General features: G+C 40.9%; 1 protein-coding gene and 1 pseudogene across 2 annotated transcripts in view; both read left to right on the top strand.

The window, feature by feature from the left end:
• The window catches only part of MIB1 (MIB E3 ubiquitin protein ligase 1), a 116,616-nt gene extending 103,770 nt beyond the window's left edge, over window positions 1-12,846 (top strand). Inside the window, exons 18-21 of the mRNA XM_079784530.1 lie at window positions 925-1,003; window positions 2,498-2,611; window positions 3,787-3,887; window positions 6,452-12,846. Coding sequence (XP_079640656.1) covers window positions 925-1,003; window positions 2,498-2,611; window positions 3,787-3,887; window positions 6,452-6,592 — 435 coding nt within the window. The 3' untranslated portion in view covers window positions 6,593-12,846. The remainder of the gene's footprint in view (window positions 1-924; window positions 1,004-2,497; window positions 2,612-3,786; window positions 3,888-6,451) is intronic.
• A 33,427-nt stretch (window positions 12,847-46,273) lies between these two features.
• On the top strand, window positions 46,274-64,298 carry LOC307107505 (ADP/ATP translocase 2-like; annotated as a pseudogene). Its single transcript has 2 exons — window positions 46,274-46,309; window positions 63,423-64,298. The product of its transcript is annotated as an ADP/ATP translocase 2-like (transcript).
• Window positions 64,299-72,089: the final 7,791 nt, after the last annotated feature.

The raw sequence follows: 72,089 nt of genomic DNA, 5'->3' as shown, positions 1-72,089 counted from the left end.
CTTTACTACCCTGTAAAGGATTGTTCTTTAGCATTCAGATTTTTAAAAGGCAGCAGCTCAACAATGTTAGGCAATTTGTTAGTACTGGCTCTGGAATTTGAATCCAGGAATATAAATACAATTTCTTACTGCGTTCCCTGTTACTACAACTGTATAAATTCTCTGCACATACAGGGTATAAGTTGGAAAGTCCAGAGAGAGCGAGCATGCATGCAGTGTTTGGTTGTTTAGGTGAAGTTATAGGTGAGTTGTAATATTAAATGAAAAAGATGTGGATAAATTGAATGTGTGTCATAAGGGAGAAGAAAAGGTGAGTGGGGGTAAAAAGCCAGAGCCAAAGTTAAGAAATAGTTATACATTCAAAACTCAGATTAACTGATGAAGAGGAGGTAAAATTGAGAGACATTATGGATAGATTGTGGGAGACTTCAGAAATCAGAGAGAAAGAATAGCGCAAAACTTTTGGCTCCAGCCAGTGTTGGAGAATTGACCAAGTCCTGGGTGTGTTAGGTAGCATTTCTCAGATATAGGTAAACAGAAAAATCCCCTTGGGTTTTAGCAGTCTGGCTAAATTTTTATTAGTATTGGAAATCTATTTTAATATTAGTCATTTGTTCTTTTAATTTTTCTCCCAAAAGTAGTTTTTGAAAAAAAGAAAATTGAAGTCTAGTCTGGTCTTCCTAACTTCAGAGGAAATTGAGTTTTTTATATCATTCTTTAGGACAGGTAGGAAGAATAAAGTGGAGATAGAACCTGTTAAGCAGGGAAAATGAGTAACCAAGAGAGTAGAGGACAGAGAAGTATGTATTAAATTTCTCATGCCCAGAGTGTTTCCTTACAGAGGAAATACATTTGTATACAAAAGAAACTTAGAGTTTTATCTGTAGATGCTCACCCTTCTGCTGTGTAACCTCGTTTTTGTAGATTGAAGAATGTGTGGTATGCTCAGACAAGAAAGCAGCTGTTCTTTTTCAACCGTGTGGACACATGTGTGCTTGTGAGAGTAAGTAGCTTATACAAAACTTCTTCAGCCTATAAAAATAGAAAATGAAACACATTTTTTGATAACTTATGAACAACAAAGTTGGTGGGCCTCTAGTACCTTCTGTTTCTTTCTTTCAACCAGAATGCCATCTATTTTCCTCCTTGCTCCCGAGCCTTAAAGAAGACTAACTATGCTGGGTTCCACTACGTCAAATTTTGATTTTATTTTTTTAGCACAAAGTGATCGCTTCTCACACACAATAGAAACTTATTTCTAAAAATGAATGTTGAAACATTTTGTCTAGCTCTTTCTCACATATAAAATTAGCACATCTTCATTTGTCTTCACCTTAATATTGCTTTTCTTGCATAATTTCCCCAATACTGAACCACCCACAGCAATATTTGGGGTTATAATTTCTGGCCTTCTTAGCCATTCTTAATTTAACCTCTATGTCAAGAGAACTTATAAAAATCTTTTCTTCATGAGGATAATATTAAAGTTTAAGAGATGTTTTAAACTTTGCCTTTATATATCCCCTTTGTTCTTTTCAAGTTCATACTCTTTTTCAGTATTAATATTATCTCCCCTTTGCTTTTTACATTTGTCAATGAAGGATTTTAAACACATTTAATAAATTATACCTTATTTAAATGGGCCCAAGGTGAAAGCATGGTAACTCCTATTATAAAATAGTTCACTCAATAGGTATTGATTTTTTAATATATCTAACATAATATACAAATTGCATGGTAGATAAATCTCAGTAACCTAGATTTGCTTTAGCCTTTTTCATTCTGATACGCAGTTCATCAACTAAGGAAAGGATTACGTTTTTCTACTGTAGCATTCTGCTACAAGTAATTGTTTCTGTTTACCAAAGACTGGTATAATGCCTATGATCAGTGGTCAGAGTGCATGTAGAAAGATAATTCTGTTTACAAGAGCTCAAGCTATTTAAGTTTTCATAGTGCAGAAGTTAGCAAATTTTTTTCTGCAAAAGGTTAAATGACAAATATTTTTGATTTGTGGGCTATGTAATTTCTCTTTTCAACTACCCAACTCTGTCATTTTATTGCCAAAGCAGCCATAGACTGTGTTAATGAATGGGTGGACTATTTTCCATTAAAACTTTATTTACAGCCCTGACTGGTTTGGCTCAGTGGAAAGAGCGTCGGCCTGCGGACTGCGGACTGAAGGGTCCCAGGTTTGATTCTGGTCAAGGGCATGTACCTTGGTTGCCAGCACATCCCCAGTAGGGGGTGTGCAGGAGGTGCAGGAGGCAGCTGATCAATGTTTCTCTCTCATCGATGTTTCTAACTCTCTATCCCTCTCCCTTCCTCTCTGTAAAAAATCAGTAAAATATATTTAAAAAACACCTTTATTTACAAAAATAGTCTACTGGTTGGGTTTGGCCTGCAGGATGTGTTTTATAAGAATGAGCAGAGAAAGGCAACCCTCTTCTTATTCATGTTCTCTTTTTGTAAGAAGTGTCCTGTTGTTATTTTCCAGACTGTGCTAACCTGATGAAAAAGTGTGTGCAGTGTCGGGCAGTGGTTGAACGAAGAGTGCCTTTTATTATGTGTTGTGGAGGTAAAAGTTCAGAAGATGCTACTGATGATATCTGTAAGTGGATTTCTTACACATTATCCATCTTGTTGGGACTTCCCTGAACATATCTTCTCATGTATAGAACACTGTGGTCTTGTAAAACGTAAGGTATATGACTCAAATTTACAGAGGAACAGGTAGGGTTTTGCTCTTGTTACATTACTAGAAACCTGAAAATTATCTAGCTTGTGATATGATTATAGAACTTTAAACATTAGTCTTTTAAGACACCTTCATCTGTAATATAAAGATTATTATTGTATGCTTGCTTAAAGAAAATTTGCTGTCTATTTTAAAGACGAAGGTTAGTGTATCTTGGGGGATCATCATATTACAAATTATTTTTTTAGTTTACTAAAGTATTAACCTCATTCCTATATCTAGCAGGTTTACCTAGAGTATTTGAGTATTTTATGGAGTAATAATAATTTGGACAGAGTAACTGTAGATAAACTGAAGTATATTCTAGTGAACAAATGAAAAGATGAAAATTGAAAAGTAAATTATTTACCTTTAACCTTTTCAATAGTACGGCTATGTAAAAATGTTTTTCATCTTTGCATTACTATAAGCTGGATGGTATCTTTGATTTCTTTGGTCTATGTACAGATGAGGAAAACATTAGTGTAACTACTTCTGCCGAGGGCTTTTGTCTTTATCACCAGTAGAGCAGAATATAATCCCAGGAATAGATTAACTAGAGTAAAAGACCAAGAATCTAGAGAGCAGGAAAAGTGAAATAAAAAATTTCCCTCCTTTTAGTAGGCCATTGATCATGGCCTTTCTTTCATGGAGTTCCTCATCTCAGATCACTAACAATAAGTAGAGTTGGGAATAAAGGAAAGGTGGCTTGCTGCCAGAATTGTCTAAAATAATTGCTTGTCTTCTTGGGTTTTGTATAAAATGTACTTGTGAACTTGTCAAAGGAAGCAAGTAGAGCCTTGGAAAACCCAAAAGTCTGGGTTAGCTGTGTTAAATAAAATCTGAAATTAATGTGTAAACCTATTTCTTTTTGAAGATTATAAGTGAGGGAGTATAACATGAATATCACTACTGTATCTGTTGTCCACATGTAAAAAGGATTCTAATAATAATCTTGTGTTTTTAATAAAACAGTAATAATTATAGAAATGAAAAATCATTATTGTGTCAAAACAGTCATAACATTAGATTTCTTATCTCTATTATAGCAAGTGGAAATATCCCAGTGTTACAAAAGGACAAAGATAATACGAATGTCAACGCAGATGTGCAGAAGTTGCAGCAGCAGTTGCAGGACATTAAGGAGCAGGTAATAAGGCTTTCTGCATGGTAAAAATGATTCTGAGAGTGGCATTTCATATTTTTCTATAAAACTAGTAGTGTTTCCTATAATAGGCATGGTTCATATTGATGTATCACTTGTAGTGTTTGAATATTTGCAGCAGGTAAAATCTGATTGAAAGATTTCCAAAATAGGAAACACACAAATGACCATAAACATGAAAAAATGCTAAACCACATTATTAATAAAGAAATGAAAATTAAAACCACTATGAGGTACCTTTTGCCACCTCCCAGACTGTGGGAAAAACTTAGTGTTAAAAACTGTCAGTGTGTTTAGGCAGAATATGTAGCAGCCATAACTCACAATGCTGGCAGGAATGTCAGTTATTAAAAACATGGAGAAATTTGTTATTTATCTAATAAAACTAAACAAAATATGTTTGGGGATGCAAACTTGGAAAGATAATCATTCAGATGGTGTTTAAAATCACGGGAAGTGGTTTTCTTGCCTGGGATGTCTGAGAGGAGGCATAAAAGAAGTTTCTAGAGGACTGATACTCCACTTCTTGATTTAACTATCAATTACATGCATTTTATGAGTTTGTGAACTTGCATTAAACTGTTCACTTATGCCCGGCCGGCATGTCTCAGTGGTTGAGCATTGACCTATGAACCAGGAAGTCACGGTTCGATTCCCGGTCATGGCACATGCCCAGGTTGTGGGTTTGGTCCCTGGTGTGGGGCGTGTAGGAGGCAGTCAATCAATGATTCTCTCTCATCATTGATGTTTCTATCTCTCTCTCCCTCTCCTTTCCTCTCTGAAATCAATAAAAATATAATTAAAAAACAAACAAAAAACTGTACACTTAGGAGTTGTGCACATTTATGTATAGATGGTATACTTCCAAAATACACACACACACCCATCATAATGAGAAGCAAGGGAAAGATAAAGGTAAAATTCAGAATAGTTATCTGAGGAGTAGATGGAAAGGATTGGGGAAGATGTGTGGAAGGGCTTAAAAATAAAAAGTAGTGTTTCATGTTTTAAACTGCACGGTGGTCATATTGTTCTTTATATTTTACTAGAGGCCCGATGCACGAAACTCATGCAAGAGTAGGCCTTCGCAGCCCTGGCTGCCTCTGCCCTTGCAGCCCCGGCTTCGTCCGGAAGGTAGTCTGGAAGGACAGTCATTCTGCTGTTCAGCCATTGGGTCGATTTGCATATTATGCTTTTATTATTATAGATACATACAAACAGAAATGCTCTTATATCTACTCAGTATTTAATAAAAGCAACAATAAAATAAGAAAAGAATAGCTAAAACTTGTAGGCATAGGTAAGAAAGTTTTTTTTCTCCCCAACCTTGCTATTTGACCCAGCAATTACATCCGATTTAATTCAAAGGATTGAGCTGTTATTTCTTTAGACCCATGGTTGGCAAACTGCGGCTCGCGAGCCACATGCGGCTCTTTGGCCCCTTGAGTGTGGCTCTTCCACAAAATACCACGGCCTGGGCGAGTCTATTTTGAAGAAGTGGCGTTAGAAGAAGTTTAAGTTTAAAAAATTTGGCTCTCAAAAGAAATTTCAATTCTTTTGTACTGTTGATATTTGGCTCTGTTGACTAATGAATTTGCCGACCACTGCTTTAGACAATCACATCAGTGTTGCCATGGAGTTGTTAGAGTTAACACTTGTCTTTTCTATCTGAATTTGTAAGAATATAACATAGTTAATAGATAGTAACCCAGGATAACTAATGACTCTTGTTATAACTAATTTAGAATTAACTGTAATATTTATTAGGAATTAAAACACCCATCTGAAAAGATGAAAACTCTTATGATTGGGCCAGTTTTTCTTCTGAAATCCAGCACCTAGTAATACTTGTTATATGGTAACAAGTAAAGATAAATATAGATTTATAAGTTCTGAATGTAGGAATATTAAAGTAGGAACATATTTAGCTCATTCTAGTATAAAATAAAATGATTTAAAATTTTTGAAGCTCCTTAGAATCTCAGTTCTTTTTCCTTAGACACTTAAAACTGATTTTTGAATACACCTTCTGGGAAAAGCATTTTATCTCTTAATTGTGAATGAAAATTGTTTTTATAATAAATAATGACATCCTACATGGATCCTAAAAGAATAACTCAGCTCTACCTTTATCCAAAGTTTACCATTCAAAGAAGTTTCTTCTTCCTTAAATTATCTTTATTACCATGTTTCATCATTAAAGTATTTAAACACTTAAGACACAATTCGTTTTCTGAGGAATGATGGGATTTTTTTTTTCAGGGCCCCTTCAGTGTTACCAAGAGAAAGCATCTGAATAACTCTCTCCTCTTTTATTTTAAATCTTCACTAGCAGCCATATGGAGATTGGGCATATAGAAAAAGGTTGACTGGCCACAAATTCTCCTGCTAGGCATTCAAAAAAAAAATTGAAATTAAAAAAAGTTCTAAGCAATGAAAGATTATTTGACTAAAACAATAAAAGAAAATGATGTTACAGAGTTGTCACATGCTACACTTTCAAAATATAAAATGTCTGAGCATTATTTTATTTATTATCTCCCATCCAGACAATGTGCCCAGTGTGTTTGGATCGTCTAAAGAATATGATTTTCCTCTGTGGCCATGGAACGTGCCAACTCTGTGGAGACCGAATGAGTGAATGTCCAATCTGTCGCAAGGCTATTGAACGAAGGATTCTTTTGTATTAACAAGAAACTCAGTGTGTTTTGTTAGCTAAGGTATTTGGTCATGAGATCTTAGTAAGCCTTTAAACTAGTTGGAGGTTCTAATGAATTAATTTTGAATATTATAGTTTCTTTACTAGAGTATAATTAAACTATAAATGTACCAGAACAAAATAACTCTACAAAACAGTGTTTGAAGTCGTGTGTGTTTTTTTGTTTGGTTTTATGTTTTTATTTTAATTTGAAACATCAAATTCATATGTACTTAATAGATAATTTATTATTGGCTGAGGGGAAAATCTATGAAGGAGGAAAAATCCTTTAAAGATCTTCTGTTATAAATTTGTTAGACCTCAGAAAGTACATTTTGTTATAACCTGCTATCCTTCAGTTTATCATGATTTGATACAGTGAGTTGACACAGGTACTCAGAAAAGTTATGCATCAAATGAAAGGGGCAAGTCAAACTATTCTGTCACATATGGGGAATATTAAGGAGAGAATTCTTTTTAAGTAACATAAAGTTATCCAAATGATTGTTTCTGAATTCTTAGAGTAAATGGAAGCATAGAATGAGAGAATAATGGCTTTGCATTTAGCTTATTTTCTAAATTTAAAGGGAAAAGGAAACTTGAATCCAGTTGCCAGTGTCAAAATGACAGGTAGACATGAAAAGGAAAAATTATAGTGGGGAACTGAAGGGAGGAAAATTATTCAGTCAGAGAGTATCTATTAACTGCTGTTAATTATTGCCTTTCTTATGTTAATTATACACTGTTCTGTTCAGTCAGCCTTTAAAAAAAATGCCTGTGAAAAGTATACCTCAGTTTTCCTTGTGGTTACTTATCCAGGTTTGATTTGTCCAGTGAAACAATAATACCCTGATTGGTCTCTGAAGGTTCGATTCAGCCTTTCTCATATACTCAACAGCAATACCCTAGTGATCTGAGAAGGATAATGCATTGCCCAAAGGCAGCAGTCCTTTCTTCTCCGTGTCTGTTAATTCTGACAGTGATACTGATTCTAGGCCTTGGCTTCCATTCTCTCTCAGATAGTGAGGCTTCCTATAAAGAAAATAGTCTCTCTTTATACCTACAGACAAGGACATTATTTAAACTGCCAACAATACCCAAGACATAGTAAATAACCTAAAAATAAATACTTACTTTACAAAGAGTAACTAGGACATTTACAGAAATATGTCCGATTACCCGTAAATTTTTTTAACTTAAACTTTGACTTTAGAGCATCTAATCATTTTCTCTCCTTTGAATGAGTAATCTTATCTAGGATGTGTATACACATAAATAAGAGTTTTGGGGTTCATTGCTGCTAGGTTATTAAGATACCAGCTGTTTACAATAGTGTCTACTAAATACTATGTGTAAGCTTACTCCTAAGTGTAGTTATCTTGTTGGTAGTTTTTCCCCCTCTGAATCTGATTCTTAAGTCATTTTTTTTTTCTGCTACAACAACTAATTTTGAAAGTGTAAAGTCTCTAGCCCTCATAGCATCATGTTTCTGACTATTTAATGGCTCTGCCATTGCAAATGCTGGAGAAAACATTGGTGAGCTTTGCTGGCTGATCTTATAGTCTTGGTAATTCCATATCTGTGTTTGGCTGAGTAACATCATTCAGAATGATAAAATTTTTATAAATTTACATTTGAAATTTATTGACTCAGTTATCTAATAAAGGGCCACTGAGGCTATTTTCAAGCCATATTTTGAAGTTATAAAATGATAAAACATCTGACTGATGATGTTCACCTAAAGAGACAAACTATGCTCTTTTGGATTTGAAGACCGTGTAAGTCAGGATTTTCCTTTTCTTCCATGCCCTGGGCCACCCATCTCTTTCCTAGTAGATCTGCTGGTAAGAGGGAACACCTGGCTGACTCATGCATAGTTTGGCCAACCAGAGGATTTTATGATCTAGAGCTCTACTTAAATCCTTTTTATTTGTCTCCTGAGCTGCAGTGCTAAAACTTATATTTCTAAAAGGCAATTTCATCTTCCAGATATGTTTATTCCCAGCATATTAAAAATATAATAACATAAACTATTATAAAAGGGAGTCACTATAATTATAGTGCTATGCACTTGTGATTTTCTGTATTTGTACCACTTTGAAATTTACTTAACAAATAGAAAATGTTTCTCTATTCACATTTTCAACCACCTGAAAAATTATTTTAAATTTATTTGGGGATCGTGAGAGAGAATAGGAACTTACGTGACTTTCCTCTAACTGTGAAACTGCTACCTCTTATTATATATATTGCTTAGCAGTACTTTCCCAGTTAGGTGTGTTTCCTTCTCATTATCATCTCTTCATCTTACACCTCAAAGAGCTTTTACTTTTCCTGGAATCATTTAAAAAAACAAAACTAATATGCACTCATTAAAAAATACATTGGGCTTCAGGGGCTAGATATACAACATTGAAAAAAATGGTCAGCTCCTTAGCACATACAGAACTTATCATGCAGTCATATATTTGAAGTAATCTATAGACAAAGAGGGATAGCAAAGGTATTGATAGCATTTCCTAATGTTTTATAAGAGTTATCAAGTAGTATTTGGATTTTCTCTACCCCCTCACTCCTACCACATTTTCTCTTTTATTCTTCTAAGATTGTCAGCTTTGATACCCAAAACATACAACTTACCATATGGTGGTGCTATTCCAATTGTTTTCTTCACATAATTTAACATTGTAACTGCTTATACTATACTATATACATACTTAATTTTGTTGGGAGCAAGATAGTTTTTCAAGAAAAGATCATTTTGTGTTAGTATATGAATATTATATTAGACAAGTGTTTAGTTTAGCTGGCTAAATTATGCTTGGTTATTAATTTTAAACATTGCAAATTGACCAACCAGCTACTGAGGTATAAAATTAATTGATAATGTTGAAAATAATTCTTAAATTTATATATTTGATGGCTTTAGCCTGTAAGACTATTCTAGCATATTGAAATGCATGTTGCTTAAGATTTATCCAATTCAAATTTCAAAGCTTGCTTCATTTTTACATGATAGAAATATACTCTCTAGTCTGTGTTGCCCAATTGCCATTTTTGTTTATTATCAAGTTTGAACCCTTTTGGAGTAGGAATTAGTTAAATTTATGAACTAAGAGACTTAGTGATGGGGTAGGATGGGGAAAATATTAGGGTTTTGCCAAAGTAAAAAAGAAATGTTCAAGTGTTTGAATTAGAGGGAAAGGGGATCATGTAGATTTTATTAAAGCAGTAAGTGGAGAGAGTGCATTTAATTGAATAATAGAAAGGGCCTTTCAGCCAGTTTCCAGTGTAGTTTAATTGACAATTGCTTTGGAAATTACAGGCTTTGATACAGCTTGCTTAAAAAAAAAATCCAAAAGGAAAAGCACTTACCTTCTCGGAATGTCTAAAGTATTTCATAGTAATAATTTGTGTAAAAATTGAACTTTGGAATAGAAGTTTTTGCATTTCTTGATTATGGTAAGACAACATGAAATTTACCATCTTAACCATTTTCTAGTGTACAGTTCACTAGTGTTAAGTAAATTCAGATTGTTGTGAAACAATCACATCTTGAAAAAGTGACACTCTATACCCATTAAACAACAAACTCCTCCTTCTCCTCCCCCAACTGGAGTAGAATTTTGATTAAATATAAAAAGAAATGCCTGAATTATCGTAATTGTTAGTGTTTGCAAGATCTAAAGTCCTGGTAAACATCAAGTCTCTAAAATTTGGGGGATGACAGAACTTCTTCCCCCACTCATACAGTTATCATCAGTCATAATGGAGTAGGTTTTAAAAGTCTGTTCATTGGAAGGGTTTGTGAATTCATTTTGAACCAGAGGAAAGAAACACATTTTAAACATTAGAATTAGTTAAGCTTTGAACTTGTACTAAATTGGGAGGGTAAAAGATTTTCACAATTATGTGTGCCTTGTTGAAAAATGTAAGTTGTCTTTAAGTCTACATGTAATTGTTTCAATTTTTTTTTCCTCTCAAAAAGCAATTTTATTTGCTTGATTATTATGATAGGAATGCTTACTGATATTACTTAGTAGTCATATATAGTCTTGGAACTTTAACATATATATAAAACTATAATAGTATTAGTAATTACAGTTGTACTTCTTTAAAACATTAAATTTGAGGAAAAACTATTCAGTGCTGTCTCATGTGTACATTGCTTTGCTACAGTGAGGGGGACTCCTTTAGATTGAACCTCAGTTTACTGATAAATGGTTAACAGTGGGTGAAATGAGCATTAAAATATGAACTAGATAGTGGAGATGATGAGTTAAAATTGTTAAGTTGCTACATTAGCATTTTCTACCTCCTTTTCTGTCAGAATATTTTTTTCCAGCATTTGTTCATATTTGTGACTAAGAAGGAGATGGAAACCCGAGGTTAAAATTGAAATTTTTAGTTGAGGATTTAAGGAGCAGGTACAGGAAAGGTGACTTGCCACGTCAATTTGGTACTTAAATCCATAACCACAAGTTGAATTGACACTTATAAAATGTGTAAGAAAGACAGTATTGCTGATAGCTTACTTTTCCTTACAGTCTATTTGATTTTGTTTCATAAACATGACTTCTTTCCTCCAAAAAGCAAAACTGGTCTTGTAATTTTCTATAAAGTAAATAATGTGCCATTTTGGCCGAAATCTGTAATTTCAGGAAGCTATTGAAAGTTCTGACTCAGGGCTTTTTAACAGTTGAAGCAATTGGTAATTATATTTTGGAAAATTCATCTACACAATTCTTCAGTGCCTTGAAAGAATTATTAACTTGGCAACACGACTAAAACTTTATAGAAGGCATAGTGTGCGTGTATTATCCTACACATGTTTATAAGTTGTATTGCTTAAGCTTGTGTAATAGCGATACTGTATGTGTGCTAGGTTTGGGTAATTCTTTAAAGGAAGTCTTCTAGATTTGCACTTGATAGTTTTTTTGTTTTTTTTTAACTGATTGTTTATGGCCACGACACTGTTACCAGAAAGGTAATTCTATGTTAAGTCATTATGCAAAGCCATGTATAATTAGCCTCTGGGAAGAGGAGATAGGGCTCAGTTTGCCATTTTAATATGAAATGAGGATCTGTTTGGTAAACACAGATGGTCTTCCTCTCAAATGAAAAAGAAACCTTTTGTTCAAGTGATTTCAGTTTAAAGAAATTTTTGGGGGTGGGAGTGGAAATCAGGAATTGCTTGTCATTATGCTAGTCTTACTGCTAGTCTTGCTTAGATTGAATCCACAAAATTACTTTTAAGTTCAGTATGCTTGTATCATCTTAAATACTGTATATTCAATTATAGAAAGCAATTGAATTGACTCAGTAGAGTTTTGCTTTGTATTTTTTTCAGTGGTTTTTAGCTTTCACTTGATTAAATTTAAAGTCTTGTTTGTGAATATAGTTTTTGTATGGCAAATGATTCTTGCCTATTAGCTTTTTTTTTTTTTTTTAAAAAGGTGTTTAGCAAGAGCTAAGCTTTTAAAAATAAATGCAAACATTTATCATTAATAAAACCTATGATGTAATATCATTATGGAATGCTTTCCTCTGATCTTTTGAACCTGTTCTTTATAGACATACACATGAATTTTGATAAGGCATTTGAAAACAAATCTCAGTATATCAACTCTTTTATTATAAGGAAATAAATTTCTGTGTCTTTCAGAAACAAGGACACACATCTCCAACTCAATAAGATACAGTGTCCACATCTAGAAGGCTCTCATTACAGTTGTTTACATATAAGGTATCTCTAGCCAAAGGGCCAAAGAAGTTTTTCATATTTTAACACCTCGAACTCTTTCAGGATTAAAATATATTGTGAAAGTAGTCTGAATAGGATCATTTAATAGAAAATAAGTCAATTAGTTAGGAAAACTCAGCCTTTTCTATAAAAAGTTTGTTCCTCTTCACAATTCAGATATAGATTTCATTTTCAAGAGTAGCCAAGTAAATTTTGTGACTAAATTAGTAATTGAGTGGTTTGAGGATTATTTTATTTCTCACGTTAATAGAAGCACTTGTGAAGTTATTGAGAGGTTGTCTAGTTTGAGTTCAAAAGATTGAGCATGTGTCTCTCAGACGTTTAAGAGGAAAGCTGTCTGAAACAATCTTTTAAAATTGTTTATTTGAAAAAACATGTATTTCAACTTCAAAATTGTGAATTTATTTTTGGATAACCTCTAACTGTATTTTTGTTTTTCTGTTGCTGTATAATTAGATATTTTGTGGCAATATTTTATTAAATGAAACTGTATAGGTTTTAAAAATAAAGCCATTGTAGAAAATTCAACTTATATATATATTTTTTATCATTGACAGTTATTCATAACTTGTTTGTTAGTCTTATAGTGTGGAACTTCCTAAATTTACTGACAATGAAAACTTTTAAATGGTGTATTACAGACCAGTGTAGGCATTTATGAGATAGAATAAGTGCATTGGTGAAAGTAGAACACCAGAAATGATCTCAGATACGTTCATTGCTGAAGAATGATCATTCGGCTAATAGTTTTTCCCTTTATTTTATTTTTTATTGAACTTATTGGGGTGACATTGGTTCCTAAATTTATATAGGTTTCAGGTGTACAATTCTGTAATACTAGTTTTTCCATTTATAACAAAACTAGTTGATAAACTTTTTTTTACTAGTATATTGGTAAGGACAAAAAAAAAAAATACACCTGTAAGTATAAGACAAGAACAGGACAGAGACCATCAATGGCTAAGACGATGAATATCAATGAGACTGTTAGGCCATGCTGCCTGTGCACTAATGCTATCTAATCCAGAGATTTTCAACCGGTGCCGTATGCAATTCCTGACTAGTCAGGGCACTGACCTCTTTTCCCTAGATTGTCAAATAAAAAAATGACAACAACCAACACAATAGCCATCCAGTGTGAATGAATAAAAATTATACCTAGTTTTTTGGTCAGATTGGCAACAAATATACTTTCTGGTGTGGAGCAGAATTTTAGTAATTTGTGCCATGAGATGAAAAAGGTTAAAAGTCGCCGCTATAATCAAATGTCATGCTTTAGGTGCGCCTTTATACCAGACCAGGTCCTTGCATTCGCAGATGTGGCAGCTTTCTGAAAGGCCAATTTTCAAGTCAATATAAATATTCATTACTTCTCATATACTTAAGAATATTACCCTCCTTTCCTCTCTCTCCCCATTACATAAAATTTGGAAAAAGCTCCAGAAGGCGAAGTTAACTTCGATTTAATAGGAAAACAGAATCAAATCAGAGAGCCTTTGATTACTGACCATGGGCAAACCACACTGAAGAAAGAGTGATGTTTGGAAAGATTATATGCTCTTAATATGTATGTTTTAGTACAAGAGTATCCTATTAATTTTGTATTGCTGCTATAACAGATTGTTATGAACGTAGTGGCTTAAAATTGTAGACACTGATGACCTTATAGTCCTGGAGGTCACAAGTCTGACGTGAATCTCCCTGGGCTAAAATCAAGGTATTGTCAGGGCTCTGTTCCTTTCTGGATGCTCTTGGGGAGAAGACATTTCCTTGCCTTTTCTAGTTTCTAGAGGCAGCCCATGTTCCTTGGCCTCCTTCCATCAATACCAGCGTCAGGTGATTGAATCTCACATTGCATCACTGACATTGCCTCTTCCACTTTTCCACTCCTAAGGCATTAGGCCCACTGGATAATCCAGGTATCTCTTTATTTCAATTTTAGTTGACAAGTAACCTTAATTCCTGCAACTTTTTTATTTTTTTAATATATATTTTATTGATTTTTTTACAGAGAGGAAGGAAGAGGGATAGAGAGAAACATCGATGAGAGAGAAACATCGATCAGCTGCCTCCTGCACACCCCCTACTGGGGATGTGCCCGCAACCAAGGTACATGCCCTTGACTGGAATCGAACCTGGGACCCATCAGTCCCCAGGCCGACACTCTATCCACTGAGCCAAACCGGTCAGGGCAATTCCTGCAACTTTTATTCTCTTTTGCCATAACATACATAACACATAACATAATGTAATATAATCATAGGTTCCAGGGATTAGGACATGGCCATCTTTTGGGGGGAGAGGGCATTATTCTGCCCACCACAGGGATAGATGGGAATTTGGGCCTGTATTATTAAATATTCTATAGGTAGAGAAAATATTCTCAGCAGTAGATTTAGAGAACTGATATGATTGCATTGAGAGGTTCATTAAACCCACCAAGATTAGCAGAAGTAGCATGTAGGCAGTTCCTAGTTGATGAATGTGGGATGGTCTCAAAGGAAATAATTTGCTTAAAATTTTGAATGTTCTAGAGGAAAGTATTAATGATATTCTAGTTTATAAATGCGGTGGTATATTACATACTGTTTCTTATCTTCATATTCTGTATTGATGATCTTGCCATTACTGTGGCTCAGTTATCATCTATATGTTTGGAAGATTCCTGATTCTATGTCCTAAGGTTCTTATTCCCAACTTCCTTTGGGCATATTTGAATAGATATGCAGGCATCTCAAACCTAGTATGTCTCAGTGTTAAATAGACTATTTCTAGTATACTTGTGTTAATCCTATTACCCAGTTTCTTAAAGTAGACACTTAAGTCATATTTGACTACCTTTTATCATATCTAATTATTTGTTAGATCCTGCTATTGCTTCTTTGGAAATATCTCTTTAGTCTTCATCTCCACTCCCATCAGCTCTGCCTGGATAATTTCAGAAGCGTTCTACCTGGTCTCACTGTGACAGCCCCTTCCCACGTCCATCTGGCCTCTGTATTAATAATTATTGTCCTTTAAAAAGAAGTCTGGCTTTACAGTTTCTGGTCTGCTATGTAAGGAGATCAGAAGTTGACACCCCTCGCCTCACAACAAGAAAAAAGCTGAGGAGAACCCAAGATGGCGGCGTAGGTAAACACCCAAACTGCGGCTGTGCACAACAATTTCAAAACTACAACTAAAAGACAAAACGTCTATCACCCAGAGCCACGGGAGGGCTGGCTGAGTGGAAGTTCTACAACTAGTCGGAAAGAGAAAAGAGCATTCAGTGCACAAACGCTGAAAAGCTGAGGTAGGGGGGTGTGCACGCGCGATACAGACTGGCGGCGGATCCCGGCTGGTGGCGGGCGTTGCTTTCTTCAACCTGAAGGGGAGACGTGCGGGACCCAAACTCCTACAGGGAGAAGCTGGACTGTCTGCCATCGGGTCGGAAAGTGAGGGTGGCTTGCTTGCAGAGCTGCGCGGAGGAATAATTGTTTGCTGCGCTGGGGCGCGAGATGCGGGGACGCGGTTGGAGGCGCGGGACGGCTGGCTTCCAGCCATTGCTGTTTGCCACACCCTAGCCTAGTGACACCCTGAGGCCCCGCCCCGCACATCCTACAAACTCACCCAAGCTCCAAGCAGCGGCTTTTGCATATGAATGGCCTTCACTATCGCCGCTAAACCTAGCAAACTTGCAAACCGGTTCAGACAGCTCCATAATCTACAAATCCCAAGCAGGAAGGAGAGGACTGTAGTTCTCGCTGTAGCTCCTGCAGGGTGACCTCAGACAGTAGCTGACCTGCACCCCATTGGAGATCCAGAAGCCAGTGTACCTAGTGGTCAGTGTGAGACACAGATTTCAACTCCTCACATCCATAAGTGACACATTCAAGAGGCAGACTCAGTGAGCACCAAAGCCCCACTGAAACAAGCCCTGCACCATAAGCGTGTCTCCAGCGCAGCAGTTCTTCCATTATAAACACAGCGGGTCCCCACAGCCAATTGGCCTGGAGGACAATTCCTCCCAGTGTACCAACAGCAATCAAGGCTTAATTACACCAAGACTTTGCACTCAGCCCACAAAGGGGTGTACCAAGACCGTCCACCTCAGGTGATTGGGGAGGCTGAGCTACTGGCCCCTATAGGTGACCTACCACACAAAGCCGCTCCATCAACACAGGGAAGCAGCCAAAATGCGGAGACACAGAAACATGTCACGAATGAAAGAAATGGAGGAAAGCAAACTATGGGATGACATAGAGTTCAAAACCACATTTATAAGGTTACTCAAGAATCTTCTAAAAACCACTGAGAAACTTGATGAGACCTTCAAGGACCTTAATGAAAATGCCAAAAAAACGGAGAAGGACCAGTCAGAAATTAAGCATACACTGTCTGAAATAAAGAATATACAGAAACTCAACTGTAGATCAATGTACCCCAAGAAACAAACCAAAGATCTGAAATATGAGGAAACAAAAAACACCCAACCAGAAAAAAAGAAAAAAGGATCCAAAAATATGAAGATAATGTAAGGAGTCTCTGGGACAACTTTAAGCGCACCAACGTCCGAATTTTTGGGGTGCCAGAAGAAGAGAGAGAGCAAAATATTGAAAACCTCTTAGAAGAAATAATGACAGAAAACTTTCCCCACCTGGTGAAAGAAATAGACTTACAAGTTCAGGAAGCGCACAGAACCCCAAACAAGAGGAATCCAAAGAGGACCACGCCAAGACACATCATAATTAAAATGCCAAGGGCAAAAGACAAAGAGAGAATCTTGAAAGCAGCAAGAGAAAAACAGTTAGTTACCTACAAGGGAGTGCCCATACGACTGTCAGCTGATTTCTCAACAGAAACTATGCAGGCCAGAAGGGAGTGGCAAGAAATATTCAAAGTGATGAATAGCAAGAACCTACAACCAAGATTACTCTACCCAGCAAAGCGATCATTCAGAATTGAAGGGCAGATAAAGAGCTTCACAGACAAGAAAAAGCTAAAGGAGTTCATCACCACCAAACCAGGATTACATGAAATGCTGAAGGGTATTCTTTAAGAAGAGGAAGAAGAAGAAAAAGGTAAAGATAAAAATTATGAACAACAAAAAGACATCAAATACATACCTACCAACAAGTGAATCTAAAAATCAAGTGAATAAAAAGTCTGAAGAACAGAATGGACTGGTGAATATAATGGAATCAGGGACAGAGAAAGGGAGTGGACTGACAATTCTCAGGGGGAAGGGCGTCTGTGGGGTGTGGGAAGAGATTGGATGAAGACAGTGGCGGGGGGTAAGCGCATGGGGTGGGGTGGGGAATCAGGTGGAGGGGAGCTATGGGGGGAAAAACACCTGTAATAATCTGAACAATAAAGATTTATTTTAAAAAAAGAAAAAAAAAAGCTGAACAAACTAAAAATCAACAAGTCTTGTTTGATCAGAGAATTGAGGCCACAGGAGCCAGTGCTGCAGAAACTGGACACAGGCAGTTCCAGAGAACCCAGGAGCTGACACCACATTGGAACCAGTGCCAGAGGAGGAAACCCTCAATTAATTGACCAAATGCTAGAGGCTCAGTGTGGACAAATGAGAGTTAAAAACTCCAGGGGGCCCCCCACCCTGAATTTTACCACTAGGAGGCCTACCAGGTTCTTACAGTGAAGATCAGAGGCAAATCCCCTGTGCTTCTGGCCTGAGGAGGGAAAAGCAGCCATTCTGACACACCCAGAGCATTCTGTGCACCTGAACAAGGCCTGCCCTGAAAGAAAACTATTCTGCCAGGGCCCAACTGGCAAAATACCCAAGTCCAGCCCACTTTAGGCTTCTATTTGGGGAAGGCCAATACCTAATCCAGCCCCCGCCCCTGTAGCCTTCCTGTCTCATCTAAGGGGGAGAATACTGAGAAGCACTCGGGAAGGTGACAGCACAGGGACAGATTCACTAAAAGACGGAAACTAATCATAGGACCCCAGAAGGCTGTCTGCAATGTCCCTTCTCTACATCTTACTGCCTCCCTGCTTGGGAGAGCCCGTCCTCCCAGGAATGCTGAGATACATCGATGTGTGAGAAACACATCAATTGGTTGCTTCCCACGCTTGTCCTGACTGGGGCTGGGGATCGAGCCTGCAACCAAGGTACATGCCCTTAACCAGAATCAGTCCGCTGGCTGACACTCCAACCACTGAGCCAAACTGGCTTTTCTTATGGAAAGCTAAATGAAGGCACATCAGAGCCCAGGACCGTTCTGCTGCTCCAACGGGGAGGGGAGGTGGTGTTCTCTGTGCCCCCTCGCCCCTTCCTCACATGGAATTCTGCTTGCACAAGGGAAACCAAGCTTCTTTAACAAGAAGTGTGCATTATCAGAGACTGTGTCAAACCTGGTCTTAAATGAGGAAATTGTTCATTGAAGAGAAGCTTCTTTTTTTTTCTTCTTTCTCTTTTTGAAAGATGTTCTTTGCAGGAGTGTGAAGTAACTGTGTAATGAACATCAGGGCAATGAGTAAATATGACATCGTTATGTTTAATGATAGCAACATAAACACTTAGCACCTACTATGTGCCATGCACAGGCAATTTATAGACATCATCCAAGTTTCATTTTACCTATGAGGAGGAGGAGACTCAGAGAGCTTAAACAAATTGCTTATAGTCTTTAGTTAGTAGCTGTGCTGGGGTCCAAAAAATTGGTCTTTTTTCATCTTCCCTTCCTCCCTCCCTCCCTTATTTTTTTTTTTAAGACAGGCAAAAGCCATAATCTCAACATCACACATCTGCCTTTGATGAGAGCTCTGATGTGTGTCAGGAAGAAAGTTGATGCGAGGAGTAACAGTATATAAGAATTTCAAGTTGAATGGGAAGTGGTAGTAACCTACCTCACCTTTCTGCTCCTTGATCCCCTTTCTCCCCCAAAAGGATTTCCGGTATGAAAGTAAGTTCCCAAACTGTGATCTTTATTGAGTGCACCAACCTTTCTCTTCCACAAGGGGTCAGTAGAATCCTCTTAGTGAATTAAAGACCTGTTACTACATAACCACTCTGGGCTTAGCATTGGGACAAGGGAGGATCACTCTATTATTGAACAGACCTCTGACCTTCACGTGCTCTTTCTCCTCATGCTGCTTTATTCAAGCTGAATTCATCTGGCATCTGTATTCCATCCTCACATTACCATGTGTAATGAAACAAATGGAATGAGCACAAAGTCTCAATTCATTCTTTTAACTTAAAATGATGTTTTAGTTACAAATTGCTGTACATAAAATATGGTTACAAATTAATTTTTAATTTTCTATATCTTGCAGTTATTATATCTGAATAAGCATATTTCTATTAAGAAACTCCCTACGTATCCAATTCCCTCCCTCTTCGCCCCCTTGCCAGGAGGGAAGTTCCATTTGGACTAAGCGTTAATGAGAACCTAATCTTTGGCTCACATTTACATGTCTGGTGATTGAAAGGATTTCCACAAGCCAGCTTCTGACTTCACTGATTTCAAATCTTCTTTCTCCTTCACAACCATGTCCTTCAGGTGCCCTTGGACACAGCATATTGCAATTCCCCCTTTGGCCCTGCTTCTTTCCATCATGGCACCCGGCAGTGTTCCTAGAAGCCATTTCTATACCAGGATGGCTTAGCAATACCTTAAGCAGACACAGAAGGAACTGTAAGCCCACCAGTGTGTCCAACTAAACCCCAAATAAAGGTATCCTTCATGTACCCTCATCTGCCTCCTCTCACAAATGCAGGGCCACCTGACAAAGGGAAGCAAAAGAAGAGTGGGAGTGGAAACAGGAAGTGGTCTTAACAATTAACTATAAAACGTCTTGTTTTTGCCCATTTTACAAACAGTGAATGCATGAACATAGTCCTGGGCCCTTCCCAAGCCTTGGAAGGGGCCTGTCTAGTAAAGGGGGAGGTGTGGGCTCAGCTGAAGCTTCTTTATCTTTAGGGTGAACCCCCCTGCATAGATCCCCAGAGAACTAACTCACCACAGCTTTACCGACAGCTCGAAGCACACAGCTAAGAAACAACCATAGCCTGCTGCCAAAAAGGACCTAGTCCCCATCTAGTGACAGTACCTCTCCAATGATATGCAGGCAAATCAGGATTTCTTTCTTTTTTGTTAATCTTCACCTGAGGATATTTACTCCATTGATCCTAGAGAGAGTGGAAGGGAGGGAGGAGGTGGTGGAGAGAGAGAGAGAGAGAGAGAGAGAGAGAGAGAGAGAGAGAGAGAGAGAGAGAGAGAAACATTGATGTGAGAGAGACACATAGATTGGTTTCCTCCTGCACACACCCTCATCCCCTTCCATCCCCCCTTCCCGGTGGGGGGGTAGGGGGCTGGGGGGCCTGGGATCAAACCTGCAACCCAGGTACATGTCCTTGACAGGGAATCAAACCCTGGACCCTTGGGTCTGAGGGCCAACACTCTTACCTCTGAGCAAAACCGGCCATGGCCACAGGATTTCTTGATGTCCCCTAATGCAGTCTCTACTTTGGAAAAACTGTTATTTTTTATTTTTGGCCACAGGTCATTGTATCAGTAAGAAAGATCAGGGGACATCCATAGCACGGCACAGTGAGTGTTCAACTGAGACTTAAGAATATACAGCCATCTTGGGTCCATTATCTACTTTTCCCAGGACTCAGTGATGATAAACCACTTCGCCCTCGGCCTAAAACCTTCTCCACCCAGCACACATCTCATTCTAACCCTGGGCCACGGAGCCTTCCCAGCAACGCCAAGGCCCGGACCTCTCCTCTAGCTAAACTACAAGTTTTAACAAACAATTCCCACAACAAATATTTGTTAAGTACCCACTCTGGGCTAGCCTTCAGTGAAATCTTAGCAGATTGCTTACAAAGCATTTTATGTGAGTCCATCTCTGTTTAGTCAGATTATAAACAAATTGGTGACAGGGACCAGGATTTCTTGCTGGCCTATCACCGTCCTGGGCATGTCAGCACTGAGTAAATACTTACTTGATTGATGCAGTTCTGTCTCCTCTCTGAGGACCAAACTCTTGGCAGCTTCCTCCTAAGTGGACTGGAGACTAACTGGGGTGGAGAAGGTAGAGTTGGATCTTGAAGAAATCCTAGTAGAGTTCCCCCAACCTTGCTAATGAGCTCTTGGATATGTCGCAGCTCTTATTTGAAGCAACTTTGAAGCAAACCTGGTCAGAAACTTTGATTTTTAACAAGATGGTAGTCAAATCTAGTTACTGCTGTCCCCACCCCCACCTCAAAAGTCTTACTTTGTGAGGCAGTGAGGTTTGGGGGCACTTGGAGCCAGAGCAAACTCAGTGTTCCCTCCTGCAAGCAGTCCTGCCATGTGCTGGGCCCTCCGACCCACATGCCTTGCTTCTGTCCTGGGGGCAGCATAACAAGTGGGAAGAGCAGATTCCAGTCTCCCCCAACCGCTGCCACCTGGCTTCAGTGCTGGCTCTCCTCTATAGGCCTTGGGGGCCTTTGGCCATGTCCCCTGCCCCCCCCCCCCTTGTGTCATAAGAAAGCCCGCTTTTCCCCCACTGAAACGGGGACAATGACAGGCTGGGGGGCTGGAGGGGTGACATGTGATGATTCTGGGCACCTGTGGGTTCAGTTGATGAGTTTGTTCTCTGTTGCTGCAGTTTCTCTTCTCTGTCTCCCCTGGCCTATCCCTGGAGATGTCCTCTCCCCGACACCCCCCCTCCTCCCCCCGTCCCCCCGCCCCAGCTCCAGAGCTATTGAACTATCTTCTCTTACCCCAGGGATGGGGCTTGCATGGGTCCCAGCAGCAGGGTGGCTGGGTTTAGGAAGGAGCTCAGTTTTCTAGGAAGGAGACGCTCCACGGTGCAGCAGTGGTCCTGCCAGGAGACCTGGGGGTGCCGAGACCTCCAGGAAGTCCTCGTCCCCTCGGGCGCAGGGCTGGGCGTCTGACACCATGAACAGCCTTCAGGAATAGTGACATTACCTGATTTTTATGAAACTTTAAAGAATCTTTTGTTTTGCTAACTTAATTTAAGATCTGAGCTTATGAGGCTCTGCCATTTGCTGGGTTCTTCTCTCTGTCTTAAGTCAATGAGGATGCCTTTATCTGGGGCTAGTCAGGTAACCTCTCTGTGTCTCAGCTTCCTCGCCTGTAAAACGGGCATATTCATGATACCTGCCTGACAGAAGGCAACTCTACCTTCCTATTACCAGAGCCAAAGTTTGGTGTCAGTAACTTAGCTATTGATGAGGAAGAGGGGAAAAGGAGTTACCGGTTGGTTAAAACACTACAAACCCACACACCTGGAGTGACGTCTTTATAAAATAAACATGGCATTGTGGGGTCAGCCTGCTGTCTGTTTCCCCAAACCAGCTTCTATGGACTAGGTTGGGTTCTGCGTGAGGACAAGACACTAGGTAAAGTGAATGGTCCCATCGAAAATATGCTGACTCGTTTCACTCGCCCTTCTCCCTCCTCATCCTACATAATAAAAAGGTAGTATGTAAATTACCATCACTCCGCTATGCCCACGATTGGGCCAGCGGGAGACACAGGGGGCGGGACTCGGGCCGGCAGGACGCTGAGCTCGCGTTGCAGCACAGACGGGCCTCTGGGGCAGCGAGCCGGGCGTTTGGAGGTTTGGAGGCTGCGCGGGTGGGCAGGCTGCGCGGGTGGGCGGGCTGCGCGGCTCCCGGGGGAGGAGTCTGGCGGCAGTTGGGCCGCAGGAGCACGTGGCAGGAGCACGTGGCGGTGTCCCGGTGTCCGCAGAGGACACGGGTTTCCAGGAAGGCAGAGGAGGCGGCGGCCCCAGCCTTCCTGGGCGGGAGGCGAAGGCAAGACCCCTGCCTGGGCTCCGGCCGCAGGAGGATCACGCCCCCGCCCCACCTCGCCCTAGGGGCCCAGGGACTTAGGAGCTGCCGGCCACATCGGGTCCCGACCAGCGGACAGACAGCCTACATGTGCATGATTAAATCATGCACTGGTCCTCTAGTCTTCTAATAACTTTATTGCTGGGGAAAAGGCCAAGTATGGCAAACCCTGGTGGCAGCCTGAGAATTCTTGATCTGAAGGGGCTTTTGAGGGCATCAGCCTGCCCCTTTCTTCCGACACAAGAGGGAATTCAGCCTCAGGGAGGCACTCTCCTGACGGGATGGCGTTTCTGCCTTAACCAAACTCCTTGTCCAAAGTCAGAAGATGATCCCTACACTTCATCAACCTACCTTGAACTTCATAAGCTACTTGATGGGACAAGGGGCCGCGCTTGCTTTGTTTTCACTGACTTCTTCCTGAAAAACTGGCCCCACGTGTTTTACTTGGATCCTTTAAAAATGTGTGGGACCCCATTATTCTTGAGTGATACACGGGCATCTGTTCTGCTGACAGCAAAATAATAGCAGGCTTGGCTAAATGAAGTGCTGGGATTTCACCGTGCAGTCTCGAGATACCTCTTCCAAAATCCTGCTGCCAGAACCTATCATCACAAATCAGGAGTCTTAACCTGGGGTGGGAAATAGTCCTGAAAAACTTGTAAGCAGCAGGCAAGACAGCTTTGTTCAGAAGAGTGGCGAAAAAGTGTTTTTCTTCCTCATTTGTGAATTACATAGGAAAGCAAGAAAGGCAGAGAGAAGACAAAGTTTTAATATTAATTTCATTTTTATTAGCTCAAGAAATAATGCTTTAATTCAAACTATGTGCTTGCCATTGTTTTCACTGAATAAATGAAAACAATCATAAACCCGGGTGTGTATCTTAGGTCTTTCCAGGATTCTTTCTGATTGTCAGAAACAGGAAAATGTCCAAATTTCCCATGAAATGCCAGTATCAGCATAACATGTTAGTACCACGCAGTGCCACTCTCTTATGCATTTCCTGGGCCTCTCTCTGAAATATTACTGTAGTAAGACATATTTGCCTCTGGTGCCAAGTAGGGGCTGCCTGGATATTCCGTGATGATGATAAACAGCCTTCTAAGTGCGTGTACTGAGTTTAAGAAACATAACACCGCAGCACGTAAAATCACATGCCAGATCTCACACAGCTGCCAAATCACATCTGCCCCTATCTCTCTGGATGATTCTTCCCCAAAACACAGGCCTGGCGCTTTGCCCTGAACGCCCGCCAACTGGACATTAGCAGACCAGGGTAGAGAAGGAAATCCAGCTCCGCGCCCCTATAAATCTCAGCCAAAGCCAAATCTGGATTGTCCTGGTGTTTGTGGGCAGCGGAGGAAGGTGCCGTGGGGTGTAAGTAGAATTTGCAGATAAACTCGTTTTATTTTAGACAATAGGAGGGGGAAAATCCAAATTCTCTGCTTTTGAACACACTGATGAAAGGGGTAACAAGTAACAAAGATTATATTAGAAGTCTTTTGAATGCAACCAGTTTATTTTCTGGATGAGGTGCTGATGAGAGATAAAATGGGCAAAACGGGTACTCACGTAGAGTTGGAAAAGCAGAGGCTCAGGCCCGGCCGGCGTCGCTCATGATTGAGCCTTGACTAATGAACCAGAAGGTCACGGCTAGATTCCTGGTCAGGGCACGTGCCCAGGTTGCAGGCTCTATCCCCATTGTGGGGTGTGCAGGAGGCAGCCAATGAATGATTTTCTCTCATCATTGATGTTTCTATCTCTCTCTCCCTCTCTCTTCCTCTCTGAAATCAATAAAAATATATATATTTTTAAAAAGCAGAGGCTCAGGAGTTCTCAGACTGGGAAATGAATCCTCACATGATTGAGAATTAGCTGTAGTACTGATTTCTTTGGTGATTACCCTGGAACTAGCTTCTACTGTATAAAAGGCAAAAGCCAGCTGTAGAGATTAAATTCTTACCCAGGGTTTGTATTGATATTAAAGTTCCTCAGGTCAAATAATCCTTGAGTAAGAAACTGTGTATGTAAAAATCAGATACTATATATACTAGTACTAGTACACATGCAGGTAAATGGCCCAAACATAGCCCAGCAGACACACAGCAAGTACCTAATAGGAGTTACATTTGGGAGAACAGGTGGGGCTGATGGAGAAAAGGAGTGGGAAGACGTACTTTAAAAAAATATTTTTTGTTTAAATTTTAAAATGGGAATATATTCATGTAAGAAACATTAAATAAAATCATTATGAAAGGATACCTTAATCAATAAAGAAATTAAAAAAAATCATTATGAAAGGAAAGTGCAGTTGACCCTTGAACAACGCAGGGGTTAGGGGTGTTGACTTCCCAGTGCAGTCGAAAATCTGCGTATAACTTTGACTCCCCCACACTAACTACTAATAGCCTACTGTTGACTGGAAGCCTACTGTTACTGATAACTTAAACCGTCTATTGCCCAGCCTGTGTGGCTCAGCTGTTGAGCATCAACCCAGGAACCAAGAGGTCACTGGTTTGATTTGGGATCAGGGCACTTGCCTAGGTTGTGAACCAAGGCCAGCTGCTGCTAGTGCCAGGCCTGAGGCCATTTAGCATGAGGTTTAGAACACACTGCGACTCGCTGCTGCTTGTTTGAGAAATTTTAGGCAAGTTTGAAACCTGAGCCAAGATAGGCCATTCGGATGAAAAAGCCACTGGAAACAGCTTCAGTGGGCCCACAAGTTGGGTAAAGCAGCCAATAGGCAATGTTTCCCTTTCATTGATGTTTCTATCTCTCTATCCCTCTCTCTTTAAAAAAAAAAAAAATCAATAAAAAACAAACAAACAAAAACCCCAGTCTATTAACACATATTTTGTAATTTTACACGCATTATATATACTGAATTCTTACAATAAAGTAAGCTAGAGACAAAAAATGTGAATAAAATCATAAGGAAGAGAAATATATTTACAATATTTATTTTTTAAAACCCACATGTTCAAACCCATTTTGTTCAAGGGTCAACTGTATCTAGAGGGCAGGGATGTCTTCGGTGGCCCCATGTCCCTAACACATCAATATATTTGTGCTGACCTCACCTGAAAGCACTCTACCAGTTTCTTTTTGTAATTGTATTTATCTAGCTGGGGTAATTTTATTTGCTAAGAAGTAAATCATTTGCAGTATCATTTGTGCTCTAACATTTATGCAGTTCTTATATTATGATAACACTTTAAAATTACTTCCTGTTTCAGTACTCTTGAAAAAAAAGGTGTAGGCTTCACTCTTTATAATAGGTAGAGAATTGTGGCAAAAAGATGAAAAATATCACTTCAAGGTCTTATAACAGCGATGAGTAAAGGATAGAAATTGTTTATGATTTCGTTTTTTTCATGACGTATTCCTTTTTCTGAAGTCTTTAGTGATCTGACTAATGAATGATTGTTGTAAAGCCAGACTGGACCTGGGTACGTCTTTAATTTCCTAACTGTTCCATAGTCCAAAGTGAAATCTCTTCACTAGTCAGGACTGGGCCAGATGAGTGGAGAAGTGGGTCTTCCCTTCTTCCAGGGCCTTCCTGAGAGGTTCCCTGTGATCTTTTCTGAGCTCCTTACCGGATGCTGACTCGGGGGCTAGCAAGAAGCACCACCTCCAGGGTGGAGTGTGGGGCAGGGGCCAGTGTTTTTGTTGTCTCTCATGGATGACAGAGGGTGACAATATGCAGAACTGACTTCCACTGTGCAGAATGCTAGAGAGAACCTGTTGAATGTCGGAAGGGGCAAATTGATGTGTCTCGTTTTTGACAACGTGGACATGACTTCTCTATCCTATACAGCTTGGATCTGGAATTTGTATTTTAAAAGAGGCCTTATAAAGTTGGAGAAAATTGAGTTGATATGTTTGCCCTCTCAACTAAGCAGTCTATATTTTCTTTTGGTTATAAATTAGGATTTGAAATAATATAATAGTAATTACAAACTGCAGAGGAGGTTATGCCAGTCAAATGAAGAAGATGCACTTTCTTCTTTTCCTTCTTCTTCTGTTCTTGTTTTGTTTTGTTGCCCCATTGGAGAAGGAGAGAGAATCTCGGTGGAGAGAGGCTTTGACAGGTACAGTACAACTTATCAGGCTTTCAAGTAACTAGCTGAGGTTAGGCTTAGTTCAGATATGTCAGAGCTGTCAGAGGCCGGCCCTGAAATCTGTAAGACATTACAGACTGAGAACCCAGCGAGGACGGCTGAAGGTCCCGATGGGAATTCCAACACACACAAGAGTCTGGAGTGTCTCCATGCTTGGGCCTGACCCTTGATAATACTTGGAGTTCGCTTTTTTTGTGTGTTGTTGCAGGATTACTGAGTTCTCTGGGTTTTTGTTCTTTTGGCTCCTGAAATTGGTCCATTGCACTTCTGGGACCATTCATCAACATGTAGGGAGAGGCAAGGGATCACCTCAGCAGGGTCCAGTCCGGGGAGCTCGAGTATTCGAGATTAGCAAGCAGAGCCCACACAATCCTGCACGTTAGCAAGGGAGGGAATGGATGCGTGAAAGCAGAGGTGAAGTTTTCAGACGCCTGACGTTGTTAGTACTGGTGTCAGAGAGGTCAGTTGAAGCCAATAAAATGAACTTTCTGAAATGTGGCGTCTTTCTCTATCCTGCTTACCTCAGCATGAGAGAGATAATTAAATACCCAAAGATGCATAAAAAAATAGTTTAGTAGAAAGAAATGGGATTTAGAATTGGAACTTGGTGCCAAATGACCTGTGACCTTCAGTCATCCACTGAACCTCTGTGATCCTCAGTCTTCCTATAGATAAAATGGGGATGAGGATGATGATGGTTAATCCATAAAGTTGCTGGAGGATCATGTGGAGACACTGTAGTCTGTGATGTGAAATTCCAGGGTTAGTTATTAATTGGGGTTTCAGGCTGGTCTACAAATTAGCACAGACTTTGCACAATACATAAGGGATTGTACCAATGGGTTACCCTGAGTACTGTAATCAAAGTGAGATGACAGAAAAAAAAAAAGGCAGACAGCAACAGAAGACGGTAGAAGAAATTCAAATTCCTAATTGAGAGTGTCTCACAGGGGTCATATGCTGGCCGCCCCCTCTTCACTTCTTGCGTTGAATAGGGTCTTTCATGTTGTAGAAGCCTGGAAAATAGTTGTCTAACAAATCAAGAAATGCCTACCTGTCTAATCCAGCCTTGTGTGGGGGTGAGGAGGGAGATTTGGGTTTCCCTGGAATAAGGCTGAATGAAGAATTTTTATCTTAAAAATCCTCTGGTGTGACATGATGGGTTTATTTTCTGCCTGTTTAATCTTGGCTTTCTCAGAGTTGTTCCATTTCTAACATCACAGTTCAGTTCTCTCTAAGGGAGAGAGAGAGTCTGCATTGCATGAGGCCATGTTTTAATTTTATTTTTGTAACTAAAATCTAATAATCTCTCTCTGTGTGTGTCTTTGTCTCTCTCTGATTGTTGTTCTTTTATTCATGTTTACCCGAAAGTCAAATTGAAGACTCCAAAGTGCTGCCTCCAGGCTGATCCCTGAGAACGTGCTGCTGGTTTTGCAGGGAACACAGCAGAGGTCAGGAGATAGGAAGGGCAAAGTGAAAGGAATTTACACAGACCTACTCTTGTTTTATTTTCCATGAAGTTTCACTGTAGCTTGTGTTATGAATATAGTCAGTTACACAAGACTCCATGAAGTGAGAGTGTAGGTCGGCCTGCTTGTTTATGCCTTGGAAGCCATACATTTTTCAGTTTAAGATAAAAATTTTCCCTTTTTGAGAATGAATGTTCTGTTTCAATAATACCTACAGGCTACAGAGGACATGTAAACTACGCATAAAATAAAAAATATTTGCACCCTGGCTGGGTGGCTCAATTCATTGGAGTGTCATCCCGTACACCAAAGAGTTGCAGGTTCAATTCCCGGTCAGGGCACATACCCAGGCTGTGGGTTTGATCCCCAGTCAGGGTGCATATGGGAGGCAACCGATCAAGGTTTCTCTCCCATATTGATGTTTCTCTCTCTCTCCCCCTTCCTCTCTTTCTAAAATCAATAAAATATATCCTCAGGTGAGGATAATATATATTTGCTTTACTTTTAAATTTGTTCAGTGATTGCTTTGGCAGCACAAATACTAACATTAAAATTGCTCATTCTATTTATCCCTAATCCAAAAATGCAAACTCCATCTCCTTTGCATCATGGAAACCCCAGCTTCTTTCTCTTGATCTGAATCCCAGCATCCTTCCCAGCCTGGCTCAACTTCTTCCCCCACTGAAGCCACCTTGGACCAAACTAACTCATGGAGACCTTGGTACAACAGAATAAACACTCAAAACCACTACTCTCTCAGTGAGTATTGCAAAGGATTCACCGCTTATCCATGTCCCATTCACTGACAGGTGAAACACTTTTATCAATGTTCTGTGTTATTTGCGTTACCTGTGAAAGGGCTCATTCAGTTGGTAAGTGGTAAGTCCCCGACTTAAAAAATAAATCTCTTCATATAATTCTAATGTATAGTCAGAGTTACTAAGCACTGATAATTTTTAATTCTCATGTGGTTGTTTTCATTTCCAATTGTGATCGTCTTCCCTCTTCCAGTCACTGTAAAATTCCCAAGAGGCAGAGATTGACATTGTTTATGCTTGCTTGTGTCATTTCCAGTGTCCTACATCTGGTGGCCACTTAGTGAGATGAATGAATGAGTATTTTGTGGACTGAGCTATATCTCTAGGGAGAAAAACCACTATAAATGAAATAGTTAATTCAGAAACAGGCCACACCATTGATTACAGTAACATTTACAAAGCACTTCCTCTGTGCCAGACACTTACATGCACTTTACATTTAATTCTCACAGTGATCCTCTGTGGTAGTTACTTTATTGTCCCCACCTGACAGATTAGGAGACTTGAGGCTCAAGGAACTGAGGTCTGTGCTCAAAGGGAAACCAGGACTTTAATCCCAATTAATGTGTCACTATACTACAAGTGCTTGGAAGGATCCAGCAGATACCATGCTACCTGCCATACAGTAGGGGATCAATAAACATTAGCTAAAGGAAGGAATGAATAAAAATTATAATACTCCAGACCTGGACATACTGAATTTTCATAGAGAAGAGGAAAATCTGAAAAAATAATCTAGGTTGAGTTGTGTGAAGCATGGCATCTCCCATCTGGCAACCGTCAAAATGTTCTCTGTGTCTACGAATCTATTTCTGTTCTGCTTGTTCATTCACTTTGTTTTTTTAGATTCAATTGTTGATATATAATGTATTTTTTATCTTTTTCTTCTTATTCTTTTTAAAGAAGACCCTTTAACATTTCATCCAATACTGGTTTGGTGGTGATGAACTCCTTTAGTTTTTTATTGTCTGGGAAGCTCTTTATATGTCCTTTGATTCTAAATGATAGCTTTGCTGGAGGGTAATCTTGGTTATAGGTCCTTGCTTTTCATCACTTTGAATATATTTTGCTAATCCCTTCTGGCCTCCAAAGTTTCTGTTGAGAAATCAGCTGACAGTTTTATGGAAGTTCCCTTGTAGGTAATGAACTGCTTTTCTCTTGCTGCTTTTAAGGTTCTCTCTTTGTTTTTAACCTTTTGCATTTTAATTATGATGTGTCTTGATACAGACCTCTTTGGTTTCATCTTGTTTGGGACTCTCTGTGTTTCCTGGACTTATATGTCTATTTTCTTCACCAGCTTAGGGAAGTTGTCTGTTATTTCCAAATAGATTTTAATTTTTTGCTCTCTTCTCTTTCTGACACCACTATGATGCAAATGTTGGTATATTCGAAGTTATCCCAGAGGCTCCTTACACTATCTTCATTTTTTTGGATTCTTTTTTTTTTATTATTATTAGATATTTTTTGCTATTCTGACTGGATATTTTCTGCTTTCTTATCTTCCAAATCTCTGATTTGATCCTTTGCTTCATCTACTTCACTATTAATTCCATGCAATGTGTTCTTCATTTCAGTTAATCTAGCCTTCATTTCTGACTAGTCCTTTTTTATGTTTTCTAGTTGCATTTTTACATTTCCTATCTCTTTGTTAGAATTCTAAATGATAGCTTTGCTGGAGGGTAATCTTGAAATTCTCAGGAAGTTCATCTACTCTTCCCAAAGTTTATTGAGCATCTTTATAACCAGTGTTTGACCTCTGAATCTTATAGATTGCTTATCTCCATTTTGTTTAGTTCTTTTTCTGGAGTTTTGTTCTGTTCTTTTATTTGAGGCATTTTTCTTTGTCTCCTCATTTTTTCAACCTCCCTGTGTTTGTTTCTAAGTATTAGGTTGAGGTACTATGTCTTCTGGGCTTGATAGAATGGCTTATATAGTAGGTGTCCTGTAGGATCCAGTGGCATAGCCTCTCCTTTCATCTGAGCTGTACACTCCAGGTGCCCCCACACTTTGTGTACTGTGTACACCCTTCTGTTGTAGTTGAGCCTTGATAGCTGTTGGCATGTCAATGGGAGGGATTTACTCCCAGGCTAATTGGCTGCAAGGACTGGCTGCAACCACCATGGAGCATCAGCTGTGTAGGTGCCCACTCCACAGAGCGGGGCTCTTGTGCCTGCTGAGCCAGCCCCTTGAGCATGCCACTTGGGGAGATCATTGGGTGGTGCTTCCATGTGGTCTGAAGCTATCCACTAGGTGCACTGGCTCTAGGGCCTCCTTGGAGATGCAGTCCAAGGTCAGTTGCCTCCTGTGTCCTGCCCAGGGCCACCTGGCATGAGCTACAAAGTGATCTGCAGATGGCTGCTACTTGTTCTGAGCTTGGAAGTGCCCAGGAGAGACCAAGCTGTGAACCAAGGCCAGCTGCCACTACTGCCAGGCCTGGGGCCATTTAGCATAAGGTTTCGGGCACACTGAGACTCGCTGCTGCTTGTTTGAGAAATTTTAGACAAGTCTGAAGCATTAGCCAAGACAGGCCATTCATATGAAAAATCCACTGGAAACAGCTTAAGTGGGCCTACAAGTTGGGTAAGGCAGGATCTCAGGGAATCATCAGGGCAAGGTGAACAGTGTGAATCAGGTTGATGGAGACTCAGATATGGCACCTGCATGCTAGCTCTGTTGGAGCAGGGCTCATCAAAGGAACAGTGGTCTTTGCCAGCACTTCTGTCTGGGAGAAAGATGCCTCTTCAGCTCGTGCCCTGATACAAAACAATTCAGTTCCTTCCTGTATGCCCCTGGTGCCTTTCGAGCTGTTGCCCCAGCACTGAAGCTCAAAGTGAGTGAGTCCACATAAGTCTGTGTGCTGGCCCTTTAAGAGGAATGCCTGGGACTCCAGCAGCCTTCCATCTCACTCAGCCAACAATCACTGCTAGTTTTTACAGCCAGAAGTTATAGGGACTTCTCTTACTGGCACTGGAACCATGGGCTGGGGACCTGGTATGGGGTTGGGACCCCTCATTCCTCAGGGGTGAACCTACCCAGGGGAGATTTCCCTCCCAATTTTTATCCACCACTCATGGGTATGGGGTCAACCCATTCCGCATCTCTGCCCTTCCCACCAGTCTTGACGTGCCTTCTTCTTTAGATCCTTAATTGTAGGACTTCTGTTCAGCTAGATTGCAGGTGGTTATGAATTATGGGTGTTCTATAGTTTAGTTGTAATTTTGATGTGGTCATGGGAGGATGCAAGTACCACATTTACCTACTCAGCCATCTTGACCAGAGAAGCCTGCTTCTCTCTGTATTTAATGCATGACTATTATGATGGTTCAGAACCTAGGTCTTTGCTCTGCAGAATGGATCCCAGCATCCAGTTTCCCAGGAGTTCCTGTAGGTTTGGTGACTACATGGGGTTCCAGCTATTCTGCCACATCACCCTCAAAAGCACATGCCTGCTCATCGCCTCTCATGTGCTAGTTTTAGGTTTGGAAAATACACACATTGAATGGATGTGTGTAAAATTAGCACTGAAAAATTAGAATCCTTGGCTCAGTATTTATTAGTTTTGTCACTTCATTTCCTTTTTCTCTCTCACTTGGCATAAAATCCCTTCTTTATAGAAAATCACAAGTAATATTAACTCACAAGTAATATAATATTGTTGTGGGGGTGTAGACTTATGGCAAAGTGTTGGGAAACCACTTTGCAAATATAAAAGTCCATGTAAATGTTCAAGGGACATTGCTGTCATGGAACCTGTGCTGGGTATAGCTCAAAAGACAGGTCCTAAAGCCCAGTCTCCCTGGAGATGACCTTGCTTCCTATTTACCTCCTGGGTCAAAAGAGCTTGAGTTCTTTTGCAAACTCATCTGAAGATACAAGTCCCTGAACATCACATAGGCCAGGTGTTTTCCATAGATCAGTGGAATTTCCCAGCTGTAAAACTTCCTTTCACTACTGTTTTGGCAAAGATCTAGGTTACTGACCTTCAGGAAGGCAATTTAGGGGTCTGCCTTTGCCCTCATTGGAGGCATGTCCAATTTTGGGTGGGGCGGGGAGAGATGAGGGGAAATTTTACTGTCATCATGTGTTGGAGGTTATTGTGAAAACTGATATCTTAGTGATGAAGGGAATAACCTACGGGGTATTCTGTCCTGACCTCTAAGATAACCCTACTGTGGTAATTAAATGTTCTTTAAAAATTGGGGGAAAGGAGATTAGGAGGATATGGAAAAATGCTTTTTAAAGAGAATCATTTAATTTTAGACCTGAAAGAGATCTAAAAGATCTTTCAGTCCAACCATCTCTCCTTTCTACTGAAGAAAATGAGACCTAGAAAAGTTACAAGCTGTATCCAAGGGCCGCCAGTGAGTCGGAGAAGGCTGGGACTACCTAGAATCAGAGGCCATCCATCTCAGCTCAGAGCATTTTCCAGGGTCGCACGTGAAGCCAATCTTCAGCCTGCCTCATGGACCAATGTCTTCCTTTGCTGGCTGTGGCTGCTGAGAGCAGCCCTCCACTGCGCCCCAGAATGATAGCCTCTCCCACCAAAGGGCAATGGCTGCTGCAGCCCGTGGGGGTTGCTGTGGCTCTGGACTGGGAGGGCTGAAAGGCAAGGGAATGGGATTTGAAGATGCAAGTAGTGATTGCATGAGAGCATCAAAGGAAAGGGCTGCAGTATTAGACTTAAAGCTTTCTAGAAAAATCCATGGCTCCCTCTTCTTTGTAGATGTCGGTACCTTTCACTCATTTATGATGCTGGTAGAAAGAAAACCAGAGCTGGCCATTCCCAAATCCTTTCAAACCGCCCGTCTGGAGTTCTCGGTGTTTGTAGATGTAAATGCTAAAGGTCCCTGGGGCTGAAAGCACGTTCTTGCTCCAGCCTCTTCCTCACGCCCAGGTGCCAAACTTGCTTGTGAAAAGTCTCCTTGCAAGAAAACCAGAGGGAAGGGCCCACACCCACCTACCCACCACCATAGCCTCACCCCCAAATAAGCCAGCTGCCTGCGCCTAGTAGCCGGCACTCTGGGTTTTGGGGAGGCCTCTTTTCCAGGCTGGTTGCTAAGGCCGGCGCTGACTCCAGGCCTGTTATCAGGAGGACAGTTTAAACAGGCCTTATCGCTGTGTGTTCAATCAAGGTTTATGAGGGCTGATAAAGATGTCACCTAGTGTGTTCATTAAAACTATTCCCCGGTGGGATGGAAAAGCAAAGGTATTTGTTTAATTTTTTTTAAACAAAATTTTGGGACTATGTACATGTTGTTCTCTTGTTAGATATGACACTTGTGGACAAGCTCATCTGTGTAGTGAAATCCATCTGTGCTGTCAAAAAGGGAGTGAGGGCGGTCCTCTGGGGCACATCCCCTGAGAACAATACATTAGGTCTCACCGACACAACACCATCTTTAATATCGTAGGTTATCATAATTGCTTATTTAATAATTCAATGAACAGCACTACCCTGGGTTTAAGTGCAACAATAAGCCATTGTGTGCTTTTAATTTTGTGCCTTTTAATATTATGGGATCATTATAACAAAAAAGGTGTTTGCTTTAGTCTTTTATTTTAGTAAGAGATTTCTAACTAAATGTGTTTGACATAGTCACTCTTCTTATGAGTTTTTCTTTTTCTATTGAAAGAGGAAAAAAAGCAAAATAGCCCAGGTTATTTTTATTCACCCATAATTGTGTATAAATAATTGTGTATTTTATTCACCCAGAATTGCAGAATAGAGAAAAGTTCCTCCCACACTTCGAGTTCAAAAGGCACCATAGCTTTTTAATTTTTATTTTAAATTGTGGTAACATAAAATGTACCACCTTAACCATTTTTAAGTGTATAGTTCAGTGGTGTTTAGTATATCACACTGTTGTGCAACCAATCCCCAGAACTTTTTCATTTTGCAAATCTGTAATTCTATACCCATTAAACAACAAGTCTCTACTCCCCCTGCCCAGCCCCTGGTACCCACCATGCTATCCTTGATTCTGAGTTTGACTGCTTTAGATGCCTCAAAAAAGTGGAATCATGCAGGTATTTGTCTCTCTGTGACTGGCTTATTTCACTTAACAAATGTCTTCAAGGTTCATCCATGCTGTAGCATGTGACAGGATTTCCCTTCTTCTTCTTCTTCTTCTTCTTCTTCTTCTTCTTCTTCTTCTTCTTCTTCTTCTTCTTCTTCTTCTTCTTCTTCTTTAACGAGCAAACGTTTATTTAGAAAATAACAAAGGTAGGAAAAGTGAGCCAGCTGGGCATGGGCTCAGGAACTAAGTTACAGAGGCAAAAGAAGGGCTCTTGGATTTAAGAAACAGAGGCAAGGAAGTCCACGCCTGGGGGAAGTGGGTGGGAAAGGTGTGGACGTGCTCTGTTGAGAAAGCCTCCAGGATTTCCATTCTTAGGACTGAATAATATTCCAATGTATGTGTACACCACATTTTGTTTATCCAATCATCCATCGATAGGCATTTGTGTGGGTTCCATGGTTTGGCTATTGTGACTAATGCTGCTATGAATATGGGTGTACAAATATCTGTTCTAGATGCTATTTTTAATTTTGCGGGGGGGGACACCCAGAAGTGGAATTGCAGTATCACATTATTGTTTGATTTTTACTTTTTAAAGGAACCATCATACTATTTTCCATGGTGACTGTACCACTTTACAGTCTTAAGCCTGAAACGTTGCTGGAGCTAAAACTGACAAGACTGACGTTGTCCTTTTTGGGCACATCATGAGAAGACAACATTCTTTGGAAAAGACAAAAATCCTGGGAAAAATAGAAGGCAGCAGGGAAAGGAAAAGGCCAAAATATGGGACGGATTGATGCTATAAAAGAAGCCATATGCATGCGTCTACAGGAGCTGGGCAGGGCTGTTGAGGGCAGGATATTATGGACATCACTCATTCACAGGGTCGCCAGGAGTAGGAGCTGACTCAGCAACGGCACATAGTACACATCCCTTCCTGTTGCCTGTTGGGAAAGTTCCTCTATCTAATTTTGCTAATTATTTCTTCTGTTATTTTTAAAAAATCAATTGTGTTCCTTATTTCAATTTTTATGTATTTCATATTCAATTTTTCTACTTTTTATTATATTTAATTCTCACTTTTTGGCTCTTATATAACCTACTATTTCCTTATGTAAAGTATAATGCATATTTTAAATTCTTGATCCATTTGTTTCAATTCTGCTTCACATGTATATATTGTTCAGCTTACTGTTTGTCAGTGAAGGTAGTTCTCCTCAGGGATCTGGTTATTTATACTTGTGAATTCATGTTCACCTGAGAATAACAGCTGTTCTTTCTGGTAATGGGATTGGGGGAAAAGAATGAAGGACAGACCCTGTGCTAAATCCCTCCATGTGATTGTTAAGGAGAGGGAAATAGTAAGCTCTAGAGCAGAGAGATCCAGGCACCATAAAACCACTGTTGATCATTCCTTTTTCAGGAATAATCTCCACCAGGCAACTCTGCTTCAGGAATTCTTCTTTAAACTCAGAAATAACAGCACTGGGAGAAGCCAGTTTCCTTAGTTGGTAGTATTCCTGCCATGGAGTCAGTCCAGACCCGTTCTCATCAGTACCTCACTCCAGCAGGACATTTGTGTTGTCCCCGTTTTGCTATTCTAACATGGGGCTTTTGCTGTCAATTTCTTTGGAGATGGATGAAATATAAATTTTTATTCTAACATATATTTAAAATGCAATTATAACATTTTAATTTATGGTATGTTTGTATATATGTATATATAAAAAGTTCATACTTGCTTATTTCAATGAGTCAAGCAATTCAGACACCTATAAAGTTAATATTCTTCCTCTTCCCCATCATCACTATCTGAAAAAAAATTGATGTGAACACTTTTCTCCCCCAAATATTCAATTATAAATGATTCTATCTCTCAAATAATAATCTTAAACTTTAAAAAAAGAAAATATAGTATGTCATAGCTATCTGTCCAGACTAATGTTTATAATTTAACTCATTCTCTCTCCTGGGTAAATAATATTCTATGATATGATGTTCCATAATTTATTTATCAATTCTCCTATTGATAGACATTTTAGTTTTTTCCCGTTTTTATAAATACAAACAATACTGCTATAAATATCCTTGGATCAGTCACAATGGATGGAGTCCAGAAATAATCCAAAGAAGATATAGCAACTTGATCTATCATAAAAGTAATATTTCAATTCAGTGGGGAAAAGGTGATTTATTTAATAAATAATGCTGGCATAACTAACAATTTCCATATGGAACAAATAGTTTTCTTTCTTTCTTACATCATGTACAGAAATGAGCTCCAGATACAATGATGTAAAAAAGTAAAAATATTGGAAGAATATTTATATAATTTCAGAGTTGGGAAAATTTTTAAAAGAAATTTTGGAAACCTGGAAATAATAAGGGGAAAAAAGAACATATTTGAATCTATAAAAAAATTTTAAATGTTTTATGTCTCCATATGACACAGATAACTAATTTTTTTTCTATGTGTCGTCTTAAGGTCAAATTAAAGTTTAGGTCCTGGATTTTGTCTGATGAGGACTGGTGAAATCTTATTAATATGAAGTCTACATAACTATATCCATATATGACTATACCTAAGCATATATATCAGTATAACTATATCCGATGTAGTTGTAATAGGATTTTGTTCTCATGATATGTCTCTCGAAATCATATCTGTACAGTCTGGAAATTGAACAGACCCTATAATATAATTCTTTATTGGAGATTTCTCTGAGGAAAAAATTTACACAGTTCATAGTACTCTGAGTTCTAAAACATTTGTATATATGTGTGTTTGTATTGAAGTTTCTTTTAGAGGAGATTTTGGAAATTTAATTCAGGAAGTGATGGGGATGGTATAATGACTAAAGAGAATTTAAGAGTAGTTAGAATTAAATGGGGACAGAAAGAGACTTTGCTTTGGATGATGGGCACATGATGCAGTGTGCAAATGATGTTTTGTTGAGTTGTAGACCTGAAATCTGTATGGTTTTGTGAGCCAGTGTTACCCCAATAAATTCAATAAAAAAAGAGAAAGTAATTAGAATTTTTTTGTTTGGCTTTTAGGTAGCAAATTGTTTAGCTGTGGCTGGCATGCAAATATATATTTGGATGTCTCTTTTAAAAAGGGGACTTGAAAAAATAAAATAAAAAAGGTGCCTTTGTTGCCCAGCTGGCATGGCTCAGTGGTTGAGCGTCGACCTATGAACCAGGAAGTCACAGTTTAACTCCTGGTCAGGACACATGCCTGGGTTTTGGGCTAAACACCCAGTGGGGAGGCAGCCAATCAATGATTCTCTCTCATCAATGATGTTTCTATCTCTCCTTCTCCCTTCTTCTCTGAAATCAATTTAAAAAACCCATTTTTAAAAAAGTGACTTTGTTAACAGACACCAGACTTTTTTTTCTTTGTTCTGGAGGTTTACTTATAAATGTATCAACAAAAGTATTGATTTGCCCCACTGGCACAATAAAGGAGCATTGGCTTTTTAAAATCTTTAGAAAGACATTTAATGCCCTAATTCACTAAGATCAATGGTTATACATTAAGATGTTTCCTCCAAAGTTAGGTTTATAACCAAGATCTCATTTAATCAGGAACCTTAAAGATGATCTAGTTCTAGACCAATCTCATTTGTAGATGAGGACACTGCGGTAAGAGGGATTAAGTAACTTCTTAGAGTTATGAATAGCAGAGCCTGCGCTAGAAGTTCTTAGCTGTTGTTATCTTGACAGTGAATCACTGCCAACAATAGGTGGCAGAAAAAGACCAGTGCCAAAAGCATCGTCTCAAAGGCACTTACATTGGAAATATAACAATGGTCTCCCTAAAGACTTCTTACTGTCCTAGCATATGGTATTTTATGGACAATACCTGCTTCCTGACACTTTCTGTTGCTTTCTTGGAGAGTCTATTGAAAGTGGATGTCCGAAAGGCAACATCCTGACTATATATGCTCTGAGTCCTGACACTTCAAATGTCAATATTTGTCTGCATTTGAAAAATTGATAAGTGAGCAGATAAAGGTAGGGAGAAGTGACTTATAGGATTTGATTGGGCAGCACAAAAAGAAGAGATTGGCCCTAGCCAGTTTGGCTCAGTGGATAGATCGTCAGCCTGCAGACTGAAGGATCCCAGGTTCGATTCTGGTCAAGGGCTCATGCCTGGGTTGTGGGCTCCATTCCCAGTAGGGGGCATGCAGGAGGCAGTCGATCAATGATTCTTTCTCATCATTGATGTTTCTATTTCTCTCTCTCTCCCTTCCTCTCTGAAATCAATACAAATATATTAAAATACACGCACGCGCGCGCGCGCACACACACACACACACACACACACACACACACGGAGAGGATTGCTTCTTTTATACATTCATGTTAATCTGTTCTACATAGGTCATGAAATTATCTATTTAATTTCAATAATATTGTTTTCCTGGTCGAATGTTCTTGGGCTTCTGATTCAAGGTAAATTGTGATTTACTCACACGTCAAGTCAAGGGGCATAAAATGGAAATGAGGAGGTGAGAAAGCAAGTGGTCACGTTTTTAGAAAAAAGATGTGACTGTGAAGACTAGTGGGGGGATAATTAGGAGAAGGTATGTATAAGTTTGCAAGGGGTATGGGAGAAAGAATTATATGATGCACATTGGGTTCCTGATAAATTGTTCCATTCTTTCCTATGATGATATACCAGTATATTGGTCAGAGGTTTTCAAATTCACATAATGTTGAGGCAAAATGATATTCTGCTGATTCATTAATATTTCTTGTATTTGCCCTGTGCTTTCTGTACCTGCTGTTACATCTGTATTTTAGCCATTCATCATCTCTTGCTTGGAAATTTTTAATGGTCTTCTCATTAGTCTCATGACTAGCATCATTCTGCTTCTTATTTTTTATGCTACTTCAAGTATGATCATTCAAAAATATGCAAATTCTACTCCGTTACTTCCTTGTTTGAAACCTGTAGAGGGCCGCCTGGGAGGCACCTGGGCATTTCTTTTAATTATCGTCAGCTGAACTCAGGGTGTAGGCAGAGCCATGCCCTGGGAACATGCTTCCCCAATAAGGCTGGACATGTTAATCAGTTCTGACTTCATAGCAGCCCAGGTGTCAGCAGGGGCGGGTCTAGATATGTAAATCCAGTAATGCTAGGGCCTAGTTAAGAATGCAAATAAGCTCCTTTGATCCTAAGTTTTGGTGTTACTTCCTGGATTTTTGGGATATAAGATAAACCTGCTGTGTGGCTCAGGGTCATCGTCCTTGCAGCCTCTCCATCAGAGAGGAAAGATGGCGTCCCACCCAGCCCCAGCTTTCAAATCTATCTCTGTGTCTCCTCTCTTTATTTCTAATATTTCTCAATCCCTGGCCGCCTCCCCTTAGAACCGGTTCATTCATCTCTCTTCCCGAGCGGGACGCGGAAAAGGGAGATCCCCACCATGTTAGGCCTCCGCCGCATCAGGCCCCCGCAGAAACCCTTCAGGGCCTCCAACTGCCTACAGGATAAGGTTTAAAATTCTCAGCCTTATAGTTAGGTATTGGCTTCTACCTCCCTCTCCACCTATATCTCTTGTTGCACTCCTTCTATTGGCCCCATATTTCACTTAATCATTTATTCAATAACTTCTTACTAAGTGTCCACTATGTACCAGAGGGTGTGCTGGATCCTAAGATATGATGGGTATGAGAAAGTGTCCTAACAGGGGATCACACTTGCCATAATCATTCGTGCTGACTCTGCTGGTCTCTGCAGTAAACATAGTAGAACAAACCCAAACCAGGCATCCTCATATGATTAATTGTTCACACCAAATCATAATGTAGTTTAATTAGAAGTAAAAGGATCCTTGTTTTACACAGCTAAGAGAATGAAAAGACAAGTCACAGACTGGGAAAAAGATTACGAATCACATGTCAGAGAAAGAACTTGTACCCAGAATTTTTGACAAAGTCTCAAAGCTCAATGATAAGAAAACAAACCAATTGAAAAATGAGCAAAAGCTTGAATAGACACTTCACCAAAGAAGATATACAATGGCAAATGAACTCATGAAAAGATGTTCATCATCATTAGTTATTAAGAAAATAAAGATTAAAACCACAATGAGATATCACACCTATTGGAATGGCTAAGATTAGAAAACTAAACAAAACAAAAACCTCAACAGTATCAAACTGCTGGTGAGAATGAGAAGCAACTGGAAATTTCACACATTGCTGGAGAGTTGCAAAACCGTGTAGAGACTGAAAACCAGTCTTGCAGTTTCTCATAAAATAAAGCATATTTACCATAAAACTCAGCAATCATACTTCTTTTTTAAAAAAAAACCTATATTTTAATTGATTTCAGAGAGGAAGGGGGAGAGAGAGAGATAGAAACATCAATGATGAGAGAGAATCATTGATCATCTGCCTCCTGCTTTCCCCCTCCTGGGGATTGAGCCCACAACCCGGACATGTGCCCTGACCGGGAATTGAATCATGACCTCCTGGTTCATAGATCAATGCTCAACCACTGAACTACTCTGGCTGGGTACACTTCTAAGTATTTACCCAGGTAAAGTGAAAACTTACATTCACACAAAAACCTGTATGTAAGTGTTTATAAGAGCTTGATTTGTGATTGTCCTAAAAGGAAAAAAAAAGCCCAAATGTTCTTCAATTGGTGAACGATATACAGCAGTGATGGTGAACCTATGACACGCGTGTCAGCACTGACACGCGTAGCCATTTCTGAGGACATGCGGCCGCTGAGGCGGCTGCATGCCGAGGATGAAACATTTGCTGTTCCTGAGGATGAAACATTTGTGAAATAATGTTTTTTCCTCAAAGTGACACACTACCCGAGTTATGCTCAGTTTTTTGGCGAAGTTTGACACGCCAAGCTCAAAAGGTTGCCCATCACTGGTATACAGACTATGGTACACCAATACCATGGAATTCTACTCAGTAAGTAAAAGGAATGAACTCCTGATATACAAAACAACATGGATGACTCTCAAGTGCATTATGCTAAATGAGAAAAGCCAGGCTTCAAAGCCATGTATTGTGTGGTCCATTTTTATGACTTTCTGGGAAAGGTAAAACTACAGAGACAGAAAGCCGATCAGTAGTTGCCAGGCTCTGGGGGAGGGAGGAGTGGTTGACTACAAGGGCCTGGGGAAGTATTCTGAGTTGATGGAACAGTCTCTGTTTTGACTGTGAGAGTGGTTACATGACTATATGTATTTGGCAAGTCACAGAACTGTACAATAAGAAGAGTAATTCTTAATGTATCTAAGTTTTATCTCAGTGAAAAAAAATCTTGTTTAGATAGGAGAACCAATGAGTTGTATCTGTGCAGTTTCAGCTTCTCGTCAGTTCCTCTGTCTGACACTCCCACTGGGCTGTGTTGCAGCGTTGGGATAACGTTGGTTGTAGGGTTGCTATGGGTTCCAGTCCTTTCCTGCCCTGGGGCAGCAGCACACTCAGCCATCTGAGAGAACCTTTCAAAGTGAGCCCACATATTCCTACCCAACTTTTATCCACTCAAACTAATAGGTCGTTTTTCTTTAATCTCATTAAATTAGTAATTCGGATGCATTTTAGGGATCACAGTTTCTCTCTTTCCCATACTAATGACTTTTCCAAAGGAGAGGAGTGAGTGTCTCCAAGCCCTTAGTTTAGAACATCCTTCACTGTTCCTTTTGGGTTTCCTTTCTTTTCTCTGGGGTTTCTAGTCTCTACTGATGATTCCAGGGAAGCATGAAGATGTAACTGGTAGGAGAATTACTGCTTCACTTTTCTGTCCCACTGCCAGACACTGGGCCTGAGTTTTGCTTCAGGGAATGATCATGCGGCCCACAGCCCTTTTGGCTGTAGGGCTTAGTAAATGGTTCAGGTGTTGTCTTGATTCCAGAGCAAGCAGCTGATTTGCTTCTTCCTTGAATATGTTTCCTGTTTTCTGGTGTAGGGTTTGAATATACCAAATGTGAGGAACCCAATACTAAATGAATGAAAATGTAGTCCTAACGTAGATAAATACATTGGTAAAACATAAACATTTTCCACATTTCCTGGGCTCTTTCTCAAGATGAAAAGAGAAGGGGGCTAGTTCTTGGACTCTAAGTTATTATTTTTTTTTGTTTTAATTTTCTTGCTTTAATTCAAGTATAATTTTAGTCTATTTTCTCCAAGCTAAATTTTAGAATTTCCCAAGATGCATCTGGATTTAGTTCTACTGAAACAAAGTATTTCCAATCTTAATTCTTTTTTCTTTTCTTGCTTGCTTTCTTTCTTTCTTTTTTTTTTTTGTAAAGCAGAGCAGAAACTTTATTCTTTGATCAAGGAATGGAGAAGAGTGAGCTCATGCTCTAATGGTATCATCTCTCCAAACTTAATTCTTTCTACATTAAAACAGAACCAAGATTTTTTGGTGAGAGTAAGCAAGAGTATTTGCTGTCTAGGGCAGCACAGAAGAGAAAGCAGATGGGCCTCCTTACCACCCCCTCCCGGTTTAATGACATGCTGGCGGGGGGTGGGGGGGGGGGGCAGAGGCCAAGACACAGCGTTTCCTGGAGCCCCTAGCCCTCATGGAGGCGGTTTTCGAGCACTTTCCCTTCCTGCAATGAAGGCCAGCATTCTTTCACAATTCCACAGCTGACCCTGATGCACAGATTAATTTATTTTTCCTGAATCCATCTTGTCAAAAAAAAAAATCAAGGCCAGGAACCTAGCTATTTCCAAATCAACCTTTCACCCTAGTGTTTCCCAGTGACGTTCTTAAGGAAGTTAGAAATTTGGTTTGTTTCAGACCAGGTGACTTGTCTGACCCAAGAGAGGTCAAAGGTAATTCTCTTGCAACTACTGCCTTGAGTGGGCCACTCTGGGAACCAAAGTTTTTTCAACTAAGCCAGTGAGATGGCAGCTCAAAAGGGATCTGCCAAGTATCCACCTTACTCATCCACCATCTTCTCCGTCTCAAGGCCAGCTTAATGCTGTCTTTGCCAAGGAGTGCATTTAAGCTCCTTGTGAACTATCTTTGGAAACCTCCCATGGTGCTTAGCATAATACCTAACACGTATATTTGCTCACAAATACTTGGAGACTGTTCTGCAGTCCTGCTGAAGCTGGGAGCTACCTCACTTTTTGGGGGCATAGATTTAATTTGTTGGCAGGTAGGTGCCTTCCCCAGCTGTAAAGCTTGGCTGCTTATTTCCAGATTTTCAGCCCCACGACTCTGGTCTCCTGGCTCAGTCTGAGGACACCCCAGCAGATAAACTCTGCTTTTCTTTGCCTGTTTAATTACCTGTCTTTGCCTCCTCCAGTTTCACCACCAGTTAATGGTATTGACACTGATAATGATCATGATAATGGCATCAAGAGAACTGAGAGGCAGCATAGCATAGTATGGATTCTGCAGGCGAACTACCTAGGTTTACATTCTGTCTGTGCTGCTTACTACTTGTGTGACCCTGGGCAAGTTGCCTGCCCGCTCTGTACCTTGGTTTCTCATGTGCAAAACAGGGATAATAGTCTCTATTTCATAGGGATGTTGTGAATTATGAGTTAATAGATGTAAAGTTCTTAAAGTTTCTGGTGTTTATTTTTATTGGTAGTATACTTGCTATTTATTTATTTAACTTTTAAGACTTACCTGAGGACATGCTTAGAGAGTGGGGGAGAGAGAGAGAGAGAGAGAGAGAGAGAGAGAGAGAGAGAGAGAGAAATATCAATGGGTTGCTTTTTGTACATGTCCTGACCAGGGATCGAACCCACAACCTAGGTATGTGCCCTGACCAGGAATCGAACCAAGATTCTAAGATTGCATCCTTTTGGTGCACAGGTCACATGGCAGATCAGGAAAATGACAGGGGAAGAAATAGCCTGACCTGTAAGAGCTGGAGGAAAGCATCCAGACCCCTTTTATTTAACCCAGAAGTTTCTAATTGTGTCCTGCAGAGTCAGAGCACTCTGAGATGCTTCAGGGGGTGCCAATGTGAAAGAACAGTGTGCTTATTTTATTTCATGCGATTTGGCCCTAAAAGCTTTCATTTGGAAAAATAATTTTGCAGTTTTGAAGAAATAGTAGAGCCTTAAGCTCTGGCCGGTGTTACTCATTTTGGTTGGAGAGTCGTCCCATGCACTGAAAGATCGCGGGTTCCATTCCTGGTTAGGTCACATACCCAGGTTGTAGGATTGATCCACGGTCAGGGTACATAGGAAGACAGCAGGTCAATGTTTCTCTCTCACAGCAATGTTTCTGTCTCTCTGTCTCTGTCTCTCTCTTTCTCTCCCTTCCTCTCTCTCTCTCTGAAATCAATAAGAACATATCCTTGTCCTACCTGGCTTGGCTTAGTGAATAGAGCGTCGGCCTTCGGACTGAAGGGTCCCGGGTTAGATTCTGGTCAGGGGCATGTGCCCAGGTTGTGGGCTCGATCCCCAGTAGGGGGCATGCAGGAGGCAGCCGATCAATGATTCTCTCTCATCATCACTGATGTTTCTTTCTATCTCTCTCTCGCTCTCCCTTCCTCTCTGAAATAAATTATATATATATATATATATAAAACCCTAATATGCAAATAGACCGAACGGCGGAACAACTGAACAACTGGTCGCTATGATGTGCACTGACCACCAGGGGGTGCATGCGGAACATGGTGGGCGTTGGCAGCAGGTGGCAGAGCGCAGAACATGGTGGGCATCTGCCGCAGCGTGATGGTGGAGCAGGTGAGCGGGGGTGCCAGACCAAGGTGGGGCCCTTGTCGCTGTCATCAGGGAGAGCCTCTGGTGGTTACTGAAAATTCTTTGCTCCCGTATGCCATGATCCCGCTGGGCGCTTGCACCCGATGCTGGAGCTGGAGCCACCGCTCGTACCTGGTGCCCAGCGCTGGCCCCGATCTCCCCTCAGGGCTTCTCCACCTCCCCCTGCTTCTGAGGGGTGATCAGGGCCAGCAGCCACCACTTGCACCCCCTGCCAGCGATGGTCACACTCGCACCCGCTGGCGATGCTGGCCCTGCTCGCACCCGCTGCTGGCGCCGGCCACAATTGCTCCACAGCGTGGTGGTGGCGGGAGTGGGGCAGCTGGCAGACAGAGGATCAGGGATCATGGTGGGAGGGGCCGGGCAGGGTCGTGGAGGATAGGCTGAGACCCACCCCTGTGCCCACCACAACCTTGCAGCCCACAGTTCCTTTCAAGGTGCATGAATTTGTGCACTGGGCCCCTAGTGTGTGTGTATGTGTATTTAAAGAACATATCCTTGGGTGAGGATTAAAGAAAAAATAGTAGAGCTTTAAAAATAATTTTATTTCTTTAAAGCAAAGGAGTAAGCTAAAGTCTTAGGTCAAAATACCTGAGAAGGTAATGGGATGGTATAGTTCTTGTAGGGAATCATGTGCAATTAGGTGCTTATTACATTGTTTTCTTTTGGGAGGAATGTGATAACAATTGGTCAGAATGTGATAACTGTCTATCCCGTTGTCAGCTTTGAGGAAGTCATCTCCACCCCATTCAGATCCCCCATAACCATGGCAAAATTAAAAGGAACCCCCCAGGTGTGGTGAGACCTGGCCCCTGCCTGAGGATGAACTGACATCACAATTAGGATTGTAGGTTTCCCACAATACTGATGGAGTGTGGGGTTCTGTGGTAGAGAGGCAACTTTACAGGTGTGGAGAAGAGTCCCTTCGTCTGGACGAACTGTCTTTTCTCTCCTCTGCCAGGCTGCGATTTCCGCTCTGTGGCGGGGGAAGGCCAGAGTTTGAACCTGAGCAGAAGAAAAGGTAGGGGGTTTGCAGGAGTTTCATGCTGGGTTCGCTCCAACCCAGCTTTGTTAGCCCCTTGGCAGAGGAGGTAAAATGAGCAGGGAAGTGGGGAGCTGGGGCCTTGAGTTGGGTGGAATCTGCTAGAAGAAGCAAATTAATAAATAAACATTAAAACAATGAGGCTCTGCTAATCCTCTGACAAAGGACAAATTGCTAATCTAACCTCCTCGCCAGGACGGCTGCCCCAGCAGAACAAAGGCGGCTTTTACAGTTTATGTTGTATTTGTAAACTGACAGCGAGGGTCAGTCAGTGGATTTACTCTCACCTGCCTCCGCGGGGAGGGGAGGCGGCAGGTAATCCTTTCTTTCTCTAAGCTCTCAGGAAAACGGTCACCGGATCGGACCAGGAAAGGCCTTGGAGGATGTGCCAAATTTTAGCCACTTTAGAGTAACTGCCAAATTGCTTGTCAACAATGGAGCCAGTGTCTGCGAGGGAGAGGGCTGGGGAGTGGCGAGCCTTTGCAGCTCATAATTCACGGGAGGCCTTGGGTTTCCTGCCTCTCTCCAGCCTCCTAATTCCAGGGTTCGAGGCCTTCTCTGGGAACGGTGCTCGTCAGCGCCTGTTGATGATAATTCTCTGAGAAGGTGTCTGTCACCCAGGCTCCCTCCTGCGGGATTCAGCCTGCTCTCCCATCTCCCCCTGACACCCCCCCTCCCCCCCCCGCCCCTCCCGCAGGGCTGTCACCCTGGGCTCCAGGTGTCAGCTCATCCATTATTCCCACTGACCTTCCAGAGGAGAATCTGGCGCTGGGGTCCGACACCCACACAGACGGAGCTGGCCCAGACCTAATCGCCTGGGGAGAAGCACAGATAAGTCCCATCTCCAGCGGCCTCTGGCCTCCTTTAGGCGCTGTCACTCTGCTTCCTGTCATCCCACTTCCTCCACCTCAAATGTCCAGGCGTTCTTCTGACCTGCAGGGGAAGCGCTGGATATTTTGGGGGTGGCTGGGGGGCGGGGGTGTGATGTGGCGGGAACTGCCTCTCTTAAGACACATCCTGCTGCTGTTTCACACGCAGGAATCCTACTCAGGGGTGCACAGGCTGCGTCTAGGGTGTTAGAATCCCAAGGTCTTCGCCCCCCCAGAGAGAGGACCAGGAGAGAACACAAATCATTTCCAGAGTGTGCTACTGGAGCCCCCACAGCAAAGAGGTAGTTTCAAATACCGGCTCAGAATTAACCAGAAATGCCTGGGATGTAGCCCAGATGGGGCCTTCGAGATGGGCTGAGGTGGGTTTGGAAGCCCCTCCCCCACCCCCGCCCGGGTTATTGTGCCAGATGCTGCGGCTGGTTTAAAAAAGTGAGGGGGTGCAATCCCAATGCCATCCCCTCAGTGACAGGAGACAGCAGAGAGTAGCTTGGTTCCTGACCCTCTGACTAATGTGTTCAGGCTCGTGAAGAACTGCCTGTGTGCACTCTGATGCCTATTTCAAGCCCCCAACCCAAAGGCCACAGCTAGAGACTTGGTCCCGGGGACAGTATCCGGGGGTGGAGTTTGAGGGCTGGCTGATGAGCTGAGCTGATGCCATCTTTACTTGGTTTGGATCTGAGGCTTAGCTCAAAAAGACGTCTCCCCCTGGGAGGCTGCCATCCCTCCCAATGACGCACAAGTTGGTGATGCCGCGATGGACCAGGTTGTAGGCTGCTGCCAGGCATCCCTCCCGCGTGGTGAAGGCCTTGCAGCGGGCACTGCCGATGATGGTGCCACCCTCTGCAAAGGAGATGGGAGCCTTGGCCAACAAGGCAGCAGAAGGGACCTGTACTGGCGGGGGAGGGGGGGAGGGGACTGGCAGACCTTGCAGAACTGAGAGGGTGAAGTCCAGGGCCTCCCGAAGCCTGGGCAGGGGTCTCCCAGTCCCTGGGCCTTCCCCTGGAATGTATGAGGAGGTGGGAAATATCCACCTGTCAGTCTTGGGAAGTTCAAACAAGGTAACGAAGTGAGCAGGCCCACCTGCCCACTGCACCCACCGGAAAAAACCCCCAAAACTCCTCCCCTCTGCAAGGGGTGTCTTCTTTGATTCTGCTGTATTTTTTGGAGTGTCTACGCTTCCTCTAACTATCCCATAATACCTTTCCAGACGGCAGGAATGCTGGTTCTACACGCCATGCCCCTGAAACTGCTCTAATACAGGTCTCCAGGACAGCCGAGTGGCCAAATCCAGGGGCAGGTTCAGGTCTCCATCTGAGTGGCAGAATTTGGCAGGTTGATCTCTCGCCCTTTGAATCCTCCTAGGCTTCCTGGACCCGGCACTCCTCCCCTGCTCCTCCCTCTGTATCACCTCAATTTGTAATTAACTTCTCTTTATGTAGGTTCACTGTCTGATTCCCCTTTTCAGACTCAGCTCCATGGTGGAGACCATGTCTGTGTTGTTCAGATTCTAGCCAGGGCCCAGCACTGTGCTTGGCACAGAGTGGGTGCTCAATAAATATTTGTTCAAGGAGTGAATGGATGGATGAATGCCTGCTTAGCAGGTCCTAGGTATCATGCTAAGCCTAGTGGCATTTAGTGAGCTAATCTATTTTCCACCCTTTTGCCTGTCCATATTTTAAGGTTTTGAGGCTGTAGCCTTAAGCTTCTCACTATCCTCCCAGCTCCCAGCACAAGTCTACCACTGAGGCAGCCAGTTGTAGTGGTTAGGAAGGAAGGCTCTGCGTTTACAGCCCAGCTTTTCCACTTACTAGTACTACCTATGTAATCTTGTTTACACTAATGTCTTTTGCATTGACTAGAATGTTTAGCACAATAGGACAGGATAATGCTAGTATTTGGTATTTTTGTTTTATATCTGACTTTCATTAAAATACTTTTAATATGATGTTAGCTATATATTTAAGATAGATATTCTTTATTGTTTAAGAGAGTCCTAGTTTTCTAAGTTGGAAATATATTGAATAGATTCTTTGTATCTATTGGGATAAATATTTTTTATTAAAATGTAATCTAAGTCTATGTTAATAGATTTTCCAATATTAAGCCATCTGGGTTATCCTGGGATAAATGTTATTTGGGCATAATAAACTATTATGTAATATACTGCCTTAATTCAGTTTTCTAAGATTTCATCTAGAACTTCTCATCTCTATCAAAGTGATCTTTCTAATATGCACATGTGAGCGAGTTGCTTCAGAGTTCAGGTTTGCACTGTTTCCTAGACTTCATCTATCCTGCGTGCTCTAGAATGACCCATCTCGCTTCCTTTAACTCTCTTAAACCATAACCAGGTGCTTCTGGTTCTTTGGGTATGTCATCCTCTTTCATACTAATATGCTTTTTAAAAAGTGATTTTCTTCCACTGAAAAGCATTCCCCATCCTCAAGTCTCCTGGCAAAGTCCCTCTTATCCTTTAAGTCTCATCCAGAGGTCCGGCCTTCATACAGCTTTCCATCTTCTCTTCCCCAGCTGAGCTCCCATTCCTCTTTTGTGCTCTTTTAACTTCCCAGTTACATCCCAATTACAGGACTTATCACATTGTACCCAAATTATTTACTAACAGGACTTTCTTATCCACTAGCCCTATGGCTTCCACATTGGAATTCAAGCATGCAAGATCTTAAGAGGATTCTTGGTAGGAAGAGAAAATAAAAATGTCATAATTTCTATTTATATTGCTTATTGCCATAGTTTCATTTATATAAGTATGTATTATTTAAGTATTTAAGTATTATATGTGTATGTATGTATACTTACACACACACACACACATAAATAATAGATCACTGTTATATATGATAGAATATGTATATGACTAATAAATAAGTAAATTTACCGAAGCTGAGATCTGTTCAATTTTTTTTTAACTGATGGGGCAGATGATTAAAAAAAAATGTTGAAGGCCATTGTACCAGACAATGAGTGGAGTCTTAGAAGGTAGGGTCCTGTTTTAGCCTCAAGTTATATCCTCCACCACTATCACTATAGCTGAGACAAGATATGTGCCTGATAAATATTTGAAAGGTTGAATGAAAGGGATTAGAAAAAGTAGATAGTTGGTAAGTGTTTGCACTGGAGTTTCCTTAATATAAGAGTTATAAATAGTAAATTAGATAGTCATACAACTTAAGTGGTGATTATTAAGGTTCATGTTTTACAAGAATAAAAATCTTCAAAGGGAGAGGAAATGAACCATTGTGAATTATGGACTTCTCCATATGACTAGGTATCCATTGAAGCAACTGGGGCTGGTTCCACATCAGGCAACAGGTACGCCCAGGTGTCTCTGCACATGGCTTGTGGGTTTTCTGCCATATCCTCCCCTCCGACCTCATGATTTACTCCCCCATTGTCCCATCCCTGCTTCAACCTTGCTGATCCCGCAGGCTTAATAGTGGGGTTGCCAGATAAAGTACCAGACACCCTGTGACACTAGAATACCAGATAAACAATGAATAAAATTTTAGTGTATGTCCCCAAAATTACATAAAACACACATACCAACAACTTACTGGTTATTACCTGAAATTCAAATTTCATTGGGTTGCTTGTATTTTTATTTGCTACACCTGGCAACCCTACTCAGCCTTAGGAGTGCTCTCCCTGATAGCTAATAGTTATCAATTGTTGAGGCTAACTTTGTGCCAGGAATAGTTGCTTGCCATGTACGTTACACACAAAATATCTTACAAATCTTATATTAATGGTCACAGGTAGGAATCATCACGTCCAATTTTATCGAAGCCTGGGACTTGCAGGGGTTGAGCAACTGCTCAAGGTTACCAAGAGGAACCTGTAACACAGCCATTTGAACTCAAATCTAACTTCAAAGCCTATTTCTTGTGGAGATACACATACAGGGCACTTTGGACGAGATAAAAATGTCTGAAATAGGGTTGGGCATCATGAAATGCGGTGCGTCTCCTACCTGTGGTGGCCAAGCAGAAGCCAGGAGAGGGGCTGTTGTAGGGTTCTTCAGCAGTGGGCCTCAGGTTTGGATGGATGTCCTTCGAAGCCTTCCCTTTCTATGCAGGCTGAAAAACCCCTCGGGTGTTGTTCAAGGAATTATACATACATGTGTGCATTTTGCAGTAGGAGTTATTTATTTGTTTGTTTGTTTATTTTGCCATTGGGAACTATGGCTAAACAATCCAGAGACAGAGTCAGCCCCATCAGGAGAAGTGCTGGTTTCATCATGAATGTAGTATTATTTCAGAGTCTGGTTTGGTAAAGAACAGAGTCCTTAGCTACTATTCCAGTTATTTTTCTCAAAATCTGATCCTACTGGCGAACCTTTCTGAGTTTGAAGTAGATGCATGGCAATAACACCCTATTTTCAAATGGCAAAACAATTTTCAATGACTTCTTCTATAGTAGGTTTGTATTTAAGATTAGATACATGCATACTTAGGTTACCTTTGGGATCTTGGAATTAAATTCTGTCTAAAATGCCAACAAGAACTCTATAAGATCTTTCTGCAATCTATAATAATAAAAGTGTAATATGCTAATTAGACCAGACAGCCGAACGACCTTCTGGATGTCATTCCAGATTTCCTTCTGGACTAAGCAGCGGCGGCGGAGGCCGAGACAGAGGCGGTTAGGGGTGATCAGGTAGGCAGGTGAGCAGTTAGGGGCGATGAGGCAGGCAGGCGAGTGGTTAGGGGTGATGAGGCAGATAGGCAGAGTGGTTAGGGGAGATCAGCCTGGCAGGCAGGCGAGCAGTTAGGAGCTAGTGGTCCTGGATTGCGAGAGGGAGGAATCCCTGTGGGATTGGGCCTAAACTGGCAGTCAGACATCCCCCAAGGGGTCCCGGATTGCAAAAGGGTGCAGGCTGGGCTGAGGGACACCCCCCCACCCACCCATGCACGAATTTCATGCACTGGGCCTCTAGTGTCTTTATAATGATGAATTTGTTAATTACTATTTTTTTTACAATGATTCATCAACACTTGTAAGAAATATCTAATTCCTGAAACAGGATGCCAGATATGAAATACAGCAGTTTGTATGACTATAGGGAAAATCTCTCTAGGGGTTTATCTGCTGAATTACTGCAGAGGGTGGCACTGAGGAGGGGGTCTCTCCCAACAGATTCTGGTGGAAAGCAGAGGTCCGAGGGATGGACATCTGAGGCTGCATTCTGGCTCTTCCACTTCACAGCATTTTGAAGTTAGACAGAACACCTGGCATCTGTAAACAAGGGATGATAACACATTCATCACCGGACCACGTTGAAGATTGAGATAGAATGTGTGAAAGCCAATCACACAGTGCCTGACATATAGTTGGTGCATCAGTTAAGATTTGGTCAGTTGCAAGCAGAAAAAAACAAACTCACACTGACCTAAATAACAAGGGAGTTTATTGCTTCATGTCACTGAATACCCAGAGGGCAGGCTTCAGGGTTGGTTTAATCCAGTTGCCCAGTGAAGTCACAAGGTCCTTCAGGATGTTGGCCTCATCCCAGACAGCCTCCTTCCTTCTTGCAAGATGGATACTCTCTCTGTGCAGGACTGCATGCACCTCATCATAGCAAAAAAGAGAGAATGTCTCTCCCTCCTTGGATCAAAAATCCTGGGCTTCTTCTAGTGAAGCTATGTTTGGTCATGCGCTGTCACACTCTGGACCAGTTGGCTTTGAAATGCCAAGTGCTGATTGGCTCAGGTCTTCATTGGGTGCTAATCCCTGAACTAATCACTGTGGCAAGAGGGATGGAATAAAGGATTGGCTCTGACCAACCAGGGCTCACACATTGAGCTGGTGGCAGGTAAATCCTACCCAAACATTGTGCCTGGAAGGAGGTGGAATTCCTGTTAGCAAAATAACCACAGGATTACTGCAACAGATGCTCAATAATATTGTTATTGTTCTTATCAATAATAAAATTCCACATTGTGGAGATTAAGTTTCCTTAGGGCCAATATCAAGTAGTTCCCCCCTTTAAATAGTAACCATTGTCTTTTGGGTTATAAGAAATATTACATTATTTTATTCAGGCCTATCTCCTAGACATAGATCCACATTCTTCAAGTGTTTCTTCAATGAGTTTTAAGTGGGTTTTTAGGTCATAGCTGGCCCAGATCCAAAGCTGTCTTTTCTGTGAAGGTGGTGATAGTGATTGTGTTATCCTTATCCATCTGAAGTAGAAAGAGCTGGAAAAAATTTATGGGCCATTAGCTGGACCTGCCATCCAACCTGCTATTGGGTCTTCTATCACATGAGTTCCCTCTGTGGGCCAATTCCATGAAATGAACATATTACACGCATTAGATTTGAAGCATATTGGGGGCTTTTTAAGAGGATGGACATGAAGCAAACCACATGCAGACATTTCAGCTGATGGATGACCTGTGGATGGGCAGGTGCTGCCAGTTACAGCTGAGCTCTGGGAAAGGGGTAAGGAGGGCAGCTTTTAAACTTCTTGGTCTAAAAACTGCCACCTGAAGGTAATAACATTGCCAGTGGGGATAAAAAAGAAGTCCACGGGCTTTGGTTTCTACAGATCTTGCTCAATCTCTGTGAGGGGTAATGAGCTCTTAGATTTTTTAAACAAGACTTTCTAGTCCTTTTTATTCAACAAGGCTTAACTCAGTATTCCCTCTGGAGATGTGTAGAAGAAAGATCTTGGGTTGCTTGGCCGACATCTTTAACACCTCACAGGACAACACAACTTTGCCTTCTCTGTTTCCTTTTCCCCCCGTCAGGGATTTAGAAGACATGTGAGACTCACTTGTGTTTCGTAAGAGTGAAGTATTGATGAGGAAGTTAGTAGGTAGTACTTTGTTCTGGAGGGAGCAGAACATTTGTAGTTATATTAGTTTCCTACTGCTGCTGTAACCGATTACCAAAAATTTAGTGGCTTAAAACAACACAAGTTTATCATCTTATAATTCTTAAAGATAGAAGTCTTAAAATCAGTGTGTTGGCAGGATTGCATTCCTTCAGGAGGCTCTAGGGGAGAACTGTTCCCTTGTCTTTTCCACTTCTAGAAGATGCCTACATTCCTTGTCTCATGGCCCCCTCCCTTCATCTTTAAGGCCCACCGTGTAGCATCTTCAAGTCTCTCTGTCTGTCTCTGATCTCTTCTTCTATCATCATATCTCCTTTTCTAAGTTTAACCTCTTGCCTCACTCTCATAAGAGTCCTTCTGATTACATTAAGCCCACCCCGATAATCCAGGATCATCTCCCCATTTTAGGATACTTACCCTAAACACATCTTCAAAGTCCAGGTAAGGTAACATATTCATAGGTTCCAGGAATTAGAATATTGACATCTTTGGGGGCCATTATTCTGTTACCATAGGGGTCTTCTTCTCTTATCTGATCTTTACTTTTTTCCCTTTTAAAGTTGATTTATTTTTTGTTTCAAATAGATAATATATTCATAGGGTTCACAAAAAGAAAACAATACCAAAGAAGATATTCAGATGATTAATAAGCACATGAAAAGATGCTCAACATTATTAATCATTAGGAAAATGCAAATAAAAAACATGAGATACCACTTTATACCCACTAGGATGGCTATAATAAAAAATATGAAAAATTACAAGTTTTGGTAAGGATGTGAAATAAATTGAAACCCTGGTACATTGCTGTGGGAATGTAATATGATGCACCACCATGGAAAGCAACAGTATGGTGGTTCCTGAAAAAGTTAAACATAGAACTGCCAAATGACCAACAATGCCTAGATATATACCCAAAGAATTGAGAGCAGGGACTCAAAGAGATGTTTGATGGACATGAATATTCATAGTAGCATTCATTGTTCATAATAGCCTCAAGGTCCATCAACAGATGAATGGATAAACAAAATACGGTTTATACATACAATTGAATATTATTCAGTCATAAAAAAGAATGAAGTGCTGATGCATGCCATAGTATAGATGAACCTTGAAAATATTATACTAAGTGAAAGAAGCTAGAGACACATTAAAAAAACACACCATTGTATTGTTCCATTTAAATGAAATACCCAGAACCAGTAAATGCAGAGAGATAGAAGCAGATGGGTGGTTACCAGGGTCTGGAGGCAAAAGGGAATGGGGAGTGACTGCTTAATGGGTTCAATGTTTTCTTTGGAGTGATGAAATGTTTTGGAACTCGATAAAAGTAGGTGGTTGCACAATATTGTAAATATACTAAATGCCACCAAGTTGTACACTTTAAAATGGTTAATTTAATGCTATGTAAAGTTCTCCTCAATTTAAAAAAGTAAAGCAATAAGCAAGGTATACATTGAGAAACCTTACTCCTACTTCTGTCCTGTCTGCCCAATTTCCCTCCACCCATATAGATAACCACTTAAATTCATTTATTGTATATCCTATCAGTGTTTCTTTATGCAGAAATAAGCAGATGTAAGTTTTTCTGACTGTTTCTATTTCATCAAGGGTAGCATGCTATATGTAATTATTACTGTTTTACATCTAATAATGCATCTTAAGTTCTTTCTATAACTTCAATACTTTACAGTTTAGATATAACATAATTTATTTAATATAAGCATTTAATGCTTTAAAGTTCCCTCTAAGCACTGCTTTAGTTACATCCCACAAATTTTGATATGCTGTATTTTTATTTTGATGTAATTCAATATATATTTTTATTTTCCCTGAGACTGTCTCTTTGATCAAAGATTTATGTAGAAGTATGCTGCTTAATTTCCAAGTACTTGAAGACTTTTCTGTTATTGATTTCTAGTCTTATTTTATTATGATCAGAGAAAACTTTGTGACTTAATTTTTTCCCCATCTTTTTCCTTCTTTATCTCTTTAAAAACTTTTTATTTTGAAATAATTGTAGATTGTCATGTAGTTGTAAGAAAGAGTACAGAAAGATCCATAGAGCTGTTCTGGATTGAATTGTGTCCTTTCCAAATTCATATGTTGAAGTCCTAACCCCCAAAACCTCAAAATGTGAGATTTGGAGACAGGGTGTTTACAGAAGTAATCAAGTTTAACTAAGGCCATTAAAGTGGTTCCTAATCCAGTGTCCTTATAAAACAGGGAAATTTGGATATAATGACATATGTAGAGGGAAAATGATGTGAAGACACAGAGAGAAGATAGCCATATACACTGAGTGGCCAGATTATTATGATCTCTGAACGCATCATAATCTGGCCACTCAGTGTAATTCTCTTGAGTACCTAATTTATTTGATATCAAAGATACTATAAATCATGCACCTGATCAGTTTTCCCCTTTGCACTGGCTGATAGAAAGCTCAGGGCAAATAGGTGGTTGATCTCGAGCAAAAGTCTAGAATACTTTTGGTACCCATTTGAGATACAAATACACTGAGTGGCCAGATTATTATGTGTTCAGAGATCATAATAATCTGGCCACTCAGTGTATAAGCCAAAGAGAGAGATCTGGAACAGAGTCTTCCTCACAGCCCTCAGCAGGAAACAACCCTGTTGACAACTTGGTTTTGGACTTCCAGCTTCCAGAATTAGGACACAATAAATGTCCATTGTTTAAGCCACCCACCTGTGGTTCTTTGTTATGGCAGCCTAGCAAACTAGTAATCTTAACTCAGTTCTACCCAATGGTAACATCTTCAAATCTTACATAACAATAGTACAACTGCAAAAGAAAAATTGACATTAATATAACCCATATACCTTATTCTAATTTCACTAGTTTTACATGTACTTAAGTATATGTTTGTATTTAGTTCAGTGAAATTTTTTCTTTTTTAAAAAATTGATTTCAAAGAGGAAGGGAGTCGGGGTGGGGGAGAGAGAAAGGTCAATGATGAGAGAGAATCATTGATTGGCTGCCTCCTGCACACCCCACACTGGGGATTGAGCCACACCCTAGGCATGTGCCCTGACTGGGAATCAAACCCTGACCTTCTGGTTCATAGACCGATGCTCAACCACTGAGGCACACTAGCCGGGCAAAATTTTATCGTATGTAGATTCGTGTGGCCACCACAACAGTCAAGATAAAAAACAACTCCATCACAAAGATCCTTTGTACTGCTCTTTTTTAAAAAAAATATATTTTATTGATTTTTTACAGAGAGGAAGAGAGAGGGATAGAAAGCCAGAAACATCGATGAGAGAGAAACATCGACCAGCTGCCTCCTGCACGCCCCCTACCGGGGATGTGCCCAACAACCAATGCACATGCCCTTGACCGGAATCGAACCTGGGACCCCTCAGTCCGCAGACCGATGCTCTATCCACAGAGCCAAACTGGTTAGGGCTCTCTTTTTCTTTTGTGATGTCTGTTCTTATTTATTTGTTACTCTTAGAACTGGACTCATTTTGACTGGACTCAGACTTAGAGGTAGAAGCTTTCAGAGAGGGCAACTACATCATTTGGAAATCTGTTCCTGGCATTTTTTCCTTATTTTTCTTAGTACTTTGTACAGAGCAATATGCCAACATTTGTATTGCAGGACACATGAAGTGACAAAATGCTAACTCTTGGGTGCGTTGGTCCTTCTTTGCTTAGGGGCTCTCATTTTTTTTTAGAAAGATTGAAAAATGTGTGGATTCTTCTAGCTCTTTTGAGTCTCAAGTGATGAGGCACAGTAGTATCAGTGAGACCAGGAATATCTTCCTCCCCCACTTTTTTTACAATGACCAGATTGAGAGCACTGAGATGCATCCATGATGCCATCCCAAGCAGATTTGTGCTTTCTTTCTCCAGTCCTCCTTGGTCTATAAAAGGAATGTCCCTTACTCAGCAGCAGGCAGACATGGCCATGGGTTGAGACACCTGCTTCATGGGGAAACCTTGTTTGTCATTTCCAACATTGATTAGAACCATATAATCCTTCCATTCTTCACCCAGAGCATCAGGAACAACGTCTGGGGCCATACACTTCTTACTAAAGGCAGGGAATTTGCATTCATTGTCCACTTCAATGAGTTTCTGGCTGCCAGTGGCTGGGAAAGAGAGGTTCAGCTTCCTCCTAAAGCCGCCGACCGCCTCTGAGGCGTCATGAAAAAGCGGTCTGCCAATGCCTTTCAATTGATTTGTTTAGACTATTTGTGTTTTATAGACTTATTTATGTTTGGATTTAAACCTACCATTTCATTTTGTTTGTTCCCCCTGTTTTTTGTTTCCCACCTCATGCTATCTTTGGTGTTATCTGAATCCTTTTAGTATTCTATTTTACTTATTGTGTGTGTATATATGTGTGTGTGTGTTATTATATCTCTTTGTATAACATTTTTAGTGGTTGCTCTAGGAATTACAAAACACATCCTTATCTTTTCATGATATTTTACCACTTTGAGAGGAATGTAGAAAACTTACCACCACACAGGGCCTTTACTCTTCCTGCTTCATTTGGTAGTTGTTTATGTATTACATCTACAAACATTGTGTCAGTGTTACACTTCTTGTCTTCAACCATAAAGCAGAATTTTAAAAATTTGAGAGAAAGTCTATTATATTTACACATACATTCCACCATTTCTGTTACTCTTCCTTCATTCCCGATAGTCTGAGTTTCCATCTGGTATCATTGCCATCTGTTTGAAGAATGTACTTTTATATAAAGCAGGTATGCTGGCAACAAATTCTACTTTCTTTGTTCTGAGAAGATTTTTATTTCACCCGCATTCTTGAAGAATATTTTTTGCTGGACATAGAATCCTGGGTTGATAGTTCTTTCCTTTCAGTAGTTTCAAAATGCTGTTCTGGTTCCTTCTGGCTTCAATGATTTCTGATATCTGCAATTATTTGGGTCATTGTTCTCTATAAGTAATATGCTACTTTTCTCTAGTTGCTTGTAAGATTTCATTATTACTTTAGGTCTAAGTAGGTCTAAGTAGTTTGATTATAATAATTCTGGCCATGGCTTCTTTTTGTTTTTCCTGTTTATTATGATTTGATGAGCTTTTCAAATCTGTAGGTTTTATGTGCTTTGCCAAATTTGGAATGCTTTTACTCACTATTTCCCCTCCTCCTCCTCCTCCTCCTCCTCCTCCTCCTCCTCCTCCTCCTTCTCCTCCTCCTCCTCCTCCTCCTCCTCCTCCTCCTCCTCCTCCTCCTCTTTTTTCTTCTTTTTTTTTTGTGCTGCACTTTTTCCTCTACTTCTGGGACTCTGATAACTCAAATGTTAGGCCTTTGGTATTGTCCCACAAGTTCCCAAGGCTTGTTCATTTTTGCTCCAAATTTTTATTCTTTTTGCTGTTGAGATTAGATAATTTCTTTTGTTTGTTTTGTTTTGTTTCAATTTGTCTTTTTATTATATCATGAGCTAAATTTTTAAAATTACCTTAGTCTTCTGACTTTATTTCCCAGAGTTGTTAGAAGATCTAAATGACAATATAACTCATTATGAAAATATATTGGAAAGTACAAGAGCTAATGTGAAATGGTAATCAAGGTCCAGGTACAAGGCATTAGGATAAAACCAGGGGGCAGCTGGACAGACACATCTTCACATTCACTGACTCCTTCCTCTCTTATCTCTATTCTGCCATTGAAGCCCATCAGTGATTTTTATAATGATAGTTATTGTATTTTTCAGTTCTCAAACTTCCATTTGATTTTTCTTTATATTTTCTTTTTTGCTGGGACTATCTTCCATTCATTTAAAGAAAGTTTGTCTTTACTTGTTGGATCATTTTTATGATAGCTTCTTTAAAGTATTTGTCAGGTGATTCCAACATCTGTGTCATCTTAGTATGTAAGTTGAGATTTTGCTGGTTCTTCCTATGAGGAGTAAATTTGTATTGCATTTTGGACATTTTGAATATTGTGGGTCTCTGGGTCTTTTTTAAATCCTATGGGGGGGAATATATATATATATATATATATATATATATATATATATATATATATATATATATACACACACAGTAGTAAGCAGTTAACCCAGTCTTCAGGCTGCAAGTTTCAACCACACTTTTGTGGGTGGGGGTGCCAATGTCAATTCCACTTTTAAAGTCTTTGCAATGCTCTTCAGATCTGTCCTACATGTGTGCCCCCTCGTGGCCAGGGTAGGATGTGGGTGGTGGTCTATCTCCAGTTATAGTTCCATCTCAAAGCTTTTGGTACACTGTTTAGGGTCAGATTCACATATGTGCTGTTTAGGGTGAGTCCAGGGCTTTATAAACAACATTACCAGGTCACTTTTCCAAATACTTTCCTCTTTACAATGTCCCCAAAATATTTCCTGGTTCCTGGGGTCCCCTTTTCAGTCCTCCAGTCAGAAGAAAAACAACAACAAAAAAGAAAGTGGGATTTCTCCCTTTCTCTTTGAGCATTAGGAGACCCATTTTCTGTTTCTTGAGCCAGAACCAGAGGGTTTCTCCTGGGGCCCACTGCAGTTTCAGGCTACCTTATGTCTAGTCTGCGCAAAACTGAAGCAAACGACATGGTGAACTCACTGTTGGTTCAGAGGTACTTTGAACTCTGGTCTCCTTCCCAATCCATCTGCTATTATTTACTTTACAGAGTCCTCAAATTGCTGCTCCATGCATTGTGCCCAGGTTTATAGCTGCATTCAGTGGGAGAGACAGGGTGGAGTATGCTTATTCCCCTTTACTTGGAGCCTAAGGCTAAGTTTTGAATCAGATAGTTAATTTGATCAATATCCTATTAATGGACACTTGGGCTATTCTTCGTGCCTGAAAATTGTGGTTCTGAGAGTTCTGTTATCAGTTTTCTCTCATCTCTTCATAACAGTGGTTCTCAACTTGGCTCCTCATTATAATCACCTGAAGAGATTAAATAAATATCAGAATGCCAGGCTACACCCGAGACAAATTAAACCAGCATCTCTGGGAGCAGGACCCAGGCAAGAGTACTTATTTATTTTTATTTTTTATATTTCACACTCTTGCCCCACTCCCCAATCCTTCAAACCTGGTCTTCCTACAAATGCCTTATATTATTTAATACTGTCACCAAGTAAGACATGTCAGAGTTCGCTTGAACTCTGATCCCGAATCCTTCACATTTAGGCCATTCTCCATTCTGTTAATGCTAATTCAGAAATGTCTTCATATGTGGTCCCCATCTCCATTCCATTGAATCAAGCCAGTCTTGCATCTGGTTTACTAATAGCCATGTCATTGTTTTCCCTCTCACTGGTTTCTCTCTTTTTGGCAATAGTTCTCACTGCTGCCAGGGGGTTTTCCTAAAAGAAGAATCTGATTGTATTATGCCCTTGTAAAACCTTTGTGGGACCTCCTTGCCCACAGTATAGAGCCTAAACCCCTGAGCAAGGGACATGAAGCCTGCCTTACCTGGCCTGGACTTCTCCTAACTTCCCTCCCATTGCATGTGCTCCTCTGCTCCCCACATCCCAAAGTCCCACAGATGAGTCCTGAAATACTCCAGGCCCAATCATGCCTTCTCATTCTTGCTCCGACTGAAATGCTCACCCCTACCTTGATGCCTGGCCATTACCTTCCAGCCTCCACAATCAACTAAAATATTAACCACTTGCCAGTGCTTCCAACCTGGTGTCATTGCTAATCCTCTATTTCTCCAGCTTTGACTATAAGTGTGTTAGAGTGTACTAGTATAAAAGTGTATAACAGTGGTCACACATTCCACTGAAACTGTCCATTTGCATGACTGTAGTCCCCACTAGTCTGGGAACACCTTGAGAGTGGGAACTTATTAATATTTGTCTTTCCATAGAAGAACACAGTGCCTGACTCAGAGCAGACCGCAATGGACATTCAAACAAATTAATATAGGGCAGGACAAAAGTAGGTTTACATTTGTGAGCACGCAAAACAGAGTTTATTCTTATATCAGTATTTATTAATTATATTATTTTCCATACAAACAACTGTAAACCTACTTTTGCCCCACCCTATATAGCAGCTGGTGGCCAAGACAGCAGTTTTGTGAGATTAAAGAAGTGAAAAAGGTCTGGCCAGCGTGGCTCAGTGATTGAGCATTGACCTATGAACCAGGAGGTCATGGTTCAATTTCCGGTCAGGGCACATGCCTGGGTTTCAGGCTCAATCCCCAGTGTGGGGTGTGCAGGAGGCAGCCACTCAATGATTCTCTCATCATTGATGTTTCCATCTCTCTCTTCCTCTCCCTTCCTCTCTGAAATCAATAAAAATATATTTTTTTAAAAAGAAAAAAGATGCTGCTATGTCCTTCACCAAAGACTTCTGGGAAGATGAAGTGGCCGCAGCCATCTCCAAGACGAGTGGTAACACCCATGGAGCAGGTCAAGCTGCTGCTGCAGGTGCAGCATGCCAGCAAGCAAACCACTGCAGATAAGCAATACAAGTGCATTTTAGACTGCATGGTTCATATCCCCAAGGAGCAGGGAGTCCTGTCCTGGTGTGGTAACCTAGCCAATGTCATCAGATATTTCCCCACCCAGACCCTCAACTTTGCCTTCAAAGATAAATACAGGCAGATCTCCCTGGGTGGTGTGGACAAGAACTTTGCCGGGGATCATAGCATCAGGCGGTGCCAGTGGGGCCACCCCCTTGTGTTTTGTATCCTCTTGATTTTGCCCATACCTGTCTAGCAACTGATGTGGGCAAAACTGGTGGTGAAACAGGAATTCAAAGGCCTTGGTGACTGCCTAGTTAAAATCGACAAATCTGATGGGATCAAGGGCCTGTGCGAAGGCTGTAATGTGTCTGTGCAGAGTATTAGCATCTACTGAGCTGCCTGTTTCAGTGTCTATGACACTGCAAGGGAATGCTTCCAGATCCCAAGAATACTGACATCTTAATCAGCTGGATGACTGCACAGTCTGTCACAGCGGTGGCTGGGTTGACTTCCTAGCCATTTGACATTGTTCGTGGTCGCATGATGATGCAGTCAGGGAGCAAAGGAACTGCTATCACGTACACAATGCACACTGGAGTGTGGAGGAAGATTGCTGGTGATGAAGGAGACAGAGCTTTTTTCAAGGGTGCGTGGTCCAATGTTCTCAGAGGCATGGCTGGTGTTTTTGTGCTTGTCTTGTGTGATGAAATCAAGAAGTTCACATAAATTAGCCCTAGCTGGTTTGGCTCAGTGGATAGAGTGTAGGCCTGCAGACCAAAGGGTCCTGGGTTCGATTCTGGTCAAAGGCATGTACCTTGGTTGCAGGCTCCTCCCGGGCCCTGGCCCTGGTCAGGGCTCGTGCAGGAGGCAACCAATAGATGTGTTTCTCTCACATCAATGTTTCTGTCTTTCCCTCTCTCTTCCACTCTCCCTAAAAAAAAAAAAAAAAAAAAAAAAGGAAAAATATCCTCGGGTGAGGATTAACAACAACAAAAAAAGTTCACATAAATTATTTCCTAGTCTTCCCTCCCCTACCCACTGTGAACAGGCATGTTGTATTATGTAACATATCTTGAGCATTCTTGACAGACTGTTGGCTGTCTATTTATCAATGGCAACTATTTACTGGTTGAAAATGGGAAGCAAGCCCTAGCCACTTTGGCTCAGTGGATAGAGCATTGACCTGTGGACTGAAGGGTCCTTGGTTTGATTCTGGTCAAGGGCACATGACTGGGTTGCGGGCTCGATCCCCAGTAGGGAGCATGGAGGAGGCAGCTGATCAATGATTCTTTTTCATCATTGATGTTTCTATCTCTCTCTCCCTCTCCCTTTGTCTCTGAAAAAAAAAAAATATATATATATAATGGGAAGCAATAATACTCATCTGACCAGTTTTCTCTTAAAGCCATTTCCATGATGATTATGGGACTCAATTTTATATTTTACTAGTAGCCCATTTGCAGGAAGAATCCTGCAAGCAGCCGCTGCTGCTGCCGCTGTAGCAGACGCCACGCCTGCACCCGCGGGCCGCTGCCGCCTGCCCCGCTCCGCCCCACTCTGCCCCGCCCTGCCCGGGCTTTCCCTCTGGCAGCCACCTTGCTTTCCGCTTTTCCTCCCTCTTCCTTCTAAGTTGTCTTCAGTCTTCACTCCTCCTTCCCTCAGCGTATGCAAATTAACCGCCATCTTTGTTGGGTAATTTGCATACTCACTGGTGGGCGTGGCTTGGGCATAGCGAAGGTGCGGTCAATTTGCATATTACTATTTTATTAGGTAGGATTTTTTTAATTTTTTAAATATATTTTATTGATTTTTTACAGAGAGGAAGGGAGAGGGATAGAGAGTTAGAAACATCGATGAGAGAGAAACATCGATCAGCTGCCTTCTGCACACCCCACACTGGGGATGTGCCCACAACCAAGGCACATGCCCCCGACCGGAATCGAACCTGGGGCCCTTGAGTGTGCAGGCCGACGCTCCATCCACTGAGCCAAACTGGCCAGGGCTTATATTTTATTTTTGTTACTCCTGATAAACAACAAATTTGAAGAAATAAAAAATATCTGAAATATATACATAAAGAGAGTAGTCATTTCTGATTTAGGGGAAGATGTTGATACCATTTTGAAAACCATGTTGGATGTTTTCTTATCTGAAGGAAAAGGAGATACCAGGGTAATATAGTAAGTTTGTAATATTATATTATAAATATAAGTTGCAAAACAGATATAAACTAAAACTATAAGTTGCTGAAGAAATGCCTCTGATCTAAGAGGCAGCATCATCTTGCCAAACTTGAATTCAGTTCCTAGCTCACCATTTGCTGGGTGAATTTGGGTAAGTTAATTAACCTCTCTGAGTCTCAATTTTCTGTATAATGGACACACTCTTTTTACTTCATAGGATTGTTTGAAGATAAAATGAGTTAATACATTTCTAGCATGTAGTTAGTGACCCAATAAGTAGTATTATTTTTACTTTTCTGGTGATTCAGGGAATGAGTCTGCAAAAGTAGATGAAAAGAGATATGTGTATATTGCATTTGGTTCTTTATTGTTTCCAGCTCCTTGGAGAGAGAGCCTCTGGATTCCCAAGTCCCGAAGTCCAGGGATGGGCTGACAGGCCAGTGTTCCTCCTCTGGCTTTGGCCATAGCTATTGGTCCAGTTGGATGACTTCACTCGAAGAGCCACAAAAATGACCAAAAGGCAGCATGATCCTTTTATACAGGGAGGGACTTTATTTCTCAACTAAGTGTCTTTGACACCTGAAATAATAGAGCAATATTTTACATGCTATACCTAGACAAGTCCTATTTGCCAAGGACATTCTAAAATATTGTATTGAGATGTAAAAAAAAAAAGATCTCCTGCTGATTTTAACAGTCTCTGCAAGTTTAAATTTATGTCAACAGATATAGCCAGACTTTGAGATGGCCATTTAAAGTATATCAAACATTCAACTACCAAGATCACTAGCTTACCTCTTGAATACAGCAATGACGATATTATGATTGTTGTTCCTTCTGTTACTTTTTTTTTTAAATTAATAAATCTCCATTGTTTGCTACTGTGGTCATTATGTTCTCTGGTAGCTGTGAAAAATATGGAGTAGCTCAATAAAACAATCAAAGCAAAACAATAAGTGTCCCTGAAGATGATCTCATTGTATCTGTTCACAATCTCTCCTCTTACTGGGCAGGTAAAAGCCTCATCTTGCCAGTATCATGTGTAGAAAACATCTCAGTTTCACTAGGAGGAGAAGGAAGGATGGAAGGAAAGAAAGAAAGAAAATCAACATTGACTGAGACCCTACCATGTGCATTTTCTATATCTTCTCATGTAATTTGTAAGAAAATCCCACAAGAAAAGTCTTATTGTTCTCCTTTTTATAGGTGAGTAAACTGAGGCTCAGATTAAATGACTTGCCCAGATTTACTCACCCATCAAGAAGCAAAGCTGAGCCGAAACCGGTTTGGCTCAGTGGATAGAGCGTCGGTCTGCGGACTGGAAGGTCCCAGGTTCAATTCCGGTCAAGGGCATGTACATTGGTTGCGGGCACATCCCCCGGTGGGGGGTGTGCAGGAGGCAGCTGGTCGATGTCTCTCTCTCATCGATGTTTCTAGCTCTCTATCCCTCTCCCTTCCTCTCTATGAAAAATCAATAAAATATATTAAAAAAAAAAAAAAGAAGCAAAGCTGAGCCCTAGCTGGTTTGGCTCAGTGGATAGAGTGTTAGCTTGAGGACTAAAGGGTCCCATGTTCGATTCCGGTCAAGGGCACATGCCAGGATTGCAGGCTTGATGTGCAGTAGGGGGCATGCAGGAGGCAGCCAATCAATGATTCTCTCTCATCATTGATGTTTCTATCCCTCTTTTCCTCTCCCTTTCTCTCTGAAATCAATAAAAATATATTATTTAAAAAAAGAAGCAAAGCTGAGATTTGTATCTAAGTCACCACTCTAAAACATACTTTCGGTCCAACTCTCAGGCAGCAATAGTTTTCAACTGAAGCAATGAATATTTGATTTACACCTATTTCTCATTTACTCCTCTGCAATATCTTCTCCACCCCCTTTCCCTTCTACACCCTTCTCCTCTGTGACTTTCAATTGCGTGGGAATTCCCCAACTCCCAGGAAGCAATATACCTATAGGAATTAATGGAGGACAGACTTGAGAATACATTCAAGCCATTTGCAAACTTCACTGCAATCAACATCTAAGTGTGTGCATGTGTGTGCGCACAAGAAGGGAGAAAGGATGGAAGGCACACACCTATATCTCAAATTAGCAAGTCAGTCATGAGTTACAACTCCATGCCAGGGACGTCTTTAGATAACCAGACACACAGATAATCAAGGCATAGATTAACTCGCTCTGCCTGTGCAGTAATTTAAAGCTCTCAGCTTATATAGCTAGTTCGTGGTGGTGAAACATTCCTACGGCATATGGTAACCTTTAGTAGAAAACTTGCAGTGAGAAGTGTGGGATCCCTATCAGATGCGCAAAGAACATGTGGTTGATATTAGAGTGTGCACTCACCCTTCAGGTCCGTGGGACTCGCCCGTTTTCTCTCCTTCTTTCCCAAGACCAGCTAAGCAGGCTTCTCCGCATTAAAACACACACACACACACACACACACACACACACACACACATACACACACACACACACACCTCAACCCATAGGGCCCTTGAAATTGTAGCTATCTGTTGTAATTTTTATGCTGAATTAAATTAAATGGTAGCAACATGCTTTAGACTGGGAATAAGGAGGCCAGGTTCTCATCCCCACCGAGTGGCCTTGGGTCAGCTATAGTGTCCCCCTCAAGAGTGTGAACTAGGTATTTTTTGAAGGATCACCTCCAGCTCTGAAAAGCAGTAATTTCAATCATTAGATCAGAAAAAGCTCCCTGGGCTGGGTATTCAAATTCTAGGGATCTTCCCCAACATTAGCTTCAGATGTTTGATCTCCCTGAGGAGACAGGCCACTAAGGAAGGCCGCGTTTTTGTTTGTTTTTTGACTTCTCCATTCCACAGCACACCTCTCCCACATTCGGTCTCCCACCCTTCTAGAAGTCCCTGATAAAAGGCCTCCATCCTCTTGAAAGCTGGCCTGTGCTTCAGAACAGGGCTCCTCAAGGCACCCAGGGACCTTGTAAAAATGTAGATTCTGGTTCCAATGGTGGTGGTGGTGCGGGGGTGGGGTGGGGGTGGGGGTGGGGTGGCGGTGCTGAGATTCTGCATTTCTAACAAGCTCCCAGTGATGGTGGTTGCTGGTCCATGGATCACGCTTTAAGAGGTCTATTAGAGTCCTAGGGCTGCTATAACAAAATAGCATGGGCTGGGTGGCTTAGACAACAGAAATTTATTTCCTCACAGTAATGGAGACTGGAAGTCCAAGTTCAAGATGTCAGCAGGGTTTGGTTTCTGGTGAGAACTCTATCCTAGCTGTCTTCTCACTGTGTCCTCACATGGCCTTTTCTCTGTGTGCCCAAATTTCTAGTGTCTCTTCCTCTTCTTTTAAGGACACCAGTCCTATTGAATCAGAGAGCCACCCACATGATCTCATTTCACTGTAATTACTTCTTGAAGGCCCTGTCTCCAAATACAGTTAGTCACACTGGTGGTTAGAGCTTCCATGTATACATTTTTGGGGAAACACAACTGAGTCTAAAATAAGTAGTAAAGGTTTTTTAAAAAAAGTAGTAAAGGTCTAGTGCAGTGGTCGGCAAACTCATTAGTCAACAGAGCCAAATATCAACAGTACAACGATTGAAGTTTTTGAGAGCCAAATTTTTTAAACTTAAACTTCTTCTAACACCACTTCTTCAAAATAGACTCGCCCAGGCCATCGTATTTTGTGGAAGAACCACACTCAAGAGGCCAAAGAGCCGCATGTGGCTTGCGAGCCGCAGTTTGCCGACCATGGGTCTAGTGCATCTCTGGCCATAGAAATGTCATGAGAGTCACATATATAATTAAAAAATTCCCAGTAGCCACATTTAAAAAAGTAAAAAAGAAATAAGTGAGCCCAGCCGGCATGGCTCAGTGATTGAGCATCGACCTATGAACCGGGAGATCACGGTTTGATTCCTGGCCAAGGCACATGCCTGAGTTGTGGCTCCATCCCCAGTGGAGAGCATGCAGGAGGCAGCCAATCAATGATTCTCTCTCATCATTAATGTTTCTATCTCTTTCTCCCTCTCCCTTCCTCTCTGAAATCAATATATATATATTAAAAATAAATGATGTTAATTTTAATAATCTATTTTATTTACTTAAAATTATATCATTTCATCATATAATCTATATAAAAATTATTGAGTTTTAAAATAAAAAATCCTTGAAATCTGGTGTGTACATCTCAATTTGGACTAGCCACATGTCCAGCACACAATAGCCATATGTGGTTGGTGGCTATGGTATTGGACAGTATAGATCCAGAGTTAATCTCTTTGTACCTCATGAGGTACTGCTAGGGTCCCTAGGAAGAGACATACATGCCTGAGGTAGAGCCTAACAAAGGACATGTGTGTATATGTGTGTGTGTGTGTGTGTGTGTGTGTGTGTGTGTGTATACACACACACACATATATATATGTGTGTGTATATATATATATTTAATTTTAATAAATTTATTGGGGTGACACTGGTTAATAAGATAATTTGTTTCAAGTGTAAAATTCTATAATACATCATCTGTATATTGCATTATGTGTTCACCACCCAAAGTCAAGTGTCCTTCTGTTACCATATATTTGATTCCCTTTAGAAAGGATATTTGATGAATACAGAAGACCCACTTTCACCAACTTACATTATTTCTAAAGGGAAAAAGTGATTCAGTTTTTTAACAAATCGCTTCTAGACCAGCCTTCCAGAATGAATTAAGATTCCACTGTATAACGTAATCTCAGTTTACAAAATGGGATTTAAAGGTCTGTATAATCCCACATGCCAAGGGTCTCTAAAAAACTATAAAAATTGCAGCTTGGAATGGGATTTGAAAGCCCCATGTGTTGCATTATTGAATAATAGGGTAGTATTATGAGGTTATTGTGGCAGATTGCTCAATAGCTATATCACCTGGGTTCACCTTGTTGGAGATCAGCCGTTCTGGGTCATATTCTCACTGCATTGTCCTCTTACCACTACAAGCTCTAAGCTCTAAGGAGGTCAGGGGAGGGCATGGCTCTTAACGCCATCCTTTTGGATAGTTAGGCACAGCCTCATGCCAGCCTCAGGACAATGGCTTCACTAACAGAACATCAAATTTAGTATTCTTGCTTAGCTAAATTGAAACATTATTTCCTAATAGCAAAGCAAGTTTGGTCTCTATGATTGCACCCATATTTGCACATAAATCCCACATGAAATTGGCTCCCTCCCTAACCAAATACTCCATTTCCACATATGGGGTGATGGCTGTTGATGATGGAAAAGATCTATTAGTTAATGATTATAAAGTACTTGGCTAATCAAAATGAGGGCTAAATAACCCTTTGATAAGACTGGGCTATGGCAAGAGCTGATAACCTGGGCCTCACTGGCCCTTTGTGGGGTCTGGCCTTGACAGGTACTCATGTGATATGTGTTGCCTGTGTTGCCAACAGTCCATATTTATTGCATGTATGTGCAGAACCCCCAAAATGCACATTCATTGGCTCCTATGCTGAAACTGACCTCATTATAATGGGGTGACTATCCTGTTAATCAGTTCTTACTAGCTTTTCAGTTAGGCACAGGGTAGTTTGTATATTGGAAGAAAACATAATTTTAAATGTTTTAAAACAGTACTCATCAAACATATTTGTACATCCAGGTTCATAGCAGCAAAATAGCCAGAAGATGGCAGCAACCCAAATGTCCATCGACAGATAAATGGATAAACAAGATGTGGTATAGATGCACAGTGGAGTATCATTCCGCCTTAAAAAGGGATGAAATTCTGATATGTGCGACAACATAGATGAATCTGGGAAACATTTTACTGAGTGAAATAAGCCAGACACAAAAGGACAGATATTAAATGATTCCACTTATATGAGGTACCTAAAGTAGTCAAATTCACAGAGACAGGAAGTGGAATGGTGATTGCCAGGGACTGGAGGTGGGGAGGGGTGGGGATGGGGAATTGTTCTTTAATGGGGACAGAGTTTCAGTTTGGGATGATGAAAAATTTCTGGAGATGAATGGTTGTGATAGTTGCAACAATGTGAAGGTACTTAATGCCACTGAACTGTACACTTAAAAATGGTTAAAATGGTAAATTTTGTGTTATGCATATTTTACCATAATAAAAAAGAGTATGCACACACACCACCACCACCACCACCACTCAAAGCATTTTCTTTTATGATTTCCATTTAAAGTTAGGAAAACCAAAGACTTCATTGGTCACCTTCCCTTTGCCTCTCAGTGGCTTGTGTCTCTCCTGGGCTGTCTTTGACCTAGAGCACAGGAACTAAGAGCAGGTCAGCTTGACCTCACCTCGCCTGGGGCCAGAGTAAGCAAGCTGATG

Source organism: Cnephaeus nilssonii, assembly GCF_951640355.1.
Source record: "Cnephaeus nilssonii genome assembly, chromosome: 11".
NCBI lineage: Eukaryota > Metazoa > Chordata > Mammalia > Chiroptera > Vespertilionidae > Cnephaeus > Cnephaeus nilssonii.
The sequence above is the reverse complement of the archived record's forward strand: the minus strand, read 5'-3'. Positions and strand labels throughout refer to the sequence as shown.